This window comes from Arachis hypogaea, chromosome 8 (assembly GCF_003086295.3).
Source record: "Arachis hypogaea cultivar Tifrunner chromosome 8, arahy.Tifrunner.gnm2.J5K5, whole genome shotgun sequence".
NCBI lineage: Eukaryota > Viridiplantae > Streptophyta > Magnoliopsida > Fabales > Fabaceae > Arachis > Arachis hypogaea.
The window spans coordinates 1,912,227-1,984,315 of record NC_092043.1 but is presented as its reverse complement, the minus strand read 5'-3'; the positions used below and the strand labels follow the sequence as shown (position 1 = coordinate 1,984,315).

The window sequence follows — 72,089 nt, the reverse complement described above, 5'->3', positions numbered from 1 at the left end:
TGACTGGATCGAGCCATCTCGGTTTTGAGATCAGCTTCGAGTTTTAAGAGCTTATCTTTTAACTCTCGGCATCGCCTAGTTTCCCTTCGGAGGTCCTTCTTGGCTTCCCGTTGATGCTCATCTTCTTTTTCGAGTTGTTGGAGGCGGTTTTGTTGAGCTTGTAGTGCTTCCATGATTTCTGTGTTTGCAGGTTACTTATCTCCCCCGTTTTGGGGTGTGCTTTTGGGGGTGGCGTCCGCGTTTTTATGCGGCGTTCTATCCTCTAGATCTGAATCGTGGTCGTTGTCATGGTCGTCCGCCATGGTGTTGGGATGACTTCCAGGTTCCCCAGCAACGGCGCCAATGTTCCGAGGGTTACCTGAAACTGTAGGTCGATCTCGGATGAGATCTTTTGTGTTGGTCGGAGCCGACGTGTCCGGCAGGTGTACAGCGGCCGGAGCTGGTGTGTCCGACTTGTTGGACTTGGTGGTGGTGCTGATCCTTTGTCTCCGGAGGGTGGGGGTACCTGCAAGGGACTCCGATGCTTAAGTTAGCAAGGGTATTAAGCAGGTATTGAGTAGAATCAGAGTATGAGTTATACCTGGGTGCTCCAGTGTATTTATAATGGTGAGATGTGGCCTCCTGTGTATAAGATAAGTTAGTTATCTTATCTTATCTTTATCTTTTAGTGAGGTCATCTTATCTTTAGGGGAACCGCCTTTATCTTTCTGGGCTTTGGCTGCCTTTAGATTAGGCTGTGTTCCTTCGTTTTGGGCCTACTTTGGGCTTCTTTGGCGATTTGGCCGAGCTCTTTGAGAAGAGGTCGGATATTGGCCGAGCTCTTTGAGAAGAGGTCGGATAGTCTGACCTGAAGAGGTCGGTCAGCTTGTCGCTAAACATCCCGGGTCGGACAGCTTGACCCAGGATATGAACAGAGAACAATGGAGATCAATTGATGCCAGTACGTACAATCTAGTTATAAATTGATTATAAATACTTTAACGTAGGTCGACTTAGTTTCCAACCTAACTTCCTCGAAAGATGATGAGCAAGATTAATGCAATGAGTGCAAGGCTGGTGAGCATGCTTGGACATCGTTGTTGAAAAGATGGTAACGAAAAATTCAGTTCTGATGAATCTAAGTGGAGGACTGTTTGTTGTTGTGTTTCCTAAAACAATAGAATAGGGCATTGAACTAGTGAAACTTATTGCCTTGTATGAGCCAAATTTTTTATGACAACTAGATTTCACAAGTTATGAATTATGAATCTTTTCAGACATATTTACTCTTTTTTTGGTATTATCATTTGGCTTTTATTTCATAGTCATACATAGAAATGAAAAAAAAAAGAAAGGGACATCACATTGGGTCTAAATCACAGGTTGGCCTTTGTTCGGCTTACTCCAATATTTTATTGCATAAAATAATTTAATATTTTCCAATAATGCAGATAGTAATTTATAAAATAGAGATTTGACATTCACGATTGTGTCTGAAATGGTATAAAATTTTCATTTGACTAGAGTATAACCAATAATTGCACCAAAAAAATAGAAAGATGTCTTGGTAGAGTCTAAAGTGAATAGCCTTACACCCCATGTATAACCAAATTTTAGGTCCACTACCATCTTCTTTACATGCTTATGTTATGGGGCTGAAAGAACAACATGGCCTTTTAGTCCTTTCAGATGGCCTTTCTACATCTTTTGTTGGACATTAGCATTTTGCTATCTCAATGTTTGATTGCTTTGTTGGTAACAACGTCCTTAAGTGGATTGTGTTCTCCCATCACAAGGTCAATAGCTATCGTCATTCTAATTATATCATTGACTACTAAGTCATAAGAATCTCATATATCATATATTATCATCCATTGTGAAACCCAGACACTACAGTCTAGCCTAGAAAAGAAGAAGATAATCAACAATAATTTAACAAAAACAAACCAAACAAGTATGCCAAATTTTGAATAGGAGTACCCAAATTGTTGTGAAATGCATGGTTCATACACCCTGAATGTCGAGATTGATTTTTGTGACTTTCTCTTGTCATCATAAAACTTGTCCTCACTCAACATGATATCTAAAAATTCGGCCTGTTGAGAAAAATAGTAAGAATGAGTTGTGGTTTAATGAGTATAAATTGGCTGTGTGAACTTCTAATCTTTGTGGGCTAAAATAAGGCTGGCTCCATTTATGATCTACATAAATTATTAAAAAAAATCAAGAGTGTTACGTTTACACATACAACAGTAACCATTTGCTTCACCCTACATTGACGTTCGTCTTTATCCTTCAAGAAATCCAAATAAACAAGCTTACTCGCCCACATGTCAACTATCATAAGGTACCAATGACGCCCAATATAAAGTAGGACATAAATCTAAAAGATAATTTCAAATAAAATCAGAGATGCCAAAAGAGAATAATTTGACAAAAATTTTAGAAGTTGGGATACACATACCTTGACAAGATTTTTTACTATACCCATGTACTTGGCCGCAATATAGTCAAGGGTGGCTTTGCAGTGCAAATTTGGATCCAAAGCAATTTGCTTACAAGATAAATAGTGTTACTAATTAATATCCGGTACATAGTATGTGTTTGGATTACTATTTGCAAAAGGGAGTTTGTATTAAATTGATTTTACAAATTCATTGATTTTGATAAAGAGTGAGTTGTTGTTAACATGATTTATTTGGTAATGTTATATCAAAATAGATTATAATAAAATAAATGTTATTTAGATTACATTATTCAAAATCACTTATGTATAAAAAGTAGAAAAAAATATGAATTTTTATTTATGACCATATTTTTTAACACTTTTTTACTATAACTTTTAGGGTTGAAAAGAACTCTATTTATGTGGAAAAATTTAGTACTTTTTTGTCATAATTTTTACGATACTTTTTATTTAGTACTCTTTTTGTATTTACTTTGGCATTTATAATCGCCTTGCCAATTATATATAATAAATAAAATAACAATAAATAAAGTGTAAATTAATTCAACATCACATATTCAAAATCATACAAAGACAGTAAAAAAATGAAAATATTAAAAATATTTATTTATAAAATATGACAATAAAAAAAATAAATAAATACAAATGTTCTGATTATTATTCCTTCTCTTATTAGAAATGTAACATTGCGGAGCCAAGGTAAGGGATGAATTTACCGCAAAAGTTGTCAGTAGCCACCACATGCTGTCATTTCTACTAAACGAGACTATTCCAACCACCAAGTTCAAAACCTACACAATTTAATTTCATGCAACGATAGTTTTACCAAGGCATAAAACAATACATATGGTTCATAGTCGAAAACCCATTTAATATAATAGTAATGGAAAAAAATACATACATCATCCACAAGCTCCAATCCTAGATGTAATGTCCACAAGGCCTCTCTGCTCCCGGAACAGTGGTCATTATCCACCAATATCTCATTGCCATATGTAGGCCACAACACTTTTAGTTTGCAAGGAAACTTTCTAAAGTCCAACTATAAACTCATACACAAGTTACGAATTTCAGAACAAACCTCATATCCAAATCATTTCCAAAAATATAGCAAGCAACTACCAGCTCAACACCAACAAATTGCATGCCCTCAGGGGGCCAGAATGCAAGATCCAAGCACTACCACCAATCATAGAAAAAAAATAAAATAATCGAGTTATCCATACTTAAAGAGAAGTTTAAAAAAGAAAATCTTATCTTCTAACATTTCCAACACCTCGGGAACGAAGTCCATAGATATGGGTGGTTCCGGCCGAAAGTGAAATCCGTCTTTTTCAAATTTCTTCAAGATGGTCTCAATGACTGGTTTGGTCGTAAGCATTCCTCGTGTGGTTGAATTCTTGGTCACGTTCTTTTGTTGTGGTCCACAGTCTTTTTTGTCGATGGTTTTCCTTGGAATGAATTTGCATCTTGAACCTCCTCAGTCAATTTTCTGTCTTTTTTTCCAGACCTATCTCCAGCGAGATGGCTTGCAGTCAACAATTCAAGAACTTTACTATGTTGCACCATCAACTCAGATAACGCTTGAATCTGTTTAGCCTGGGTACTCAGTATAGACATCACCATTTTCTCCCTGCTCACCTTCTTGATATCATTCAGTGCTTCGTTCATCTGGTCGTCCACTCCACTAACGTCGTCCTTGACCATTGTATGTATGTCCCTAAAACCTCAAGCAAAGTGACTTCAATCATTAGACTCAACAAGGTGAGATTCTAAACATAAATTAGTGTAAAGGATGAATCAACCTACCTTAAAGTGTCAGCTTCATTTACCTCCTTCATTAGTCATTGGCTTGCATTTTCATTGTCATCGATTTTTGGGACTTCCATTTACCTTTTTCCAAGCTCTGAGAAGGTATAGAAGCGTGTTGTGTAAGATTATATACAAGCCACACCAAATTCTCATAAGCAATCGCCTTCTCTGTGATGGACCTTTTTCGTTTCACTTGACATAAGGCCCACATGATAAGGCCCACAAATTTGAGATCCATAGTGTTACAAACATAAAAAGGAGACGTTTTATTTTCATAAAAAATAATTAAATAATAGAAAAAAAATCCTAAACAGTCCCTGACAATCCGGCCCCTGAGCTTTACTTTTATGAGACTGATTAGCCCCTGTGCAAAAAAAATTCAATGTTTTTTTTTCACAGGGCTAATCAGTCCCAAAAAAAAAGATCAGGAATCAGATTGGGTATTTTTTTTTCAAGGACCTCGTAGTCCTTTCGAGGTAATTATCAGGGATCGGGTGGGGTATTCACTCTAAATAATATTAACAATTTTAAGTACACAGACTGACCCGACATTTGACAAAACGTGTCATTGACTCATTACGTGCATCCATTTTACTTTTTTATCGATCAAATTCATTCCTAATCCTCCCATCCTAAGTCTATTTTCTAACATATTAGAACAAATAAATGTTTGACATTCACTTTTTATTCCTAACCGCCTCTAACACACCCTAAATTCTAAACTAACCTTTTACTGTCAAAACTCCCATCACACTCAATCACCAGTCACTTTTTTAGTTCTATTTTTTTAATCTTAAATTCAAATATTTATCTCTTATTTAAGGAAGAGTAATGTATTTTAAACATGCGGAAAGAGTACTTTACTTCTTCCTCTTCAATCCATTTAATAACATCATTTACTAGCCCAAATTCGTTTCCCACTTTTTAAACAGAATACTGTAATTTATTTCAATCTTTGTCTCTTAGTTTCTGTCTCTCAGTCTCAATCTTTCAGTCCTTGTCTCTCTACCAAACGCTACCCTAATCCTTGCAATAGAGGAGACAGAAAGAGTATACATTTTAGAAATAAAGATAGAAGAGAATGCCATTTAGATCGTCTTCTCTAAAAATATTTGACTAAAACTCTACAAATATCCTAAATATTCCAAACCATACATCTTTAAACCATAAATCATAAATTTATTTTGTCTTAAGCCTGCAAACAGTCTACATCCTAAAGCATAAATCTAAATCTTAAATTCTAAATTCTATACCCTAAATCTCAAATCCCTAAACCATCCAAACCTGAAAAGTTCTGAATCCTAAACTCTAAATGCATTCGTCTTAACCCTACAAATATCCTAAATCTTAAACCTTTTTACCAAACTCCAAATTTCAAACTCTAAATCCTAAATCCTAGACCCAAATAATTTTAGTTATAGAAACAAAAATACATTAAAATAAATTTTCTTTAACATTGATATATTTATAATTATTACAATGATGTATAAGCTAAGTAGATTTTTTTACATATATTTAGAATAATTATGTATAAGAGTTAAAATAAAAAATATTAATAAAATTTTAATTAGAAAGTTTATTTCTTTTAGTAGATGGCAATTAACTTTTTTTTTAAAATAGTTTTGTTTATTTTATATTTTAAATCTTAACCCTTCTAAAAGTAGAATTTTTACAATTAAAAAATAACATTGGTTAATGTGGATAGTTAAAAGTTGGTTCGTTAACTATATATTTTTACTAATTAATAGATATATAATATTTTTTATCTCAACCAAATTTTGAGAAAATACTAATTTCACTTATGTTTAGAAATTTCTAACCCTAAATTCTTAACCCTCTAAACTATTAAACCTTAAACCCTCCAAACCCTACATTCTTAAACCTTATATTTCACGTAATAAATCCTAAACACTATTATTAATTTTTAACCATTAAACTCTATACACTTATTAATAAATTCTAAATTCTAAATCTAACGTATTAAATCATAAATTCTTAACCATGATGTATAAGCTAAGTAGAATTTTTTTTTACACATATTTAGAATATTATGTATAGAGTTAAAATAAAAAAAATTAATAAAATTTTAATTAAAAAGTTTATTTCTTTTAGTCAATGCCAATTAATTTTTTTAAAATATTTTTTATTTTATAGTTTAAATCTTAAACCTTCTAAAAGTAAAATTTTTACAATTAAAAAATAACATTGATTAATGTAGATAGTTAAAAGTTGGTTCGTTAAGTATATTTTTCTACTAATTAATAGATATATAATATTTTTTTATCTCAATCAATTTTTTAAAAAGACTAATAATTTACTTATGTTTATAAAATTAAATTTCAGTTTGGTGATTAACTAGTTGGTTAGTTTTTAAAAAGATAAAAACTCACATGTAATTGTTTTTATGTAAATTTGTAATTTGAGAATCGTTAGAAAATTTGATAAATTTGACTAAATCATCATTTATCAATTTTTAACTGTTAATTTCACATGAAAACAACTACTTATAAGTTTTCACTTTTAATAAATATATTATCACTATTTATTCATTTTTATTTAAATTTTGATATTAAATCAAATTTAACAAGACAAATATATGATTAAATTTAATAAAATAAATATTTTAACATAAATTTCAAAAAAAGTCATTTATAATTTATTATGGAGACAAACAAAATAAAACAAACAGGGCATATATATATATATATATATATATATATATATATATATATATATATATATATAAAATATTATTTTACAATTTCAGTGGTAATAGTCGGTTCGCCCCTATTTTTAACCCTAAATTTTTAACCCTCTAAACTATAACTTTAAACTCTTCAAACTCTACATTTCAATCTATAACCCTCTAAATTCTAAACTCCTAAATTTCACACAATAAATCCTAAACCTTATTCCTAACTTTTAACCACTAAACTCTACACATTCATCAATAAATTCTAAATTCTAATTCTTAGACCCTAAATCATAAATCTTAAATTATTCAACTTAAAAGAATCATATCTAATATTTTTTATCATGCAACATTAATTAGTTCCATGCATGTCACCTCTTACCAACTAGCAAAAAAAAATCCTAAACTAAAACATTCCATCTCAAATAACGTTTCAATTTACACATAATATACTTCACGTGTCAACAATTATGAGATATGTCGTTCACTAATTAACTAAAATATAACATTTTTTCTCCATAAATTATTATACATTGCCTTAAGCCAAATTAATTGCAATTTAAAGATGTTTATGACAACACAACACAAAACCACATATACTAATTTTAAATGATATATTACTCTCATAACTAAAATTTCTTAAATATTTATAATGTTATGATATAATCACATATGCATTCATCAACCCTAATAAAAATAGTCCATCAAACCTCATGCAACAAAATTTAACATTCTTATATTGAGCTTATTATTATTATTATTCGAAAATGTTTGGTAAAAAATATTTGTTAAAAATAGTCAATAATTAATAAATACTAAACAAAATAAGTTCTGACTGTTTTTTTATCTAATATTATCGATTATTATTATTCTCATCGTTGTTATTATTGTTGTTGTTGCTATTATAATCGCTATATTGTTCTTCCTCTTAATTAGTGTTAGTTCTATCAACATGATTTTTGTTTACCAGCAACTAATTTTTCCAAATTTAGTCATTGCTACTAATATTTCTCTTTCCTAGTTGATTACCAAAAACTAAATTGACCCTAAACCCGTAAGCCCATGTAAAAAGGGCCCACGAATCAACATCTTTAACATTAAAATTAATTTAAGCTAATCACAATAAGATGGATGACAACATGACTTAGAGCTCTGACTTTGATTCAATAATTGTCGACGTTCTTCCCAGCATCGATGCCACGCGTATAGAAGCAACTTCAGCCACGTACTTTCATCTCCTAAATAATCAATATGTGTTCATCACCGTAGTATTTACTTATATATGTATGTAACTATTCTCTGGCCAGCCTTAGCTTCGTAAGTTGAGTCCGGAACTTGATATTTTGTATTTTAAAAGTAAGATTAGAAATTCAAGATACAAAATATCAAGCTTTGGACTTAGCCTGCAAAACTAAGGCTAATCAGAGAATACATACATACATACATACATACATACATACATACATATATATATATATGTACTATTAAGAACTTTAGTTTCTATGTACGCAAGTTACGTTATTTCTGAGCGCTGCGTTTTTGTATTTTGTGATTTTGCTTTATTTTTTCTTCAAGACTCCTTGTATATTATATCCTTCCAATTATTATACCATATATATTTTATTTTAGAGGTTATAGCGCCTCACCACCTCTGTTTTACATCCTAGGTGTAAAAGTCTGTGTTGTAGGGTGTTACAAAAATTAGAAAATTTTTGTCAACAATATGGCATTACCACTGAAAAGGTACCTAGCAACCAAAATAAAATCTTTAAGAAAAGAAATGTAAAGAATTATGAAAACAGGTATAGGTATCAATCTAGAGAACCTTATACAACAGGAAATAAGCTAAAAGAAAACTATAGAAAAAGCAAAAATAAAATAGTAAAAAGAAAAGTGATAAGAAGCACATATTCTGTTGGAAATGTAAAAAATTAGGTCAACAACTACAAAACAGAAGAAAAAATAAATAAAATTAGTAATGAAGAAGTAAGAAAAGCTTTAGTTGCTATACTAATTTATAGTGAATCAAAAATCAAAATAAAAAAAGAGTATTCTTCTGATGATTCAGGTAATTTCATACAACAGTTAGATATACCATCTTCTTCGGGTTCTTTTGAATTAGAAGAAGAAGACTCGTGTTTAGGACCAAAAATATGTAATTGTGATGGTTGTATAAAATCCTTAAATATAATTACGAGAGCTCAAGAAAAGCCAATCAATACATTAACCAGAGAACAAACGAGTATTTTAATATCTATAATAGATAAATTAGAAGATTCTTTTTTAAAAGATAAATTCATATTCCAATTAAATGATCGTATTAGAAAAGAAGAACAAGCCAAAGAATAGATGGAGTAGAAATTAAAGAGATATATAATAGGTTTAGGACTTCTAAAAAAGAGATTTCTTTAAAACATTTACAAGAAGAAGTAAAAATATTAAATCTTAAAATTTCTGAATTAAAACAATAGGACATTTTTCTTGACTATAGAATACTAAAATTAGAAGGAGAAAATATAGTAAAGTTATAAAAAAAGATTAAAATTAATAGAAGAAGAAGAAGAGGAGGTTATAACTCCACAAATTACATTAGTGAACTAACATTACTTATTAATCAAAAGTAGTTTACTTCTATAGTAATAATAATCGAAAAAGAAAAATTTGAGTTTATAGCTATAGTAGACTTAGGAGCATATGTAAACTGTATACAAGAAGTATTAATACCTATTAAGTACTATAAAAAAATAACTGAAACTATTGTCAAAGTAGAAAATGATAGAATGACCATAAATTACAAGATTTCTACAGTAAAAATTTGTAAAGACAAAGTATGCTTTTCAACTACCTTTTTTCTAACAAAAAGAATATCCCAATAAGTTGTATTAAGTAACTTCTTCACATTTTTACTATATCCTTTTATGGTAGATGTAGGTGGGGTAACCACTTTTACATACCAAACCAGCCGATCCTATTTAAGTTCATACAAAAACTAAAGAGAAGAAAGCTAAATTTATTATAACAAGTAGCTATCTCCCAACTTAATATAATAGAAAAAAAAGAAACAAATTAATTTTTTAAATCAAGAGATTATATATAAAAGAATAGAACAACAATTGAAAATTCAAAAAACACAAATCACAATAAAAGGGTTAGAAGATAGGATTAAAAAAGACTTGTGTAGTCTAAATCCAACAGCTTTTCATTATAGAAAATTACATGAAGTATTCCTAACATATGAAGATAATTTTAATGAAAAAGATATCCCTATTAAGGCAAAGTCTATCCAAATGAATAAAGAATTCTTAGAATACTATAAGAAAGAAATCCAAAAATACTTAGATAAATGATTAATTAGGCTATCAAAATCTTTTTAGAACTGTGGAAGATTTTATAAAATGAAGGCCTTAGAAATCGAAAAAGGAGCTCCCAAGTTAATAATTAATTACATGCCTCTAAATAAAATCTTAAAATGAAAAATATATCTCTTACCTAACAAAAATGACTTAATTAAAAAATTAAATAGTACTATCATTTTCTAAATTTGACCTAAAATATGGATATTTTAAATATATATATATATATATATATATATATATATATATGAAATTTAATAAAAGAATTTTTATTATTTTGTGAGATTAAATTTAATAGTAAAAATTTAAAAATATAACTTCAACTAAATAAACTTTTCTAGTTGAATGTATAGTATCACAATATTCTATTTTTGTAAACCTTGATTTAATATATATATATATATATATATATATATATATATATATATATATATATATATATATATATATATATATCATATTTTTAGATTAAATTAAATAAAAAAAATTTATTATATTATGAAATTAAATTTAATAAAATAAAATTTTTGACAAAAAAAATTAACCATAATTTTTTATTTTAAAGTAGGAGTAAAATTCAATTTTATAATAGAACATGTTATCACGGTAAATTTTAAAAGGTTAAATTTAACGGTATTTGTATAATTTTTTGGAGTGTTTGAGAATGTTTTAGATTGTTCTAGAATATCCTAGAAAGTCCTTAAATATCCTAGAAGATTCTAGAAGACTATGAAAGGTCATAGAGTATTTTAAAAAAGTGTGAATATATATAGAAGTATAAAGAGTAGTATGGAATAATCTAGAAGTATTTAGAGATATGTGGTATGATAGATATTTATAGTGAAGGTTGTGGATGATCAATCTGGATTGTTGATTAGATTTAATTCTAACCATTCATTAAGGAGGTGGATGGCTATAAATAAAGTATTCTTTCCACCAAAGTTTTCTTTCTCTTGTATTCTCTTGCGTTCTTAGCTTTCTTACTAATTATTGAGGGTTAGACTAACTTGGTCTTAGGTCAAGAGGTTGAGTAAGTCTGAGTGTCAGCATAGTAGCGTTGGAGTGTGTCCAAAACCGTGATGATTTAGCATCAGAGCAAGGCTCGAAAGGAAGCACAAATAGTTTGTGGGTATGACTTTTACTATAACCATGGAACATGTTGAGTCTCAAAGGAGAAGGAATGCTATTCCTTCTCAATGGGGAGGCAAGAAGGCCCATTCTTCATGTGAGCCTAGAAGTAAGGAATCTAACTTTCTAGAAAAGAGAGTTTCTATGTTGGAGAATATTCTATCTACTATGGATGAATGCTTCCAAAGGATAGAACACGACAAGGAGACTCTCGAGACTCACGTGTTGGAAAAATTAGATGATTTCAAAGAAAGCATGCTCCAAATAAAAAGAGAAGCTAGAGAATTCCTTGAAACTATTCGAGAAGGTTCGAGTTTGGTTTGAGGGGGCGAGATCCCAACCAACCATTATAAAGAAGACGACAAGAATTGATCTCCCAAAGCCGGAGGAGTTCAAGAACGCGATGGACGCTCAAGAGGTGAAAAACTTTCTATGGCAAATGAAAATATACTTTGAAGGTCAAGGGGTGGTCGAAGAAGCAATAAAGGTATGCACTACAACTCTCTATCTTTCTGATAATGCTACTTTGTAGTGGATGAGAAAATGTGTAGATATGAAAAATGGACTTGCAACATAGCCACATGGAAAGATTTTAAAAGGGCGTTGAAAAGATAATTCTTCCTTGAGAATGTGGTCTACGAAGTAAGGAAGAAGTTGAGGGAGTTAAAGCACAAGAGTATGATTAGCGACTACGTAAAGGAGTTCACTCATCTCACGCTTCAAATCCTTAACTTAGCATCAGAGGATGCATTTTTCTTCTTTATCGATGGACTCTAACTTTGGACAAAGCAAGAATTACAAAGAAGGAATGCTAAAGATGTTGATAAAGCTATTGTAGTGGTTGAATTGCTCACCGAGAAGACTCTAAATCCAAGTCTTCTTCCAAGCCTAATTCTATTAAAGGTGGGGGAGATAAAGGGAAGAGTTACTCAACAAAGAAAGAAGGAAAGTACTAAAAAAAGTACGAAAAAAAGAAGAAAACTTTCGTGCCCAAAGGAGAATATTTCGTGTGCAAGGGACCATACTAAATGAAGGACTGTCCCAAGTTAGAAACTCTGACATCTATCACCGAAGAACAGGAGGCTCAATCACAAGTGATTGAATGTGTTGGATATGTCCAAATCATGAATACTGTGAAAGGCAAAGAGACAAGCCCTACAGAAAAGAAATGCTTGATGTATGTCAAAGCCTTTATCAATAAAAACCCATTATGATTATGATCGACACTGGTGCTATACACAACTTTATCATGCCTGATGAAGCAAAGAAACTTGGGTTGAAGATCACCGAAAAGAATGGCTAGTTCAAACTTGTGAATACCAAAAGTGAACCTCTTAAGGGAGTAGCAAAAGGGGTTGATATGACTCTTGATTCTTGGAAGGGCCTTGTGAATTTCTCATTAGCACCATGGACGATTTCAAAATAGTCATCGGGCTCGATTTGCAAAGAAAGACAAATATAATATCTATGTCATACTATGACATAATATACGTCATGGAGAAAGAGTATCTATACATGGTCTCTACAGTCTCTAAAGTTTAAGGACCACCGATACTCTCCAACATGTAACTCAAGAAAGGGTTCAAGAAGGGAGAGATTACATATTTGGCTCTATTATAAGAAAAGTCAACATCTGAAAGAGATGATGTTCCTCACGAAATCAAGGAAGTACTTGAAGAAAATAAGGATGTGATGCTTTCCAAGTTGTCGAAGCAACTACCACCTAGGAGGAAGGTGGATCACAAGATTGAATTGGAGTTAGGAGCAAAACTGCATATATCAGCACCTTATAGGATGGCGTCGCCATAACTTGTAGAGTTGAAAAAGTAACTCAAGAATCTGCTAGATGCTGGATGCATCCGTCCATTGGAGACTAAATTGGCAACCATTTCTATCGTTGAAAGAGACATTAAATGCATCATCAAGAAAAGGGTTACATCATGATCCATTAACCAAGAAATTAGTGGAGTTGGCTAAAGAAGGTAAGATCAAAAGATTTTTGTTAGAAGACGACATTTTTTACACTAAAGGAGAAGACTATACGTCCTTAAATGGAAAAATCTAAGAAGAAAGTTGGTGAGAGAATGCCACGATACCAAGTGGGCTGGTCACCAAGGCTAGCAAAGGACATTGACACTCATTGAATCTTCTTATTATTGGACTCAAATGAGAGATGCAGTGGAGAGCTATATAAAGACTTGTCTTGTGTACCAATAAGATAAGATTGAAAATAAGGCACCAAGTGAGTTGTTGGAACCTCTGCCTCCATCAGGGTGACCGTGAAAAAGTATTTCTCTAGATTTCATCTCTGTCTTACCAAAGTCCGAGGGGTCATTACGAAAGGTCCATAAGGACTTAATATGCAAATACGAAGGGCCATTTGAGATTATTGGGCGCATTGGGGAGGTTGCTTACAAAGTACAACTCCCTCCCTCTATGAAGATCCATCATGTCTTCCATGTGAGTATGCTTATATTATATCATGGACATCGAGAGGAACCAGGTAGAGGTGACTCGAATCATATTCCGCCCCTAGTGATTAGATCATTTGATAAGGAAATCAAAGAGATCTTAACTAATCACATTGTGAGACGCAGGAGAGTACTACCAAGTATCTAATAATTGATCAAGTGGAAAGGGCTCTTGATAACCAAAGCTAGTTGGAAAGCTCGTGAAGATCTATGACAATGTCAAGAACACCTATAGCGCATGAACAGAACGCGACGAGGACGTCTGCACAATAGTTGAGGGAGAATGTCACGGTAAATTTTGGAAGGTTAAATTTAACGGTGTTTGTATAGTTTTCTAGAGTGTTTGAGAATACTCTAGATGATTTTTGAAACGTTCTAAAATGTCCTAGAAGATCTAGAAGGTCATAGAGTATTCTAGAGTGTAGATGTATACAGAAGTATAAAGAGTAGTATGGAATAATCTAGAAGTATTTAGAGAAATATGGTATGATAAATATTTGTAGTGAAAGTCCTAGATGATCAATCTAGACCATTGGTTAGATTTAATTCTAACCATCCATTGAGGAGGTGGATGGTTATAAATAGGGATGAGAGTTAGAATTTGGGTGCAAGAGTTATTTGTAATAAACACTTGAGTAATATAGTATTTTTTCCACCAAAGCTTTCTTTCTCTTGTATTATCTTCCGTTATGCTCTTTTTTACTAAGTATTGAGGGTTAAGGTAACTTGATTTTAGTTCAAGAAATTAAGTAAGTCCGAATGCTAGTACGGTAGTATTGAAGTGTGTCTAAAACCGTGACAACGTATATACATAATTATATAATTTCTAACATTTTTTAACAATACTAGTTAGGGCACTTGCTCCCATAATTTATTAAATAGATCCGCCTCTAAGTATAAGACGATTTTATATTATTATTATTATTATTATTATTATTATTATTATTATTATTATTATTATTATTATTTGTAATGTTTTTAAGTTAATAGTTATTAAATCAAAGGCTAAGGAGAATTATTTTTTGTTCATTATTAGTTTAAAAATAATTAAATAAAAATAAAACTTTTGTATGCTTATATATTAATAATTATAAGGTAACTATTCACATAAAAATAGTTAAAAAGTATTAGATTATTTAAATATTTAACTTAATTATTTACATAATACATATTTATATCGCAACTATTATTTTTCTATTAAGATTTCGTTATGTGAATAATAATTTAATTATAATTATTACTCCAATTTTTTAATAGGTTTATAACCAATATAATTAATAACCTCACAAATTTGACTCCAAATGAAATAATTGAAAGCAAAATCCTAACTGAATAAACCTCTTTGACTTTTATACAAAAAATAATTGAAGAAAAAAAAGAGCAAAAAATGGAACACAAATTCAAATTTAAATTTAAAATATAAAAAAACTTAAATACTTAATCACTAAACTAAACGTTGGTCTCACTTGTAATTTTGATTTTTTTTTGACAATTGTAATTTTGATTTGTGTATTTTTGGATTGGATATAATAAATTAAATATAAAAATAGAAATTAAATCTTAAATATTTTTTTGGGAGACTAAATTTTAAATAATTTGAGTTGATCGAATGTGATTAATTTATTTATCTATTTAAATAAATATCAGAGATTTATTTCATATATATAATAATTTATTAGCCATCAATAACTTCTAAATAAAATTCACATCTCCAGGAAATTAGTCTTTTATCTATAAAACATTGGATATTTAAATAAATATCAGAGATTTATTTCATATATATAATAATTTATTAGCCATCAATAACTTCTAAATAAAATTCACATCTCCAGGAAATTAGTCTTTTATCTATAAAACATTGGATACCGTGGGGCCAAAAAAAAAAAAATTTAAATCCTAATCATAGATATTAGATAGACAAATATAACAATAATAGATTAAGTATTAACAATGAAAAAGGTTGAGTTGTTGCTAGTTGCTACTCTCGAAAACCCCAAGACAATCTTCTCTTTTTAGTTTTTATTTTATCTAATAGTATAGGGTAGCTCTTTTTCTATTTCAGTACCTTTGTAAAAATGAATTAGGGTTTCATCTCGCATTTTGCTTTCTTCATTCACCACACTGTCACTCCGCAAACGCAGAGAGAGCTCTTCCTTAACCCTTCTCCCCCATTCTGATCTTTTCCCGCCACTTGGTGCCTCGGATTTTGAATACTAGCCGTTGGATCTACCATTTTTTTGTATTTGAACCAAAAAATTTGTTGACCGTTGCTCTCGCCGGAGTGAACGGGAAATGTCTGCAACGGAAGCGGAGAAGAAGGCCACCGAGGGAGAGAACGAGGTCGTCAAAGGTGGAGAGCTCTTGTTCTGTGGCGGCACGTGCTGGGATGTCATTGGCCGTCGCAAAGGCTCCGTCGACGGTAACCTCGTCTCTCCCACGCGCCTCCGTCCTCTTGTTGGCGTTGACATTCGCTTCGTTGCCTCTGGTTGCAGTAAGTTACTTTCTTACCACTCCTTTTATATTTTCCCTCAAACTCACTCCTCGTTCGTTTTAAATTTACTGTTACTTTAATCTTGTTACTTACTGTTTTGTTAATTCTTTCTCTTCTTCTTCTTATCATTATCTTTGAATGAATGCAGCTTCTTGTCATTGTGTAGCACTTGACGTTGAAGGGCGTTGCTATACATGGGGTCGAAATGAGGTGAGGATATGATATTTTAAATTTCATGATTTGTTTTTGGGTCTTGAGTGCCCAAGGATACTACAAGGGCGTTACCATTGCTATGATGATTGATGAAAAGAAATTTTTTTTTTTCAGAAAGGGCAACTGGGTCATGGAGACACCATTCAGCGTGATAGGCCTACCGTGGTATCTGAACTTTCCAAGTTAGTTGATGATACCTTGCTTCCTCTCCTTTTGGTTATAATGGTTCCTTATTTAGTTTTATATGTGGTTATAAGCTTGAACTAGAATGATACTAAGTCTTCTCTTGCATGGGGTAACGATATCGTTCCTTGGGTTGTTAATAGGCGTATAGTGAGGTTTGGGAAGATTTGAGGAATACTTTGAGGAAGGGAACTATATTCTTACTCTATAATTTTAAAAACAATGCTGAGTTTAGTGTTTGTCAAGCACATTTTCTGCATAAAGGTTAATTTTGTATCTACATTTGCAGTTTTTTTTCCTGTCAATATTTATGGTTATGCTAAAATTTGTTGACGTTTGAGATGAAGATACAAAATTGTCAAAGCTGGAGCTGGGAGGAACCATACAGTGGTTGTGACAGAGGATGGAAATTCACTAGCCTTTGGATGGAACAAGCATGGACAGCTAGGTTCGGGTTCTGCTAAAAATGGTAGGTAGAGTGTTTTTAGTGTATTATGCTAAAAGTCTGCATTTTTTTATGCCAGCTATTGTTTGTTTGTTAGTGTGTTCCATGCTCCATAGTTACCATATCCTTTGTAGCTTGTAGAGAAAAATGGTTGCAGTTACTTATATTCATCCTGGTGGTAGTTTTTATTTGCACTTGTTGCTACTGTTTGTATAGTTGTATTTTGTAGCATGTCTATTTTCTTCCAGTTACGCCAAGGTGAAGATGATATTTGATCCCAAACTGCACAGATTTGCCCTTCTAGTTTTAGCTTATGCATTTCTGTTTTGTTTATGAATATTCAGAATCACCATCTCACTGAGAGCGGTAATCTGATTTTCTTCCTTGCTTCACTGTGCAGAAATTGAGTCATCTCCTGTTCGCTGTCTTGTGTCTGAAGTAAATTATACTACTTGTGGCGGTGACTTCACTGTTTGGTTGTCATCTGTTGAAGGATCTTCTATACTGTATGGTTTATGAAAATTGCATCCTTTTTATTTATTCTGTACTAGCATACATGATGATTCTCCTTTTTTGCTCGTTTTGGGATACCCCTTTCAAACATTTCCTTGTTTTATTTCCCAGGACTGCAGGACTTCCACAGTATGGACAGCTTGGACATGGAACAGATAATGAGGTATGCTAGATTTGTGTGTCGTTACTTTGGTTTTAACACATGGACACAGGTCACTGTAATCAAGTGGTTGAATACTTCTGTTTGTTCTACCAATGGTATGCAATATATAAGGCTCAAATTGCAATTGTGTTTGTGTATCACATCTTTCCGGTGACTGACAACCATGCACTTGCAACATAGCATTTAATGTTAAACTTTTTCTTTTCTCTACTCAAAAGTTAAAATCTTTGTTATCATCCCCCCACAGCTTATGCTTATCCTAGTAAATGTTTGCATGAAAGGTGCAACAAAGAACAGAAAGCTTTACATATTTTGCATTTGCTTGCAGTATAATTCCAAGGACAGCTCTGTGAAACTGGTGTATGAACCCCAGCCACGTCCTCGGGCAATTGCTTCTCTGTCTGGGGAAACAATTGTCAAAGTGGCATGTGGGACAAATCACACAGGTGCTTGTTTTCCCATTCTTGATCTCAATTATTTAACCTTTTCTTTCATCTACTCATTATTTCTTTTTGAATGTTTAGTGGCGGTGGATAAGAATGGCTTTGTCTACACGTGAGTAATTCTTTACTTTCTTAGTTCAGTATCTTAGCTCTGTAAAACAAGTTATAACTGTTGATTATCCATTTGTGCAGCTGGGGATTTGGTGGTTATGGAAGGTTTGTGCAGAATTTCCAGATTGGTTGTCAGTGTTCTATAAAATACAAAGAAATCACAACAATCAGATGATTCAATTCAAATTGGTTTTATTTATTTATTTATTTTGTTCTTCTTCACTTTTATTTTGTTTTAGTTTACAAGTAAGTTTATGAATATGTTCAGGCTAGGACATAGGGAGCAGAAGGACGAGTGGACCCCTCGTCGCATTGATGTCTTTCAGAATAGAAATGTTTTGCCTCCCGATGCAGTTATTTCGGCTGGTTCTGTGAATTCTGCGTGTACTGCAGGTATGCTTGACACAAACTCAATTCCCTTCCTTGTCTTTTGTGTGTGTGTGTGTGTGTGTGTATGTGTGTGTGTGTATATATATATATATAAATGGATCATCTGTCAGATATCTCTTTATACGAGTCATTAAGCCTTGTTCAATTATGGCTACATCATACTGATTAATGATAGGTCATATGGCATTGGCAGTGTGAGCATTTACAAGTTACAAGATTTAAGGCTTGTTTTTGAAAAGTGACAGGCAATGTTATTACTTATAGTACTGCACCCTTTTGGACGGCTTCAGTATTACAAGTTTACAACATTGTTATTATATGTATTGAGCTTACACACACACATATATTAAAACCGGTCTAAAATGGAATGCTGCTTCAGCATATTTGAAATGATTGGTTACTTTCCAGAGTTGGTTTTTGTTTAGTGTCGTTAATATGTATTTCAGGTGGAGGGCAGTTGTACATGTGGGGGAAAATAAAAAACACTGGTGATGACTGGATGTATCCAAAGCCTCTAATGGATTTAAGGTTGTGATTTTTTAAGTCATGTTTGAATGATATATGGTATATAAAATCCATATATATGGGTTCTTATATCTCTCGTTTACTCGGACCATTATATTCTGTGTTTGCTTTGGTGGATAGTGGCTGGAATTTACGATGCATGGATTCAGGCAATATGCACCATTTTGTTGGGGCTGATTCCTCATGTATAAGTTGGGGCCATGCTCAATACGGAGAGCTTGGATATGGGCCCACTGGACAGAAGTATGTTTTTATGAAAATTCCCCCCGTGCATTATCTTTATATCCGTTTCTTCATAATTTTTTTTTCCTTTTTTCTAATCCTGCTTTTATTTACCCTTTAGGTCTTCAGCTGTCCCCAAAAAGGTTGATATACTTGAGGGCATGCATGTTTTGAGGTAAGCAGTAAGGCTTGGTTCTTTACTCCTTTTTATCTATCTCACTATCTCTTGGAACTGCTTCATATTCTATATTTACTCTCTGGAAGTCAACAATCAACTGGTTGTCTTCTGTCTTGTAATTACCTTTAGCTGCCAAAATGCTGAAATTGCAAAGAAATATTTAGTGCATGAAACTTCATAATAAAAAAAGGCTGCATATGGATGATATGATGCCTTATTAAATGAAGGTATATGGTTTGTTTTCTTTTTATTTCTAGTCAATGTCTTCAGTTTCCATTAATAATTAATAGGGCTAGAATGCCACTTTATTTTCATTATGTTTCCTATTTTCAAGTTTATATGAAGGCAAAAAAAGATTGAAAATCGAGCAGCGTTTTAGTTACTGTTAAACCGAATAAAAATATACCAGATACCCTTTATGATTATGATATAAATAACCAACGAAATGAGAAATGATCCTAATGTATTCCTATTTTCCAAACAGTGTTGCTTGTGGTATGGGTCATTCAATGGTTATTGTTGATAGGACAAATGTTGCTGATCGACTTGACCAGGTAGCTTAGAAGCTAATTATTTTGTGATTACTATACTAAGTTCTCCAAGGATTGAATGAATATTGCTGTGCTTTAGTCTCTTTATTGATGATGCTTAAATCAGAAATTATTGTTCAGGAGTTTGTGTTATTTATCCACACTACATGGCACTTTGAATAAATTTTAGAGAATTAATGAATGTTATGTCCTATACATTTTTTTGTTATCCCTACCCCCTTCCTAAATTTATACTTAGTTTGTTTATGAATGAGATGCATCAGGTTTCTGTTAGCTTTTCTGTCCTCTACATTGCTTGTCTGATTTAGTTAATATTTTTAGAAGTTCTATTTTTTTTCACATACTTATTTTTCTGCAGCTTGATATCTATGATGGCAAAGCTTTTGGTGAAGGTATGCTACTTACAATAATTCAAGTTTGTCTTGGGTGTCCCGTATGTATTTCTTCCCAAACCCGGGGGTTAATAAAACTTTTCATATCTCGAATGCATCACAAAATATGATCTAGTGGATGGATTCAAAGGGGAAATTGTTTTCCCTCTTCTTTGGTCCCGTTTTTGTGTCCTGATCATAGGGTGTCAGGGATTTTCCTGAAATATCTTAGTTGGATTTTAAAACAATATGGTTGAGGTATAAAATGCTGCTCATTTATCTGTGTTCTTGATCAGAAAATGAGGCTACAATCAAAATTCCAGTGGCTAAACAGAGTGCAAAAAAGGGTGCCAAGGGGGCTGAAAATTCAAAGAAAAGGAAGAAATCCAAAGATTCCTCTGACTCAGAAGAGGATGTTGAAGAAAGTGATAATAGTGAGGATGAAGCTAACGGTGCGGCCGAGGTAAAAAGGTCACGTGGTGGAAATAGTTCTGGTAGAGGCCGGGGTAAGGCTAAGGCATCCAAAAAGTCAGGTTCTGGCAGAGGGCGTGGTGGTGCTCCAGCATCGAACAAGAGTAGTACTAAAGACCCGCCAGTGAAATCCGGCAAGAGAGGGCGACCCCGAAAGTCTTGAATTGGGTTTTGGCTGGAAATTTTGTTCTCTACACAGAGAATTGTAATAGTAATTCATTGGCCGATTGTCTCACTAAAATTTCTGCTATTTTGAAATCTGGTCCCTCTAAGTATTTCTTATCTAATGCAAATTTTTAAACCACGTCTAAGATTTGCTGATCGTTTTTAGGTGCAGAGGATGTATTTTATACTTTTGTGAAGGGAATAGTGGCTTAGGTTTGTATTGGTCTTTTGCTAATTTACCTGATTGGTGACTTGGTTAGATGTTTTGCTGATGAAACTCGAGGTCAGTTGAACTGTTCTAATTTTTAAGCCGATATGGTACTATATTCGAGAAATTCTATGTACTTCTGTAATGGCAAAAAGATATACATGATTAATTTGTTCCTGAGAGGATCTTATCGTTGCATCATAGCTAAAAGAATTTGGTTTCCCTTCAACTTTGCCTATTATAATGATGGGAAAGCTAATAGTCATAATCCATTAACTATATTTGGATGTGGAGACAAATTTAGGTAATGGAATTAGCTGTCTTAATATCTAGGAAACTTTGGTTTTCTCTTCTGAGGAACCACGAGACACTTTCATTTTGTATGTCAAATCTTTTGATTTGGAGTCGTAAGTAGACGGTGCCTCTTGTCTGGCCTAAACCAATCATTGTGGTTTGGAAGCAAGAACCGACTTGTCTTATTCTAACCCAATTACCCAAATAAGGCATGGTTATGTGGGACATTATATCATTTTTTATTTGATGCTGCTTGACAGTTACTCAATTATTTATTTATTTTATTATATTTTCTCTTTTTTAAAATTATTTTGTAGTGATAAATGAATAGGGCTTCAGCTTTTTTTTTTTTTTTTTTGATATTGGAACATTAAGAGTGTTTTGCGTTATTTCGGTGTAATACGCTTATATAGGAAAGTTTAGTGTTAGAAAAAATCGTAACTAACCATTTCAATAAAAGACAAATATTAGATGAAATCGTGATCTATAATTTCATGTGGGACAAAATTTATCAGATTAGAAAAGTCAATACCAACGATTTTAAAAATAAAAATCTTTTATAATAAACTAATAGCTAGATATTAATATATCAGATTAGATCATTAGAAAAGTCAAGAGACAAGTGTTATAGTCACCGAAAAAAGTGACAAGTGTTATGTTTTGGAATAGGAAAACATAACTTGGACTAATATTAACATATATCACTATCTTTTCTAATCCCTTGAAATTAAATATCCAAAAAACTGTAAAGGTTTCGTGATTTAACTAAAAGTGAAAGTAAAACCTTTCCAATGAACTAGGTTAGGGCGGTGGCGGAAGAACGTACCCACCGTCAGGGACTTAGGAGCTAGGAAAGTGAAGCTTCACGCTCTCCAACCATTCACAATTTTTCATTCGTCTGCTTGACACCGGGTTTCGGAGATTCAATCTTTCTTGGTTTCCTAGTCTATGTCCAAAAGTCTTAGCCAAATCCAGCGCTTGTCCTGGTTCCACCCTCTTTGACTCGTTCGTAACTAGTCCAGGTGGAGTTCTCGAGGACTTTCATCCATACATATGCTAATTGGAATAATTCAAGTTAGATACAAATTGTTACTAACGATTTGTTTATTGTTATTATTATTATTATTATTTTCAAATTGTTGGTAACGATTTCATCTAACATTAGTCTTTTATTGAAATTGTTAGTCGCGATTTCTTCCGATATTAAATTCTTCCATATCAACGTATTACACCAAAATAACATAATATTAATGTAAAACTCGCTTAATGTTCCAATATCAAATAAATAAATAAATAAATAAATTGCGAGAAGGATCATCTTTTCTTCTTAGTGTGTATATAAAAATTACACTAGTTCCGTTATGACTATGTCAGCAAACCCTATTATCGTACTGCGTAAGCACATGTGACATGTCAACACTTGACCAATACAAAAGAGCACATGCGAACACGTATCCTATTCTAACGGTTACTACTTGTAGTGAGTAAAGTGATTATGTGTTACGTGAAGTTGAAGCATGAGAGGATGCTATGGATCCAAAGGCTTGTGTGCTGCGCTGCTCACTGATTGTTAATGATTCATGGAGGCAGCATGTGAAACATGTCAGGGGCCATAGCCCTTTTGAACTGAGACCAAGCCACGTAACATAACACAACACAAACTTTGGTTTTGAATGAATGAGTACTGTCTCTTCATAATGAGTGAAATTTTGTTAACGAATAACAAATTTATGGCTGGCTTTCTGCGTTGGATCCCATGTGATACTGGGCTCTACCACAACTGCACACTCACTATTAATTGGGTTTAAATGGGTGGCCACCCATGTTCCGTTGTACCTAAATGTAGTATTACTAACTATTAAGTGTGTGTTTTGATTACAGTTTGCAAATGGGAGTTTGCATAAAATTGATTTTGCAAACTTGATTTTGGTCAAAAGTAGGTTTGTGTTAAAGTGATTTATGTTTGGTAATTTTTGTATCAAAATGGATCATAGTAAAATAAATGTTGTTTGGCTTATACCATTCAAAATTACTTTTAGATAAAAAATTACTAAAATGGACATCAACTTAGATTTTTTTATATTATCCTATTGTTTTAATTTAGATATTTAAATAGATTTTATTAGTTAATTTTATAATAAAATTAATATTTACTTACTAAAATAAAAATAACATATAAAAATAGACAAAATATTTTTTTAAATAAAAATAAAAATTATATATTTTAGATATATATATATATATATATATATATATATATATATATATATATAAGAATATTTAATCAAATATGTTACATTTTTTAAGTATTAAATGTTACTTTAGTATTTTTTTACATCGTACTCTTATTCTAGTACTCTCAATAATCTTATTCTTAATATTAATTTGAAATTCAACGTTTATGATTTTATTATTATATATGATTAATTTTTTATTTAATTTATCTTTTTTAATGGAATCATAATCTATATTATAAAAAATTACACTAAAATATAGTATAGGAGAATTACAATTATAAAAGATAGTACTGAAAATAATAAAAAAAATTAAGTGATCGAAACAAATCTAAAAGTTCTTAACGATCTTTTTATATAATATATTTTTAGTATTTTTAGTACTCTTTTTTTATTATGTTATAATTTTTTACTATTATTATTATTTACAGTTAATTTTTTTATTTAATTTACTTTACCTAATAGAATTAATAAATCATATTATAAAAAGATAATAACAAACATAATACATAAAAATCACGATTATAAAAGTGTATAATGTCAAACAAATAGTTAAAAAAATAAAAATAATAAATAATAGAAAATTAGAGCTCATATAAATAGAAATAACAAGAATTTTATAAATAATACAATAACATATACAAAGGATAAAGTTGGTAAAAAGTAAATAAAAGGTTAGTATCTATGGCTAAAAGCCCGTTAAGAAAAAGCAGAAGCTAAAAATAGTTGCTTCTTGTAAACGCTGGTTTTGGCAGCAGAATCACTTCTGCGTTCATGAGAAAAAAATTTGCCAAACCAAAAGTTGAAACTTTCAAGAAATTTAAACGTGCTTTTTCCCTTCCAACGGGTTTCCCAAACACACCCTAACTACTAAGGGTGTGTTTGGAAACTCGTTTGAAAGAAAGAAGCACGTTTAAATTTTTAGAAAGCTTCAACTTTTGGTTTGGCAAATTTTTTTTTCATAAATACAGAAGAGATTTTGCTGCCAAAACAACGTTTGCAAGAAGCAATTATTTGTAACTTCTGCGTTTTTTTAACTGGCTTTTAGCCATAGATACTAACAATTTATTTACCTTTTATTAACTTTATCTTTTGTATATGTTATTGTATTATTTATAAAATTCTTGTGATTTCTATTTATATGAATTTTATTTTTTATTATTTATTATTTTTATTTTTTTAACTATTTGTTTGACATTATACACTTTTATAATTGTGATTTTTGTGTATTATGTTTGTTATTATCTTTTTATAATATAATTTATTAATTCTATTAGGTAAAGTAAATTAAACAAAAAATTAAATGTAAATAATAATAATAATAATAATAATAATAATAATAATAATAATAATAATAATAATAATAATAATAATAATAATAATAAATTATAACATACTAAAAAATGAGTACCAAAAATACTAAAAATATATTATATAAAAAGATCATCAAGAACTTTTAGATTTGTTTCAATCACTATAAAGTAAATATTTATTTTTTTTTATTATTTTCAGTATTCTTTTTATAATTGTAATTCTCGTATACTATGTTTTAGTGTAATCTTTTATAATATAGATTATGATTCCATTAAAAAAGATAAATTAGATAAAAAATTAATCATAGATAATAATAAAATCATAAACGTTGGATTCCAAATTAATATTAAGAATAAGATTATTGAGAGTACTAGAATAAGAATACGATGTAAAAAATACTAAAATAACATTTAATACTTGAAAAATGTAACATATTTGATTAAATATTCTTATATATATATATAATTTATATTTTTTATTTTTATTTAAAAATATATTTTATCTATTTTTATATGTTATTTCTAATTTAGTAAGTAAATATTAATTTTATTATAAAATTAACTAATAAGATGTATTTAAATATCTAAATTAAGATAATAGGATAATATAAAAAAAATTTTAAGTTGATGTCCATTTTAGTAATTTTTTATCTAAAAGTAATTTTAAATGGTATAAACCAAACAACATTTATTTTACTATAATCCATTTTAATACCAAAATTACCAAACATAAATCACTTTAACACAAACTTACTTTTTATCAAAATCAAGTTTACAAAATCAATTTTATGCAAATTCCCATTTGCAAACTGTAATCCAAACACACACTAACTAGTGATGTTATGGATAAGAAAAATGGAACCTTTATGTGTGAAAGGTTTACACCCAACCAAATTGAAGTTTTTTTTCTTTTTTTTTTGTAAATCAGTATTTTTTTATAAAAAATTGGTGTCCACTTCTAGAAAGTGCGAGAGAGCAATTGCTGGAAAAAGAAAAGGAGAAGTAGGAGTATCAGTGAAAGAAATAACGAACTTGCATTGTTCTCATCCGTGTGTCATTGCTGTAAAAGGGATGGTTACGTCATTTGCTTTTGTCGCGTCCGTTTGTCCATACAACGATTTTGAAATTAATGTGTTAGGATATTGCATGGAGTTGAAGTGGCTTAGTTGAATGAGACATTGTTTTTGTTTATAAAACTTTTGGGGTAATCGTAAACTGAAAAATAATTCTAAAAAATATAAATATAAATAAATATTGAAATAATTTAAAAGTGTGACAATAATGATAAAAATATTGACAAATGATTTTTGAATTTATCAACAACTTATATATTTGATTTGAGTTTTGTAAACAAAATTAATTTAAATTAAAGAGTAAACATCCAACTTGATCCTTGTCTATTTTAAAATAAGACAAGGCAATTTTTGTCAATAAATTATACCCGGCCTTATCTTTGTTCCTGATAAAAGTGAGACAAGGCGGCCCATCCGTTATAACTTCTCACTAAAATTGACGGAAAAGTCTTACGTGACATTCACCGGCACTGATGTGGAGGGTTACTTAGAGTTAAGTGCCATGTTAGCGTAGAGAGAATGAACATGAGTCAATTTGTCCCCCTCCATTCTTCAAAAACAATGTTATTTCTGATTTTTTTATTGAAACACAACCTAATTTTAGTGGGTGATTGCACACTAAGCCTCTTCCTACGTTCTACGGTGCAAAATTGGAGACAACCCTAAGACAAGATGAACTTGCGAATTGGAGGTGATATTTCGAGTTGCAACATGAACTCAAGTGAGAGCGTTGGAGTTCTGAGGAAGAAGAGATGGTTCTCTCCAAAGTGCTATTGCGGGTCTCATGCTATTCTATTCATGTCTAGGACTGAAAACAATCCGGATAGATTATTCTTTCGTTGTTCTTATTTCAAGGTATGTTAGGTTTAATAATGTCTAGGTTCAATTTTGTACTCAATGTTAGTTTCACAAACTTAATTCATATTGTAGACTGCAGAAGTTCATTGCTCATTCTTTGCGTAGCTAGATGATTATGTTGCTTCATTTAATGAGTATGCTGGGAAGACAATATCAAAGGGGGTATTGTTGTAAAAGTAAAATTCGTTTGAAGGACAGAATAATACAATGGATGACAAAGTGAAAGAGCTAAAGGATAGGTTGATTGGATTCGAGAACGAATAGGAGAAGTATAGATTAAAAATGGGTAGAAGTACATGTCTTAGTTTTGGATGTAATTTTTTTTTTTGTATTTTTTGGTGGGGTTGTGATTGCTTGCTTGTTTAGGTTAACTTTGTAGAAAAATTGATGTCCTAACTTTAGTTGGTTGGGATTGTTTATAACTTGGGATGAAATCATATATTTAAATACTGTTGAAGATAAATGAAAATGACTTCCTATGATCTTTTTTAATAGTTTGTTTCATGAATTAAATGTGCAAAAAAAATTGTGCATGAAATATTTGTAAATGCAATCTACTGGTTGTGCAGCAATCCAGAAGTTCACCAATATCAAATAAAGCATAGAAATTTATATATTATACTCATGCGGGTATCGATCCATAGATTCATAGTTTAGACAGTATTGAATGGGCAACAACATGGCCTTAAATTAAAAGATTAAAATATTTGCCTCTAAACCAAAAGACTTAAACATTTGTTCCTAAATCGAAAGACTTAAACATAGTCTTGAAGAAGCTAAATAAGCAGCCAAAAAATTAAAATAAGTAGCCAAAATACCAAAAAAATAAAACACACTTCTTTAATTCCTATATCATTATCACAACTTCTTCAAAGGCCTAAGGCTTGGAGGCCTAAAGCCTAGTGTTGGCACAAATTTTAGAAGCTTTGATGCAGTTGTTGAATTTGCAGCAGTCATCGTCTCAGCAGATATTGCAGCTCCTTGTAGTTCTCGGAGTTGTTGTACCAACTACTGGCCTAGTGCATTAATTTTGTGAGTTGTGAGGTCCAGGTTGTTGAGATTGTGAGGGCTGAGAAACCATGAAGTTAGTTCTGGAGCTGGTATAAGTGGGATTACATAATATGGAGCTGTAGGTCGAACAATTTGTTGTTTTTCTCTAAATGTTATAGGATTGTTGTTGGAGTTATGTGTTATAACCTGTTATAAGTGGTAAAAAAATTGACAAAACAGTGTATTAACCTAATTGATCTTGGAATACATTTATGCTCTTCTCTCTCTTTTTTTTTTGTCATTGGCTTCCAGTTAAGGTCTTGGAATACATTTGTGCATGTTTTGTAGTAATGATCTTTCTGTCCACATTTGGAGCAAGTAACAATAAATATTTTCTTCACCTTCGTTGTGATCAACTTTTTCTCAATTGGGTCAGCTCTTCTCTTAAACTTTGACCTATGAGCAACTCTCTTGATTGTGAGAGACATAGGCCTTGGAACTTTAGTAGGTGTCCAGTACTTTTTACTATTGATAGGCTTAATGTAGTTTGCATATGTTGCCCTAATGGCATCCATGGTTAGCTATTTATGGACAAAATCCTCAGTTTTAAGGCTTATTTTAGCCATTGCAAAAACTGCATGTGTCTACAAGGCATGCCTGTACACAATATGAAATAGGAAAAAATATTATTCAAAATCTCTCCATGGTCGTACAAAAAATATTTTGGCAAATTTTATTATCAAATAGATTAAAAATATTATTGAAAAATCAGATAAATGTGCTTAGGAACCTCTTACCATTCAGCTGCCAAACATTGCATGTGCATGTCCTCTCTTATAAATTAACAGCCACCTTATGATTTTGGCAATGAACTTCAAACAGAATTTTTTATGAATCATCAGTCCAAATAGCTTTCCATCTGTGACTTTTAGGCTTGATAAAATCATTTAATCTTTTATGTTGTACTGGAGCAAGGGGTCCAATGTGAGACTCTAACTTCTTTTTATGCATTACCATTTTTCTCATTATGTAGCACCGTAATTCTTCACATATAGTCAGAATTGGCTTTTTCCTATATTACACTATTTTAGCATTCCACACTTCACACATGTTATTAGTTATATTGTCCACCTTAGGTCCATGGTTAAAATGTGCTTTACACCAAACAACTGGCTTAAATTTCTGGAAATATTCCCATGTTGGAGTTCGTACTTGCTTCAGTTTTTTCATTGCAGCATTCAGTTTATTGTGAGTGGTACATTTTGCATACTCCCACACTAGTTGTTTTGTCTATTTATCTTTAAAGCGTTTAATAAAATTTTTCTATATGTGTAAAATATAGTTTCTGTGATGAGCTCTCAGATATACATCCTTCAAAACTAATGCCAATCTTTAAAAAGCATTTAACATAATAGTAAGTAATTTACTAATTAATTATCACCCATTAAATTACTTTAGACTCTGATGTATTTAAAAAAAATGCAAAATGTCAACTAGCTGCGCAAATTATCTAATGTATTTAAGAAAATAAAATAAATGCATCAATCAAATTTAGTAGAACCCACAAAATATAAAGCACTAAAAACTGCATAAATAAAACTAGGCTTACTACTTGATATAAATTAAAATGTATCAAAACAAAAATTAATTAAAAATAAAGGGCCGTAACATTCTACCATACAGAACTTTACGCTTAGGACATAAATCAGGGGTGATGAGGTGCTACGACCTCTAAAAATAAAATACATATATAGATATAGTTGAAAGAAGTTATAAATAGGAGTCTTGAAAAAGAAGTTAAGCAAAATCAAAACAGAAATCGCGTCGCTCACAAAAGATAAGCATAGATGGATAAGCAAGATCGAAAGGAAGGCTAAAAGACCATAAATATATATTAGAATCCCAAAATACAAATATCAAGCTCCGAACTCGACCTGCAAAACAAAGGCCAACCAAAGTATATATATATATATATATATATATATATATATATATATATATATATATATATATATATATATATATATATAAAAGACAAAATATCCCAAACTCATACAATTGACAATTTGTTTTTCCAAGTCAACCTCTAAGAGGGACAAACATAAAATACAAAATGGAGAATCTATATACATATATAAACATAAATAAAATACAACCCTAAGTCCCTAGAGTTCTTCACTTAAGAGAGTCTCCAGAATGCTCAATGAGGTACCTTCTGCTCTGCATATGAAAAGTAACAATATATATGAAATGAGAGGTTCTTAGCATGATAAATGTGCCCACATAGTTAATATAAAAGGTCCTGGAAAAGCCAGAGACAATTCTAGAACTCTGTCAATTAGATATAAACAAACTTAAAGGAATAAACTAAACCACAAAAATTTGGTAAAACTCTCTATAGTATCCAAGTCGCAATCTAACTCTGATTCTACATTTCACTTTCTGTCTTATTAAACTCTAACCCTACAATTCATTCTCTGTCTCCTCCAATCTAATTGTGATCTAGTCTTTCACTTTCCGTTTCCTCCATTCCTTTAAAACTCTGGTGCATAGACAAGCAATACAGGCAAAGCAAAAACAAGTAAGATACAGATATAACAGGTAGAAATTATAGCAAGTAAGCATAATAATCACATAGACAAGCCCAATTAATACACAATCAAACAAAACACCAATATGCATATGATGTATGTCTGCCCTATGGCTAATGAGTCTCATCTGTCGGTTATAAAGTCAACCCGACATGTCCGGTAGCTAACCCAGACATCGTTTTCTTGAAAACTGGTGAGCGGTACAATACTACGATCCTCACTTGGTGAGAGATAAACCACCTCGATCCCCATCATCTGTGGGCGGTAAATCATCTCGATCTCCACAGACGTTTTTAATTGGAAAATAGCACACATATGGGTGGTAAATAACCACGTTCCCCCATAAAATAACTTTCTTTAAAATCTGGTAGGCGGTAAATAACCACGATTCCCACAAACGTCTCAACACTAGACAAGTGATAAACCACCATGATCCTTGCTAGGTCAAAGCTCAAAAATCAATTTCATTTTCAAATTCTTTATAAATCATTCACACATTCATTCTTAATCATATTTCATTCATCACGAATCTTAACATCAAAACCGTCCCCCATCATACCATATTCATTATTTCCAATCAAAGTCATTTGTTGTTATATCTCACTCCAACTCCCCTACCCTCTACTCCATTGGCTCTAAATTCATGATGCTAAATACTCTTTTAAACCAAAACCAATTTCAATTTCATTCTTAAATTTAAAACATTCCCAAAAACTCGGAGATCGTCTCGTTTTGCTAAATCAAAACTCAAATTCTTCAACTTTTCCAAAACATTGCAAAATGAAATTATTCAATCAAAAACCAATTACTTTTAAAATTCACTAAAATTCTTCCAAATGTGATTTCTTAATCAAACTCAAAACACAATTATTTTCTCAATAATTTAAACTCAAACCTAATTCATTCTTTTCTTAAATAAATCAAAATCAAATAAACTATTCTTCCATCCAAATTAACCAATACAACATTTTTCAAAATTCTCATAAAATTTTGGTAGCACCTCCCCTAAAATTCGGACTTTACCACCCTTCTCCGATCCCATCCAAACCACTCAATCATCCATAATCAACAAATCTCCACAACCTATCCTCATCATCACTTACTATCAATATTATTTATCACATTCATTATTCATTCCAAAGTTCATCATTATAATTTAATATCATTCATCAATCATCAATCATCAATCATCAATCATTCTCATCATCATTATTCACAATCATTAATAATCAATCATTATGTATTTCAACCACCCACTCAATAATTTTCAACAACGAGTCAGTAAACCTCAACCTTCCATATCATATAACTTATCTTATGGTCATCTATCCTATGTTTTCACGTGACATTAAACATTAACTACGAGAAACCAAAATCATACTTTAACGGATTCCTCCCTAAGCCTGAAACACCTTAATTATCCACCGTTCCTCAAGTTCCAAAACTCCAACTCCTCACCAATTGAATTTTTAGCTCCGAGGATTCAATTCCAGACTTTCAATATCTACCAATTTAACTCTAATTCAACAAGATACACGATCTAATACATACAATATCACAATAATCAATATTGAGCTCACTAAATCACCAATTCACAAGGGTTAGAGCTTCCTTACCATTATCTACGAGTCAAATAGACAAAATTTGATGATTATTTACCGCTAGAGAACCCTTAAACCATCAAAATTACAAAATCTCTTAATTACCAAAATCCAAAATATGAACTGAAAAGGGGAGAATTAGGTGAGCAAACATGATTCACTTACCAAATTGCTTAGTTTGGTAGAGAATTTTGAGATAAACGCGTAGCCGCAGACGGCTCGTCAATCGAAACTCCGGATTGAAAGTTATGGACGATAGCATTTTTTGGAAGAGAGGGTTAGGAATTTCGTTACATGATTCTCTCCTCGTCAACATCCTAGGAGTGAAAAATGAGAAAAGAAAGCTCATGGCTTAGTTTATAGGGTGGGTCTTGGGCCGGTTTGGACCTAGTCTAACCGGTTTGGTCCGTTGACCCAGTTTTAAACCAAAATCTTTAAAATTAATGTCAAAATTCATATTTTAATTATTTCTTCCATTTTAAATTATAAAATTTAATTTTCTAATTTTTTAAATAATAATTAATTTATTGACTAATTATTTACTAATTACTTAAGATTTACAAGGTATATATATATATATATTTGAGTAATTACCCAAATTAGTCCCCAAGGATTTTAGAATCGGACATTTTAGTCCCCAAGAAAAATTAATATACAGATCAATCCCCAAGGTTTTACTCCGGCAGACAAATCAATCCTCAATTCATTTTTCGGCAGAGTAACTACCCAAATCAGTTCCTAAAGATTTTAAAAACGGACATTTTGGTCCCAAAAAAAACTAATGTACAAATCAATCCCCAACGTTTCTCTCTATTAGACATAATAGTCTTCCGTCCAAAAATAAAATAAAATAAAATAATTATTATTATTAATTGCACAATAATATTATACTATATTTTTTGTATTTTTTAGACAAAAATAATAATAAATTTATTCATTAAATTCTTATATATATATATATATATATATATATATATATATATATATATATATATATAGTCACTCAATAATAATAATAATAATAATAATAATAATAATAATAATAATAATAATAATAATAATAATAATAAACAAAATAATTAGACATTATTTTACAAGAAATTCAAGATTAAAACTATTTGATATTTTTGTATTTAATATACTCAAAAGATGTCCTATGTAAAAAAAAATATGTTTGTATTAAAAAATATGTACTAAAAGAAAATATTTTATATATATATAGTCACTCAATAATAATAATAATAATAATAATAATAATAATAATAATAATAATAATAATAATAATAATAATAATAAAATTATTAGAGATTATTTTACAAAAAATTCAAGATTAAAACTATTTGATATTTTTGTATTTAATATAATCAAAAGATGTACTATTTTAAAAAATATGTTTTGCATTAAAAAATATATATTTAATATAAATCTAAATTAAAATCTTTTCTTTTAATACATATTTTTTAATACAAAAATATATTTTTTTACATAGGATATCTTTTAATAATAATAATAATAATAATAATAATAATAATAATAATAAAATTATTAGAGATTATTTTACAAAAAATTTAAGATTAAAATCATTTGATATTTTTGTATTTAATATAATCAAAAGATGTACTATTTTAAAAAATATGTTTGCATTAAAAAATATGTATTTAACATAAATCCAAATTAAAATCTTTTCTTTTAATACATATTTTTTTAATACAAACATATATTTTTTTATATAGGACATCTTTTGATTATATTAAATACAAAAATATCAAATAGTTTTAATCTTGAATTTCTTGTAAAATAATCTCTAATAATTTTATTATTATTATTATTATTATTATTATTATTATTATTATTATTATTGAGTGAGTATATATATATATTTAATGAATAAATTTATCATTATATTTGTCCAAAAATACAAAAAAATAGTACAATATTATTGTGTAATTAATAATAATAATAATAATTTTATTTTATTTTATTTTTGGACGGAGGACTATTATGTCTAATAGAGAGAAACGTTGCGGATTGATTTGTACATTAATTTTTTTGGAACTAAAATGTCTGTTTTTAAAATCTTCGGGGACTGATTTGGGTAATTTCTCTGCTGAAAAATGAGTTGGGGACTAATTTGTTTATCGAAGTAAAACCTTGGAGATTGATTTGTGTATTAATTTTCCTTAAGGACTAAAATATCCGATTTTAAAATCTTTGGGAATCAATTTGGGAAATTACCCTACATATTTCATTTATTAATTTAATAATAATATTATTATTGTCACTTATAACAGGCACAGTTGCACAAAGATATTGTTATATAAAGTCTTGGAGTTTGTAATATAGAAGGGTCTATATTAATTAGGAATAACAGTTTTACTAATATATATATATAGTGGCGGAGTTTGAAATAAAATTTTGGGGGCCAGATAGAAGATAATTGTCAAGATGCTTTTCATATGAATCCTATTTAAGATAAATTCGTCTAACCTCGTCTCTTTGATTCGGGTGATATTACCAAATTTGAAGTCATTTTCTAGGGGTTTTGTTCCAAAGAATTAAGGTCAAACTCATCAGATGCAACTCTTTAAACTTTTGAAGGTTGTATCTCACTTTTTTCGTAATTCATTAAAGTAGAAGGACTATCTACATATGTTGATATTGTAAAAGTTATATGTTTTCCTTTTTGAATATTAGTTCTTTGATTTTTCATGATTATTTTATATAGAAATTTGAATATATATATCTAGTAAAATATGTAAAAAAGAAGTTAGAAGGACAAATATTAAAATTTATAATATTTATTGAATTTTTTTATCAATTTATACAATACAATAATATCAATACTTATTGAATATTCTAATATTTTTTATCATATAAAAAATTAAATTAAATTAACAGTAAAATATAAAATAATATTAAATTACATAAATAAAAAATACCTAATTTTTTATATTTGAACTTAAAGGTAGAGGGAGTGTTGCTTATTGAATAGAGGAGTTGCGAAATGCGAATACACTCAATTCATTCCAAATCCAACATGTTTAAATGTTTAAAAATAAAAAACTATTGTGCAATAAAAATAAGAGATAAAAATTAAATTTTGATATTTTAAGTCATAGTAAAGTATTTGAGCCAATTGAATTATTTTTTATTTTTTAAAAAAATATTACTAATTTTTTTAACAAAAATTTGGAGAACTGTGACCCCCTTATCTCAACTAAGCTCCGCCATATATATATATATATATATATATATATATATATGCAGGTATTTGTGCCGTATAAAAATATTAATTAAAGCCAATATTAAATAGAACAAAAATTCAGCAAACATGACAATAATAAAAAAATCAGCAACCAAACTGCTTGCTTTAATGTACATGTTCTCAAATAATTTAAATCAACTTACATGATGTTAAAGAATATAACATCAGATTGCATGACAATGACATAAAAAAATATAAGATTCATAACAATAACAAAAAATTAGATTATACCAATTGAACTCAACAAACCAAATTATATAATAATAATAATGAAATCAACATATAAGTACTCATTTATATGAATTGAACTCAACAACTTAAATTATATAACAATAATAAAAAATAGTAAATCAATACTCACTTACGTCAATTAAACTCAACAACTCAGCTTACATGACAATAATTAGTAATCAACAAATTATTATACAATTAAATCAATTGAATTCAACAACTCAGATTATATGACAATAAAAATTTCAAAAAATCAAGGTATATGATATCAAATGAATTACTTAAAGCAGAATCTATGTATATATTAACAAAAAATATAAGTTAGATCTTTTGTTGATTCGATATGAAATTTAAATCAAGTTCAGTGCATTCTTCTAAATTTTGTTGGAGTAGTGTGAGGAACCATTTCTATATATCTTTACACTCATTGAAAACTACAGCATACGTAATAACAAAAAAGTGGTTGTTGGCGTCTTGACCCACAGCATATAATAGCTAATCACCGTAGTAACCTTTTAGAAAACACCCATCTAACCCAATTAGAGGTCTGCATTTATCTCTAAATTCTTTTTTACATGCATCCAAACTTATGTATAATTTATCAAAAAGTGGCAGCGACTTCGGCTGAGGTATGACTTCCATCAAAGCTGTACTCCCAAGATTACTCTGATGCCGTTCTTGCAGATAGTCACGAATCTTTTCATATTGAGCTTGTTCATTACCTATAACTATCTCTTTAGCAGCCTTCAGTATCCTACTTACCATTTTACCACTCAGATGCACATTGTAATCTTCAATCATATATTCTATAGCCTGTTTAAGCTTCAAATTAGGCTGAATAAGTAGCATCTTCTTCAATTTTGATATTACTCAATGCCTATCAGCTAGGTTGAAACCATAATTTCTAGCATAATTGTGTTCATTTAACCAGGATTTTTACTTGATAACTACCTTCTGCACTATTTCAAGAAGTCAGGATCAACCAAGGGCACTGCTCACCCGCACATGCTATCCTAACTCTCTTCTTTTCATTCTTGAGATATACTACATCCTTTCCCTCAAACACAAAATAGTCCTTCAGGGCATTCTTAAAACTCTCCATTGTAACGAATGTCTGTCCAACCTTAAATTCAACATCTCCATACCCTGTCTCCTCATTGAATGCATCAAATGCAGTCATTTCTTCATCATCATCTGACATTGAATTGTTAAATGCCTCTTTCATCCTCATATGGCTTCTCATAATCAGAATCTAACTCAACTCTATTTCCATCATTTGTTGCTCCCACCAAATTTTTTCCTAAAGCATTTTTAGGTCCATTACCACCCTCGGTGTCAAGCGTATCAACCCATCTAAATTCACACTATCTCCTTCATTCTTTTCAGCTCTAAGAACATGTGTCCTCCTCTTTTTAGAATACTTTTTTGAAGTCTTTTTCTTGGTTGTCCTAGGAGAAAAAGTTGGGTCACTCTTACTTGGGCCAACATGATCATTTTTTTTACTTGGGCTAGTCTTATCTACAACTTTTGGGCCAGCCTTATCATCTTTCATCTCAACATTTAGGCCTTGAGTAGCTTTTTTTTTTTTTTTTGCAGCACCCATCATTCTCTTCTTCTTCAAGCTCTCATTCTTTAGCACCCATCCTTCTCTTCTTTTTCAACCTCTCATTCTTTCTTTGTTTTCCACTGTCTTCACTACTACCTGCATCTTCATATCCAGGAGGAAGAGGCTTGTAAGGCTCATCTTTCGTTGTTTCATATCCATCATTTGAAGATGATGAGTCACTCAGAATAACATTCTCAACTTGCTCCTCATTATCCACAACTTCAGGTACATTAATTAGATGATCAAAGTAGATGTGAATTTCATTAGTTTCTTTATTTCTACTCTTGTTATTGCTTATTTCATTTATCTCAGCATCACCCTTTATTACATGCAAACCAGACTCAAAGTTAGGGACCATGCTATCAAATCAATACATGATCTTGTAATTTGTGTAACCAAACTCCCTCAGTAAAGCTTTTAGATAGAAGAGGTTTACCAAATCAATATCAAGAGGTGACCATTTCTTCACTTTTTCATTAACATAATCCATTTTATCCTGTGAATTTCTCTTAAAATTTTCTCTATGATGAAAAACAAAAACTACTTCAAACTCATTCATATGCAAATATGTACATCTAATCAATTTTTACTTCAATACACTAATTATCCAACTATGACCGTGATCTAAACCAATCACAAGCAACATTATTTAGATAAAAAATTAATTAACCAGCTTTAGAAAAGAGCACATTCAGTGAACACCCCAACATCAACATGCAATTGGAAAAAAAGAGTGAATACTGCTAAATTTTGAAACTATAAAACAGTACACTAACCTGGATGGTGACAACAGCTGCCTCCACTCAATGTCGTCAATGACACCGTCAATTGTGTAGTTACAGTTTTTGTTTGGGACCCAGTCAACAGCTTTGTCAGCAACGCACTCAGCACAATCGACAGGTGCTCTGTCAAACGTTTCTTGTTTTAGGTGAAGAAGAAAACAAGAGTTTGGTATTTCTGTAAATAAGGGTTAGGGCTTAGGGGTTATATGTGACCTTATTAGGTTTTGTTTCAATAGAGAACCAGAAACGATGTCGTTTTTGAAGAATGGAAGGGGACAAATCGACCTCTATCAATTTTTTCTAAGCCAACGTGGCACTTAACTCTGAGTAACCTTCCACATCGGCATCGGTGAATGCCACGTAAGACTTTCCGTCAACTTTGGTGAGGGGTTATAACAGAGGAGCCGCCTTGTCTCACTTTTATCAGGGACAAGGGTCGAGACAGGTGTAATTTATTGACAGGGATCGCCTTGTCCTATTTTAAAAAGGACAGGGATCGAGTTGGGTGTTTACTCTAAGTTAAAACTATCAAGTTTTAAGCATGAAAATGTATGCTTAAATTTTGGGTCAACAAGATGTTATTTGTGAGACGGATTGTATGGAAGCGTTTAATTTTGTTACTAATTACCAAGATGTTTTTGGGTTTATTGATCTGTTGGTGCTCAAAAATAAGGGATATCATGTATTAAAATTGGCGTGTTGACTTTCGTTTGATTATGTGAGATGCAAATATGGTGGCATACACTATGACAAAGATAGCAATGAGGTTATAACTTCATCAAGTGAAACTTCTCTTTCCTTGAGAGGAGTTTAAGAATAGTCTTAAATAAGATTATTCCTCTATTTAAGCAATTCTTTTATTTTTCTTAATTTTTTTGTTTAACTTATTTAAGTCATAAAAAAAATATGAAAATGTATAACTTTTAATAATATTTATAAAAATATTATCAAAATATAATTTCTAAAATTTTTAAAAATATATATAATATTTAATTATTTTTCTCACATTTTTTATTTTTTCAAAAATTTACTTGTTATTAATATATTTTAAAATATTTTTCAGCAATATAAACCGATACCATTTGAGGAGTTTATGTTTTTTTTTTTTATATTTTGACTAGTTTATGTTTAAATTAATGGAGAAATATTAGTTGTTTTTTAACTTTTAATTTTTAATTAATTTTTTAAAATTTATTATTAATTAATTAATTTAAATATCTACTTTTATATATTAGTTGTTAAAAAATTAAAAGGTTTACTTATTTTTTATTTTTTTTTCTATAAAGACGGAATGAAAGAACAATATTTGAAAGATATTTGGTTGTAGTGTAATTAATGTATTCGTTTATGGTTTGTAAATTTCTATATGATGAATCCGGTAATAGAAATACAGTATCATATGATTTAAATAATTATTTCTGTAGTACGGGAAAAAAGTAATTTCATAGCCAGGACATTAGTCACTATTTGCTGCCTTAATTTCAAGAGAGAGTAAAACCTACTTAACTACTACACATAAATTTCGAAGCTGTACTAATCTCTTACATTTTGATCCGACTGTGGTGATGAAGACAAACTTTCGAGAATCCAATCGAGGCGTTGCAGTTTTCTCATCTGTTTAGTTAACCCGTACTGTTAGTGCTAAACGATAACGATCCTAAATTCCCAATCCAGAAAAAGGCAAACCTACTTCACCCTCCATCATCATAAAACCAACCATCTTCAACACGAGATTTTCACTTTTTACCATACTCGTCTAATTTCTCGCGAGTTCCAAGTCTTCTCTCTATCCTCATTCCTCAAAAGTTAAAATTTCAAAGCAATGACCACCGGATAACATCATTGCTTCAAAGAAAAAGAAAAAGAAGATTAAATTAAATTAAAACATGAGTCATAGGAACGGAACGCGGACTCCAATGCAAAAAACAAAGTAGATTTAAAATGTGTTGAGGTCCGATTCATAAATAAAATTTTAGTTAGTATTATTTTTTCAATTTCCAATACTGTAACAGGAAAGCAAAGCGGTATGGTTTGTTTTATTTTCTCCAGTGAGTGAAGTAGGAAGTGTGAAGTGAGTGAGAGAGATAGAGAGAGAAGCAAGCAGCATGGGAAGACCGGCCTCCTGCTTCAAGCTAATTATATGCGGCGGCGATGCGGCGGAGAAGGACGGTTACCAAGTAGCTCAGGTGAGCTTAACCTCTTCATTCGCTTCATCTCCATTGTGCTTTATGCATGTGCATTATTGTGCTCACGAATGAGTAGAATCAGTCAACAATAAATTAAAGTAAATGCTTCAATCTAAAATGTCTCAATTATATTATGAAATTGCAGATCAAGGATTCTAATGATAAACGTGGTTGGAGTTTCCGCAAGAAATCTGTAACTGCAAAGCAACGTGTGCTTAGCAATACTGTGACTGCAGATTCCTCATCTGCAAATAAGGAGAGTTCACAATGTAATAGTTTTAATTTTGAACCTAACGTTGTTGACAAGGTTTACACAACAAATAACTCTGATAAGAAGCCCAATTTATCCTCCATTGAAAGTTCAGAAACGAATGTCATTGAAGCAGAGAGTAAAAAGGACGTGAATCCCCCAGAATCTGCTGTTATCACTATCCAGGCTGCCATCAGAGGGTTGCTGGTATATTTTCCTTTCGAATTTTGGTAACCATGAAACTCCCATGAAGGAACCAACTGTAATTAAAATGTTATGTGTGTTTTGTTGTTTGGTTGTGATCAGGCTCAGAGAGATTTAATGCAGATTAAGAATTTAGTGAAATTGCAAGCTGCTGTTCGTGGGCACTTGGTCCGGAGCCATGCTGTAGGAACCCTTCGCTGTGTTCAAGCCATTGCTAAAATGCAGCTTCTCGTTCGAGCTCGTCGGGCTCAGCAATCACAGGTTCTTCTTTTCAATGGTGTATATTTTAGTTTGCATATAGTTTTGTCCGTCTGGATTTATGAGTGTAGTCATTCAGAGCAATTTTCCCCTTCATAAGTATTGTTACAGCTACTTGATCTTAGGATACTAATTGTAGTTTGTTGACTGTTGCTTGTGAGATATCAATAAAAGGTTTCAATACAGAAGAGCATTATTGCAGTTAATTAATATGCTCTAGGTCCTTCTCGGATATTGATCCTTAATTTTGCCTTGCTTTAGGAAAATCAAAGCCACATGAGCAAGTCAAATGTGATGGATGCATCCATTGAGAAGCTGCTTAGCAGTAGGTTTGCTCGCCAGGTATCATAGTTATGGGTTGCTTTAGTTGGGTATTTTTGCATTTACATGTATCTTATTTATATTTATTTTATTTCCACTAATTGTAACCTCCTTTTTTAAACGCATTAAAGCTATTGGAATCAACACCAAAAAATAAACCTATACATGTCAAGTGTGATCCTTCTAAAGCTGATTCTGCATGGAAATGGTTGGAGAGGTGGATGTCTATGTCTTCAAAGTATACTTCAGATGACAAAAAAACAAGTTCCCTGACAGAGGAATCAGAAGTTTATCCACAGACAGCTGACACAAAGCCCAGTGTGGAGGATTCAATTCTACCTTCTAGGGATGAAAAGAAGCCAATTACTCATGATGCTAATAACTTCAGCTTTCAAGCAATCCGCTCTCCATCACCTTCTAAAAAGGCAGTTGAATTTGGTGCTAAAGTAGCCTCAGCAGAAATCGGTTCCTTTAAAGATGAAAAATCAGCATCAGATGTAAGTGCCCGACCAGAGGTTAAATCCCTTCCTCAGAAGCCTGAAATTGATGGTGAGCCGCGCAAACGATCAATGAAAAGATATGCATCAGACCAACTAGAAGCTGAACGAAATAAATCTGGACATGGATCAAGAAAGGTCAGTAATCCTGCATTTATTGCTGCACAGTCAAAATTTGAAGAGCTGAGTTCAATGATAAATTCAGGTAGGACAAGCAGTTTTTCTGATCAAACTGCAGCAGTTGAATCAGAAGCAGACACCTCTTCTGTCAACATGGATATGGCATATAGATCAAAAGAGTTATCTGAGAATTCTGGTCCCTTTTTTTCTAAGCTTGGTGGTTCTCAATGTGGTACTAAACTATCTATTTCTTCCACTCTTGATACACCCAATGTATCCGAGGTTGGTCCTATTGAAGATGACCAAGATGCCAAAGATTTAGAAGGGGTTGGAAATCTTGACAAGAAAACAAACCTTGATGTTGATACCGATATTCCAGGTGCTATTCCATCTTCTCACTTAGCCACTGCTGTTATGGATCAGACAGAAACTGTTGACGAAATCAATGGCATTATGGTTCACTCATCAGTTGCAGTGGACTCTGAAGAGCCTGTTAGCAAGACTGAGAAAAATGCATCTGATGTACAGAGAGATCAAAATGAGGATCCTCTGCAAGGTTTCAGATCATCTCGAGAAGCATCACCTAAAACACACACAAAGGTCCCTGAATCACAAGAAACACCTTCGAGTCAGTTATCTATGAAACCCAAAGACGGCAAAGACAAGTCTAGATCCAACAGTAAACTTGGGACCCCACCAGTGGTTAACAAATCACCTGTAAATGGAAATCATGATTCGAGCTCTAGAGGTCAGCCGAGTGGGAAGCGACGCAATTCATTTGGCTCAGTTAAAGCTGATCACATTGATCAAGAACCTACAGGTAACACAAATAACAATAGTCCTCTTCCCCGTTTCATGCAAGCAACAGAATCAGCTAAGGCCAAAACCAGTGCAAATAACACACCAAGGTCAAGTCCAGATGTGCATGAACGAGATGTTCAAGTTACGAAGAGACACTCGTTACCAGGTGCCACCGGTAGGCAGGTTTCTCCACGCATCCAACAATCGATGTCTCAACCACAGCAGAACCCGAAGGGATATTGTGTACAGCCTCAGCCTACACAAGGTAACTTCTAAAGCATAAGGAATCTTGCAGTTCTGTATCATTGAGGATTTATTCATTTTCTATATCATCTCGTAGATGCATGCACGCACGAATTGTTCTCACATTTCAGAGGAAACCTTTTAAGCAATAGGAGAAAAAATAAAAAAGAAAGATAATAGTGCTTCTTTATATGTTTAATGCTGATCTTTTGAGTTGTTCTTTCAGAGAGAAAATGGGTGAGGTGAATTGACAGCTCAAGTGTGCTCACATACTTCTACAGTAGTTGATGATCAGCAATGGCGTGGCAATTTAGAATATCTAATTTCGTTTCTTCATTCTCTTTTGAAGGAAAGGAATGTCGCTTCCCTATACCCTGTAACTGCTGCAATCTCCTTTTGAGTCTTTCTTTTTTCGTAGTGTTGTTTTTCCCTTTATCTTTGACTCTCTATTCTTTACCTCCCCTCTCTGCCTCCCCATATTTGAAGGTGCCCTGTTTTGGTCGGTTCGTAAAAGTGAGTGAGGCTTTTATATGTATATTAACCACTCGATCTGTTTACTTTCCGACAGTGTTTCTAAGAATATATTAATGTTTGTTAAATATATTCTGCTTGAGACAACTTCAGGATTATAATCTAGTGGTACTTTGCCCTGCATTATTCTATTGATTTGAATCGTTTTATCTTCATGAACGTTGCACTACTCTGCAACAAAACTGTCTGGTGCGGTATACATTAATAGACATATTTTACTCAATATTATAAAAGATCGATTTTTTTATTTGTGTCTAAAAGTAAATGAAAGAAAAGAAAAACAAGGGAGAAGAACAAGCCAAATCAACTAGCTGGAACCATATCAAGATTCAATGCTTGTATGATTTTGAAGCGCACTCTAAGGATTCAACCATTCCGAATAGGATGGAAGAGAAAAAAAAATCGATTGAATTTAATCTTGCCGATACACCAAAGAAGGCGTTTTTTTGTATTTTCGTGTTATTAATATTATGGTGAATATTTGCATGCATTTGTCTTTATATGTAATTGATACTTGATAGTTAAGAAGCATTGTATGATTTGATAAATTTGACTAAATTGTTATCTAATATCAACTTTAGAGTTAAATCTCAATTTGTTCCGATATTCAGAATAACCCTTACAATTTTTTTGGCCCCAATTAGAACCCCCAAATTTGCAATCGTGGCTCCGCCTTGCCCCTGCGATCATCTCCATCACTGAAATGCTGATCTGGTACAATTGCATGACATGGTGAACATTACTTAAACGACGGCGCATTGATTTTGCTCTCAAATCTTTTGGAAACCACATAGTATAAGGGTTTTCTTGATGTTTTGCAACTTATGATCGTTGTCGTCAAAAGAAAGAGAGTTTTAACTCACAAAAAACTGAAACGACATAGTTTCCAAAGGGTTTGGATGCGAAAACAATGCATCGTCGTTTAAGTAGTGTCCACTGTATCATGTAATTGCGTCAGATTAGCATTCCGGTGATGGAGATAATCGCATGAGTAAGTTGGAGCCACGATTGTAAATTTAGAGGTTCTAATTGGAGCCAACAAAATTGTGAGGGTCATTCTGATCATCGAACAAAATTTTAGGGGTTAAATTGAGATTTAACTCATCAACTTTACATAAAGATAACTGTATATGAATTTTTACCTAATATTAATTATAAAAAATATTAAAGCCATGAGTTAATAATAATTATATAAAATATAATATTGTAGTACCACCATAATTGAATATTAAGATTTTTCACTAATTTGAGTTAGTTGAGTAGGTAGTTTTATTTTTTATATGTTGCAATTAATTAGTTAGTAATTAATTTTTAAATAAAATTTAGATATATGACACAAATAAAAAAAAATAAATTTAGATTTTAATTTGACTAATTAATAACTTAAGAAAAATTTTAAGTATACCAAGTACACTAGTGTTTTAATAATTTTAATTATTAATCTCAATTATAAAAATTATATAAAATATATATTAATTAAAATCAACGGTTAAATTACTCAAACACCAATAATTGGGTTACATTTAAAAACTTTCCAATGACTTAAATAATTAACTTTAGTTTGAAATTTAACAATAGAGTTAAAAATGTTGGAAAATTCAATGTCACGATTAGAGGTGGAAGTGGGACGGGCTACTCAATGGAACTCGTGGCTTAGGTTTGTTTTATTAAACAGGCTAGACTTAAACGTTTTGTAAAATCTATTAATTAAAAAGGTTAAATCATATACTTAAAAGAAAGCCTAAGAAGTTCCTTGGTTTAGCTCGTCAAAATATTTTATTTTTGTAAAATAAGTTATTTTTAGTTTAAACTTTCAACTATTCACTTATATTAAATACAAAATAAAACTAAAAAGAATCAATAGTCAATATTAATTTAGATCGTGATTTTTTTATCCAAAAAAAGAAATTATGAATTTAAGTATGGTTATGATATATGACTAAGGATTGATATATAAATAATTTTTTTTTTACAAATTATGAATTATAATTTTAGAATCCATTTAATTTTAATTTAGATTTTTAAGTTTTTTTTTGAGTTATAATTCATGAAACATACTTTTTTTAATAGACTCGTGGACTTGTTTAACTTTAAACAAAATGAGCTTAAGTCTGAAAAAAGTCTATAAGAAATAGTAGGTCTAGATAGAGCTGACAATATATACTCTACCCGTGGGTATCCAACTCGAACCAACTCGTTTGGGTAGGGTTGTCTATTCTACCCGCTGCGGATAGGGGATGATAGGGTCCAAATTTACCTGCGGGTAGAGTAGGGTACGGGTTTAGGGTATATCCTATCCTGCCCTACATGCACCTATAATATATTATATAATATATATGTAAAAGTTATGTATGTAGAAAAAAAGTGAGTCTTGTACTCATAATCTTTTTCTTATAAAAACTTGAAATAATCACTAAGTTAGTTGGTGATCATATTATTTATAATTTTATGTTAGATTTTTTTAATATTTTAATTTTAATTTGAACATAATTTTTTATTTTCTATTTTATTAATATATATGAAATTTAGAATGGTTGAATTTTATATTTATTTAAATTTTTTTTTGTTTCTGTGGGTAGGGTCGGCCGGTTGGGTAGGATAGGGTTTAGAACTTTAGGGTGCGGGTAGGGTTAGGGTTGAGAGATTCTCAATCCACAAATAGAGTATGATAGAATTTTAAGAAAGTTTTCAACCTGCGGATAGGATTAGGGTAGAGTATAAATCCTACCGTATCCTATCCATTGCCAACTCTAAGTATAAACTTGGGTGGTCTATTTACAACATAGGACATGCTTATCAAAATTCATTTTTAACCGTTGTTTTTACTAACGAGTTATAGTTCAAATGATATAGTCTTTTCATCTTCATCTAAAGTCTCGAATTTGAATTTTACTCCTAATTTAAAAAAAAAATCTCACATTTATTTTAACTATTCATACTATCAATGTGAAAAGTGTTATTTTTATTAGTATTATTGCATAATTGGATGCACATATAAAATTGTTTATATCAAAATTAAATTTATATATTTTTTATTTTCTAAAAATAAAAAAAATAAATAAAGAGGACCGGACTACGTGAGACGTGAGTAGTGACGAGCTGACGACAATTTAGGTTTGAGAATCATCGTATTATGAAGCTGGCATTTTGGGAATTTTCTCATTAGGAGTGACGATAATTTTGGGGTGAGTTGTTAAGGTTAAGGAGACTAGGAGAGACTAGTGGAAAGGGCAACTTGTTAAAGCAAAGGGCTGCATAGGTGGAAATGTGGAATTCTATTTCCAAGCATGTGAATTTTAACACCCAATAACTGCGATACATAGGAGGCTGCTGCAGAGCCCTATTCTTTCTTTCTTTCTTATAACTTAAAGATATTATATTATTTATATCCTCTCGTCTTGCCTTCCAGTCTTTCTCTGCCTTCGTCTTCGAGTGTGTCTGACTAGGGTTTACTCTCTCATCTTCATTCCTTACCCTTAACTATGCGTGGATTACACAAATCGAAAAGAGTTTCATGGGCCTCCGATTTAGATCTTTGTCAGGTAAAAACTAATTACTATCCCTTCAATTCAGTTGCCCACTCCCAATCCGTCAAATTAACAATCCTGTAATCCCTAATTCTGTTTTTTCTCTGTGCGTGCGTGCCTTACCCTTCTCTATTCATGATTGAATGATACTGCCACCATCGGCGAGTTCTACCTCGTGTTGATCAAAATCTGATCTTGCTTGAATCTCATAGAAACATGCACTTAATTGAAGTTCTCGTATGGCAGGCGTTAATCATCAATTTATGAATGCTGGTGGACTTCCTAATTGATTTTCAATCAAGCTGTACAACTTTTGATTAAACAAAATAAATCCAATAACCGATTATAGTTTCAAACTTCATCGGAAAAATATAATTAGAAGAAGAGTAAGTGATGTGTTGTTGTTGTATAGGAACAAACACAAAACAGGGCTTTGAGAGATCATTTTTACTGTAACTGAAACTCTTCATAAAGTAATCTTGATAAATTTGCTTTTGAAGTTACTAGTAAGGTCATGAAACAGTGCCAAAAGAGAGAGGGAAAAGAAAAGATCTGTTTTCGTAGAGTGTATTCATAATTGTTGATATGAGACTATGCCACTATGGCGATGCTATATTTGACCATGGCTGCAAAATGTATCCTTATAACCTGTAGGAGAATTACATACCAGATACATGAACTACAAATCAAATTTGCATGATAATGTTATCATTTCCATCAGTACTATACTAGAGCTCTTTTGCAATTTTTCTTGCACCATGGTGGCTTGATGATTAATCATATGGATGTTTAAGATAGAGTACCAGTACAAGTTCCTGTTTCACTTTTATATTGGGGTACCAGTAGGGACAGACATTATATATTTGAGTTGTAGGTAGTTGTGATGTGACTAGGAACAACCTGTAGCAATTGCAATCTTTCATTCTTGCAAAGTAAGTTTGATGGAAGAATTCTATGCAGGGCAATTCAATTTCTGCAGCTTATACCTAAGTAAATCTTACTTTTGATGCTCCGCTAAGTTTTCTTTTTAGTTCTGTCCCTATGATCTTTCATGGTTTGTGTCAATTACAATGATTTTAAATCTTTTATGATGCATTGGAGAGTGATTGCTCGATACCAGGTTCCTTCGTTTCAAGATGTTGCTATCTTTCTTACTATGCCAATTTGTGCTTTCATTTGTTGGACATAGAAAAGGAAAACTTTATTTTGATAAACTAGATCTTTAGTGGTTTGGTGGTTTGAATGTAAATTTTGATTGTATATGGTATAGGTATGCTGCACATGGGGATTGTGTCTCCAAAAACTACTGAATAAGTCTGGGCATTAGATTGCTTTGTTAACTGTTATTGTTCTTTGAATTTGTTTATATTGCTCATTTTAACATTATGTCTAGTTTTCATTGGAGTAAATCCTTTCGAAGCTTGCCACTGTTGTTCAAGAAGATGTGACATAAATATTGGTTTTGAATAAATATTAGAATGAAGTATTTGGGTTAACTAATGGGTTTCGTTTAACAGATTAGGTTATTCTTATCAGAGGAATCTCCTTCTCAAGTTGGTTTAAATTCTCAAGATCACCTCCAAGCAAAGACATCATTGCTATTACCTCCAGGAGGAACAAGTTCTGATGACTTTCTACCTCCTGGATTCGAGGGAACCCAAGCGTCGACCCATTTTGAGGTTGATCTGTCTCAAATACCAGTGTCTAGGTGGACTACACCATGCAAGGTAGTTTTGTTTTTAGGTCGCATGTTAAATATTCTTTTTAAATACTTTCCAATATTCAATGCATGAGTTGGGTTATGGTGTTATTATGATTCTTAATAATCTTGTGATTCTCACAGATTATACTTAATTTAGCGTGGCAAGTGGTGGCTGGGGAAGAAAGCAAGGAGGTAGAAGATCAATGTCAGAGGGAGATGAGAGTACTTGAAGCAATTTATCCCCGCCCATCCTCTATTCCTCCAAAGTTTGAATCTCTTAAAACTCGTACAGTAATTTTTATTTAATTCCCCATTAGTGATGTAACTGTTATTCTTTCTTCTTGCAGCCCATCTGTTTCAGCGGATGTCGAGGCTTCCCAGTGCATTGATAGCCAAACTACCTTGATACCAATTACACCTATGGAAGATGAAGATGCTGCAACTGATTCTATCTCACAATCTAATTCTTTTGAATTACCTCCTGGCATACCAAATGGTCCAAACCCCCATACAAGTGTGCAGTTAGCTCATGGCTCATTATCTGATGCATTAACTAGTGTGATGAAGAATAATGAACATGGGAATTTGATTGATCCTGAATTATTCAATAATATTCTCAAAAACCCAGAAGTGATTGAGAAACTGGTTAGAGATTATGGAGCCTCTAACAGTTTGCAGAGTGCAAATAATCCGGGGTCATCTTCAGTGACATTTTCACATCCATCTCTTCCTAGTCATCAAGTAGAAGCCAGTGCACCAGCATCAGTTACATTTTCGTCTCCTAACTATCCTTCTTCAGGTGGAAATCAAGTAGGACCTGTTTCTACCCAATGGCTTCCTAGGCCTCCGATGAGTCAAGCTACAATTTCTTCTGCCTCAGACGTCTCTCTACCAAAGGATGTAAATTATTACAAGAGCTTAATTCAACAACATGGAGAAGAGAGACAAGAAACCCACCCTTACACTGCTAACCGTCAAATCCAGAGACCAATGGTGAACCATGAGACACCACAACACAATTCTAGATCAAGGGAAACTAAATCCAAGATAATGAAACCTTGTATATTCTTTAACAGTTCTAGAGGATGTCGAAATGGTGCTAATTGTGCATACCAACATGATGTAACATTCCAATCACGAGGTAGTGCCGTGCCTTCGGTACAAAGTTCAAAGAGAATGAAAATGGATAGTGAGATCAGCAGTTAGATGAACTCGGTTATCATTTTGATGGTGTTGGATGCATGTAATGCAACTTTTACGGTCATTTGATAAGTGATTGTGAGCCTTGTTTCTCACTAGTATTAAAGTTAATACATACGTTATTTTTTAATGGAAGGTTCCTTTACACTTTCCCCTTTTTTTAATAATTTTTTGTTGTTTTCGTCATAATTTTAATTACCTTTAAGGCTCTGGTGTTGTAATTTGTTTTAGGGACATGTATCTGCTTTCAATTTCTTGATGCTATAACACTTCAATTACTTAGGCTGTGTTTGGTTTAGCGTTAAAAAGTTAGAAAAAAGAGAAGCACGAGAAGCACATTTAAATGTATTGAACGCTTAAATGTATTGAACGCTTCTTTATATTTGGATGTTTTTTTTGTTTTAAATGCTAAAGTGATTTTACTTTCTTAACGTGCGTCTACAAGAAGTTAGAAATTGTTAGGACTGCACATGGATCGAATCCGAATTTTGCAGATATTATCCGATTTGCAGAGCCATCGGATCGGATCAGATTCGATCCACACTGTGGTAGGATCGAATTGTAGATTTAGCAGTGATATCCGTTGATCTGATCCGTATAAAAGTAAACTCTAATGTGATATGAATTTTAGTGCATTGTTTTATGAATTTTATGATATTTTGTTCTTAATTTTTTTTTGTTGTACTTCAAATAAGAATAATTAAACTTAGATCTTGTGTTATTATATATTTTTTTTTTGTTATTCAAGAGAACTTTATTGATAATATTTTAGGAGTAAATAGGTTTAATCAGGTGAAAAAATGGTAAAACAACAAAATAGCATCTTAAAACAGTTTTTTTTTAATTATGCGAATATCGTATCCGATCTAATTCGATGAGTGTAGTGTGGATCGGATAGAATCATAGACTATATCCGATCCGTGTGCAGTCTTAGAAATTGTAGTTTCTGCGTTTAGAAAATTAGGTTAGAATTGAATTTATTTTTTTCTTATTAATTCTGCTCTTTATTTCCTTGCTTGTAGTTTCTTTAGTATTCAAATATTTTAAATATATAAGTATATTTTTTTATAAATTTTTATTTTTAGTTTTGAATAAAAAAATTTATTTTTTATTTAACTCTGTTAAAATTTTTAAGTGTAATTCTTGTATATTAATTTATTATTATAATTTTTTATAATATAAATTATTGATCCAATTAAAAAATAAAGTAAATAAAAAATTAATTATAACTAATAATAAAGTTATAAATAATTAAAATTTATAGATTAAAATAGTATTAAATAAAAGATTACTGATAATACTAAAAGAATTATAAGTAATATAATCTAATAAAGTATATTTTGATATATTTTTTATATATTATTTTTGTTTTTGATATAAAAATATATTTTGCCAATTTTTATATATATTTTTTATTTTAGTAAGTAAATATTAATTTTATTATAAAATTAATTAATAAGATCCATTTAAATATTAAAATTAAAATGATAGGATAATATACAAATTTTATTTAAGTTGATGTCTATTTTAATAATTTTTTATCTAAAAATAATTTTGAGTTGTGTAATTCAAACAACATTTACTTTACTATAATCTATTATTATATAAAGATTACCAAACATAAATTACTTTAATATAAACTTATTTTTCATTAAAATTAAATTTATAAAATTAATTATCATTTATAAACTGTAATCCAAACACACATTTAATATTTGCTTCACCCTTAAGTTTCGTAATCAGGCTTAAGACTTAAGAGCATGTGCAGAAATTTTTCAAAAATGAGATTGTATGCTTTGTAAATATTAAAGGAAGAACATATCTTTGACTCACAATTATAGCAGGGCAATCTTTGACTTAGATATAAACTTCAATCTTATAGTTAATAGGAGAAGAAAAATTTGGTAAAGTAGTACTTTTTAATTAACTTTTAATTAAGTTTCGAAACATAATTTTTTTTATAATTAATACAGAAATTTTAAAACGGAATACAAAACTTAAAAAAAAGACAATTTTTGGATAAAGATATAAAAATTAAAAAATGGAAAAAAAAGAAAAATTATTCTATATTTAGGATTCTTTTGAGGTATTTAATTAGTAGTTAAACAATGACTTAGTATTAGCAAAAATATATATAATTTGTCTTGAGACATATTTTATAATATATATAAAAATAAGAATAAATTACTAAAATAAAATATTTAGGCTTTAAATTTATCGAAATATAACTTTTGCAAATTACATACAAAAATACAATTTTTCAGTAAATTATGTAAACTGCGAGAAGAGTTTTACGGATTCGAAATATACATAAATTGTGGTAAGGCTCTCGCAGTTTACGTTGAAGAGCAAAATGGCCAAAAACAGCGATAGGAGTCTCACGATTTCTGTGTAAAGTGGAAACGTGCATAAACCGCGAAGGGGTCCAGCGGTTTATGCTCTAGTATAAATAGGGAGTCTCGGAATATTCAGTTTGAGCCACTTTGAAATTGTTAGCGAGGGAAAGAGACGTTCTAGAGAGAGGGGAAGAGGAAAGTGTGGTGAGGAAGACATTCTGACTTTTTTCGGGCCGGGACCATGGCGGACGAACACAGTCTTTACCGGCTCAACGGCGTTGCGCACATAGCCGGCAGCATCAACGAAGAGGTAAGTTTGTTTTCTTTTATTTATTGTATTTCATATAACATTAAATATAGTATTCAGGTTTGGTAGTTAGAACACATAATTTAGGATTGATCAGTTTTAGATTTCAAAGTAATGATGTAAAATTTAGAGAAAGGACCAAAAGTTTAAGTAGAATGATGATCCTCTTGTGTTTGAGATATAGGGTTCAAATTGCAAAGATTGTAGGGTTGTTGTTTAAGTATCATGTTTGAAAACTAAGTTTTAAAATTCTAACTTTTGAATATGTAAGTTTAAATTCAAGTATTATAATTTTAGTTGTTAAGGTTTTAAAACTTACGGATTAAATTTTGTAAATTAAACCTAATGCTTGTATTCTGCATTCTTAAATTTTAAGATTATAAATTTTGTAGTTTAGCTTTTTAAATTTAAGATTTAAATTGTAAAATTATAAGTTTAGTATTTGTTTATTTTAAATTAAAGATTTGAGTATTATATTTAATCTTTATTAATTTGAATTTAAAATGATAAGTTTAGTATTTGTTTTGGAACTTGTTTAGTATCTATAGGTTAAAGTTATTAGTGATGGAATTTCATTTGGTTTTAGTTATTTCTCTCACATGCTACAGTCAAGTAAGTGTATTTATAGTATCCGGAGACAACAGAACATGTCTCTGCATGACAGGATCATATCATATCTGGAGAGGACAAGTTTAGACCACCTGGTGAGGCTCAACACGAGGTGGTTTTGGTTGGATGAGCCACTCGTCAGCGTATTCATTGAGAGGTGGCGTCCTGAGACGCACACCTTGCACATGTCATTTGGGGAGTGCACCATCACGCTGCAGGATGTTGCATACCAGTTAGGGTTGCCCGTGGATAATTTATCTGTATCCGGGTGCCTTACATATTTCGAGAAGTTGATATATGATGGCAGACCCGCTTGGGAGTTGTTTCAGGAACTATTTGGCGAGCTTGCCCCACCAAATAAGGTAAAGTTTTTACAGTCCACTTCACCTGGTTCTATGAGAGATTTAGGGTGCTGCCGTAGGATGCTACTGAGGACACCGTATGGATATATGCATGGGCTTACATTATGATGCTGCTATCCACTCAGTTGTTCGGTGACAATAGTGGAAATCGGGTTCATATTCGGTGGTTGCCCTTTGTGGCGAGGTTTGACGAGATGGACAGTTATAATTGGGCTTTGGCAGCATTGGCCTGGCTATATTGATGCATGTGTCGGGTTGTCAACAGAAATGTGACGAACTTGGCCGGCTCGCTCCAACTATTGCAGTCTTGGATTTTCTGGCGGTTCCTTAGTCTCAGACTGTGGGATTTGACGATTTTTCTTTTCCATTGGCTTCCAGGTATCGATATATGGGCACTTAGACTTTCAGTTTTAGTTTTTAGGGTTCTAGTTATTAACTAAGTTATTCCCAGTTTATATATTCATATAGGGTTACGCTATGTGTACACCAAAATCAGCCACCAGTATAAAATACATACTAGAATATAAATATACATTGAAAATAAATTAAACCACACATGTATTTATACATAAATATATTAGTGGCTAATTTTAGTGGCTAATTTTAATGTTCAAATAGCATTTTCCATTCATATAACATTCTCTTCGTTCAGGTGGGCTACGTATTTACAGACATCCGACCGTAGGGAGAAGAGAGTTATCCAGTGTCGCCTTATTTATGGTTATTTATATTTACAAACATGTACTCGTGTGTGCCTTGTTTATTTTCATGGACTTTTGTATGTCTTATGTATGGTTATTTATGTTTATGAAGATGTACTCTTGTGTGAGAATGACTATGTTCATGAATTTTTGTTTGCCGAATCATAGGTTGATAGTTTGATTTAATGAAGTTAGTTTCTTGTACTCAACATAATCATGAACAAATGAAATAAACTTTACTCAAAAGAATCACAACTAACATAGAGAAACACAAATGATAACCACATTACAGTAAAATGAAATCAACAACATGGGCTAAACATTCATACCAACAACATAATACACTAAAACAGGACAACAAAACAAATAAAGAAAGAACATAAAACTTAATCACAACGACTTGATGCTGATGCCCCGGAACTGTCGACACCATCTTCCAACTTGGCATACAGCTCGTGTATTTTCACCTCCAGAAAACTGTGCCAACAATGAAACAAAACCTCCATGTCTTCGTCCGACCCTATCACAAATGTTTCATACTGCACACCAGTTGATACAACCTCAAGTGAAATCTTGTTGAACACCTTCTTCAACCACTTGGCCCCACACAACCCTACCTTTTGCAATATACTCATCTTTAGTTCTGACAAAGTATTTGTTAAATGGATAAAAACGCTCATCGGTTCTTTATCAGTGAACTTATCACCGTGCCTTTTGCTTTTTTTTGATTTTACTAAAGCAGTGGACTAGAACTAAAAGACTCTCCTCATTATCCATCTGTGAAGGTATGAAAATGACTCTCTACTATCACACCACTCCTCCTTGGTTGGTATATATAGGTGAATTTTGATGCAAGTATAAACTGCTGGACCCCTGTCGCAGTTTATGCATATTTCGTATTTACACAGAAACCGCAAGATCCCTACTGTGGTTTCTAGCCATTTAGCATCCCAACATAAACCGTTGGAGGGGTCTAGCGATTTACATTCATTTAGAATCTGTAGGACCCCTCTAACGGTTTACATAGTTTTGTGAAAAATTATATTTTTGTATATAATTTGTAAAAGTTGTATTTCGATAAATTTAAAGGCCAAATATTTTATTTTGGTCATTTTTCCTAAAAATAATTTGGCATTTGGTTATGTTTAATTTTTTAGCCAATTTTTTTTACTTTAAGGTTTAAAGTTTAACCAAAATAATTATATCTTTATTTATGTCTATAGTTCCTAAAAACCTAGACAAATATCTAAGAATATGTTGAGCTACAATATGTGAAACAAATATGTAAAAATATTATTGTTGAAGCCATATTATCAAAGTGAGTAACAATATTTTGGGGATGAGACTATATTGTTGTTATTATTTTTTTCAGTCATCACTTAAGAGCATATATAGAAAAGTAGATTTTTTTTAAACTAATCACCTTAAATAATGGTTAATGTTAAACCTACGCAAAAAATAAATGAATACATTTATTATATAATATACTAAATTAAAGGGTAATTTATATAAATAAATAGTTTAAGACTCAAATTTACGCAGATGTCTTAATTCTATTTTGCATACATGTGTGTTCTATTCATATTTTATGTATATCGTAGGTGACAAATTCGATTTGGTAGTAAAGGAGAGAATGCTTCGATTTTGGTTTTGCACCTTAGTAAATTGGTACATTGAAAACCGATTTAGCCACAACTATGGGACAAGGTAAATCGAAGTAGGGCAATTCGATTTACTAATAGTAATTCACATTATAAATCGAAGTAAGCAGCAAAACTGCTAAATTAAATCGAAGTAGGATCTATTATACCTTCTAATATAAATCTGACTTAAATCCTAAATTTTAAATCCTAAATTCTATATGTGTGAGGTCTATTATATCTTTTGACTTCCCAAGTATCTTTTCATTATCAAGAATGATCTGAATCAACCAATGTAACCTTTTACAAATTCTTTACACTTTCTATATTACTTGATGTGATCTGACTCTAGCACTCTATATTCAAGCCTACGATGAATGCTATAACTCTTGACCCTAAGCACACTTTCCTCTTTACTTTGAAGTTGTTGTCCAACTTAAAACTCACTTGGAGCCGATATATCATACGAATCTATTCTTCCAAATCCAAATTTTACGTCCGAAAAATCTTGTTACGTTATGGCCTCCAAGTTTAAAGTAAAAAAATGCAGTGGATACTGTTGCGCTCTGGAACTCAAGGGGTCACCTTGACCGATTGGAATGCTCCCTAAATCCTCGTCGCTATCTTCATCTATCATGGCAGACTCCACATCCTCATCATCCCGCAGTGCATCTTCCATAGAATCTGGTTTTTAACCCCTTGTTGAAACTGGGATCATCACAAGAGAAGCAGCCATTGCATTCGTAAGCTCATTGAAGGAACGATTGTCACCAATGTCACAAGCATCATCATTAACGTAATTTAAATCAACTATAAATTATAAAGGTTAAAGATGCTATGAACGCTTCTTCAAGTACAACTATAGGCATAGAGCTAAAGGCCATTCCAGGCATTGAGCTAGTTGACTGATGAATCCATATTTGATGGTAGTTTTTGGTTGGAATTGAGTGGATTTCATCATGCAAACCTGCATTTATTCTCTTAAATAGCATGCTTTTAAGTTTCCTCCTGAATTGTGTTTGATTGTGAAAACATTCTCTTTTGTGCTTAATTTAATCAATTGTTGTTTTATTTGCATTTCATTTGATACCTTGATATTTTTGGTGAGTGATTTAAGATGTAATATGTAAGAATGACTTGGCAAGAATGGAAGAGAAACATGCAAGAAGGAGGAAATATGAAAAAAATAAAGGAGAAAAGCTTTGCGAAGTGTGTGTGTGCACAGCCTTTTGTGCGTACGCACAGGTACCAGCGCGTGCCTTCATTAAAAAGTCACGTGACTCGCATTTGAAAGGCTTTGGAAGCCCAAATCTGATGGCCTAGAGCTCATATAGAGGGGGCAACACTTGAGAAAACATGGCATATCATTAGGAGTAGTATTAGATAGCTTTAGGAGGCTTTAGGTTTAGTTTTTCTCTAAATTTTCTCTCAACTTTCTTAAGATTTTTATTAAGGTTTATATTCCAAGTGCTATTTTCATTTTTGATCTTGGATTTTTACTAACCTCCATTGTAAATATTTCTTAATTGCTCTCTTTTATTGCTATAATTTTGTTACTCTTTCTTGTAGTTAAAGATATATTGTTAATATATATACTTTTTGTAATTTTGATTTCTTGTTGATGAATTTGATGATTGATGATTATTATATGCTTGGTTAAGTTAATATTGTTACTTTTAATCATTTGTTGCTCATAGTTTCAAGCATTTTTTCAATTTTATCTTGTTTTATGATTATGTCCGCCAAGTATTTGTGGAAATGTCAATTTTGATTATGAAGTAAATTTCTACCTCTTGGCTTGGGAAAAATGAGCATATGAGGTACTAGAGTTGTAATGTCCAATATTTAGTGATAATTTTTGGATTGTTAATTGTTCTTGTTTCCACTAACACTAGCTTTTTGCTAAGGCAATTAGTAAGTTAAAAATTAAAATTAAATGACATTAGTACTTTTTGGTTTAATAAAATTAAAATAAAGTACAAAAATAAGGATAAAAACTAAAAAAATAGATAACTCTAGAGAAGGATAATGTTAAATTTTATGTCATTATGTATGAAAACAATGATTTATTTTACTATATTTATTTTTGTACTAAATAAAAAAAAGTTAAATTTTATGTCCTTTTTTATTACTTATTTTACTTATCTATAGTTGTTTATATTAGATTTTATAATTATTGAGTTATGTTTCATTCCAAAAAAAAGTTATGAAATTATTTTCATTTTTTATTGGAGTACATCTATTATATCATGATTTTAATAATTGATGTAAAATTTAAAAAATTAAATAAGCATATATTTATTTTTATTAAATTCAAGAGTGAATTATATATATTTCTACAGTAAAAAATAGACTTAACTTTTTTTATAATAATTTGTTTTTCAATCATCTAATTTATAAAAAAAGTCCCATCTTTTTATTTATCCTAAAGGTTAAATATTAAAACTAATGTTAATATTTTTTATTAATGAAACTAAAATAAAACATAAAAATAAACCTTGAATAAAAATAAAAATATAAAATTTTGAATCCCAAAATATAAAATGATTATAAGATAAAAAAATTACTTAACTTTTTTCAGGCAAATTATATTAAATTTTACGGTATATTTAAGTAAAATGAGAATGATGTAAGAGAAAATGGATAAGAAAAAAAAGTTTTTTTATTATGCAATAACAATAATCTGAGATGATAGATAGTAAAGGAGGTAAGAGATAATGATAGAAGTTCCGTAAATGTGAATTAATGAGATAAGAGAGAACGTGAATGTATGTGATAAGAGAGAAGATGAAATAGTGGAAGTTTTTTAATGTAAAATAACTGACATAGTGGGGTAGATTATTAGAAAAGACAAAATTAAAAAAAAATTGGACACCAAAACAGATTTTGCCATTAAATACTGTTATAGATATTGACATGATCTTATTTATATCATATTTTCTTAAAATTAAAACTACTATTAAAAAAATTTTACAATGTTAAATTATAAAAATACACAATAAAAAGTATATATAAACCAAAATACATATTAATTATTACAAAAGATAGTTTTTACTTAAATGTCATATATATTTATATTTGTCTTCATATTTTTTAAGTGGTAGGCCAAAATATAGATATAAATCTAAAAAGGTCTTCATTTTTCTATAAATAATGAAAAAGCAGAAAAAATGAGAATGCTTATTTTTTTTTCATTTTTAAATATCAAACTATAAGAATAATTAATAAACAAAATAGGAGAATATAAAAATTGTGTACCTGACAAAAATTTTTGTATTTCATCGTACATATCCTTATTAATAACTTTTTGAGTCTTAAAAAATTGTTAGATTTATTTATTATAAAAATAACTATATAAACGCTTCAAGATTATTCAATTAAATTGATTCCTTAATATAGTAGAAAAAATTTAATTAATTCAATTAATTATAGATTTGATAAAATAATTTAAAAATTAAAAAAATATATTTAAAAATAAATATAGAAATTTTATTAGTTATTTAACTTTTAGGACGTTCAAAAATTATAAATTTAAATTAAATAAGATATTAAAAAATTTATTATATTATTATTATGTGTAATAAAATCAAGATAAATATTTATAAAATAATTATTTATAAATATTATAAAGTTTATTTATTTATTTTTTTAATAGTATTTAATTTAAAGCAAAGATAAAAATTTATATTCAAAGTATTTTTTTATCTTTATTCATAATTCTAATAGATAAAAAAAATATTTTTTAATTTTATATTCATATTTCTAATAGATAAAAAATATTTTGTTTTTTAAATTTTATATTCAATTTATTAAATTATCTTTAATTTTATTATTTTTTTAAATTATTAATGTATACTTTTATTATATCTTCTTATTGTATCACACACTATTATTTTCTATCATACACTATTATTGCCTTTTTCTCCTTTCTAATTTTCTTCTTCTCCTCGCACCTTCTCTTCACCCGATCGTAATTAATTATCAGCAAGTACCATTATCGCAACTTTCAATCTTGTCTATCACTTTGATCTATAATCATTTATTGTGTTAACTTTTATGAGTCGTTGAAGTGTTGTTAAAAGAATTGAATTTTGTGTCTTTTGAATATCTAAATGTATAAATATAACACCCTAGCTATCAAAGCTCACGCTTCTAGCTGCCGACTCTAATAGCTCGGACATTACGACGACTCTTATACTATTTAATACTAAAATATAAGCCTGTTTAAAACTTTAAACCGCAATACCACTCCAAAATACTTTTGTTATGTAACGTACATCCATACATACAATACAACTTACAAAAACTCACAAAGAGTACATACATATATATAAAAATAATTTTACAAGCGTTAACCAATACAATTCCTATCCCTCTTACAGAATATATAAAGGTAAAGGCGAGGGAACAATAAGCAATAACTAAAGCAATACAAAACATCATGACAACAACTATATAAACTCTTCGTGACTTCTGCGTCCATATCTTGAAAAGAAAAATTTGTAGGGGAGTGAGAACATCATCCTCGAAAGGGTTCTCACTATAGGTTGCAATATGCGAGATAAAATCGTTACAGTGATTGATAACCAATGTATGTATCTTTTCAAAAGCAACGGTTTACTATAAAAGAGAAATATGAAACCTTTTCTGAAAGACGAATTGTTCAATTCTTAAAAACTCAAAAGCCTTTTAAAAGGTTTAGCTATACTGAACCAGATTAGTTTTTCATACTTTTCTAAACCAGAAACAGCAACCAACATGGCCTTCGGCCCATCTCATGATCAACTACGGCTCTAGGTCCAAACAACCCAAACAACAACCAATCACCACAGTCTAACAGAGTCTCAGTCGCAAACACAAATAGGAAAGTTCAAGTACAAACATATAGTTACTGCAAGTAGAACAGTTAGCAGATAATCACAAGTAATCACAAAGGCAAACCAAGTACAATATGCACACCCAAACAATGTCACATAGATGCATATGATGCATGCCTGTCCTTGTGGCTGATGATATCATTTGTCGGTTATAAAACCAACCTGACAAGTCCTGGTAGCTAAACATTGGACTATCCCTCTGTCGTGCATCCCCAACTCGAGTTATTCACAAGAGATAATCATAATTTACATCCAACACCCTCACTGGTGTATATTCACGGGGGCGAGCTCATCCAGAACTTTCAGTGTCTGGCCACACTTACGACATAGGGTCAGCAGAGTATCAAGTCTCAACCTGGAGCACGTGGTGGCTAGCCACTGCTTCTATCCAGGAAAACTCATATCTCAGATAGTTGGAAGTGCAAAATCACAATATCAATAACTCAGCATATATGTATTTATTGTCAGCCATAAATCAACATTCATTTCAGCCATTCGGCTCAAATTCATGACTCATAGTCAGCCATCCAGCTCATAACATATTTCGCAATCAGCCACAATTCATTATCATATACAGCTATTCCGGCTCATAACAAAATAGCACTTCCACCATCCAACATCATCAAATTCATAAAATCATTATTCAAAGCCATAAATCACTTGTTCTTAATTCACTTCACTTTGAAATCAAATTTCAACTCTTTTTAGCCTTGACTTTTAAGTTCCCATTCCTCAAATCATCTCAGGCTCATAAGCCACTCTTACTCAAAGTAAGTTTCCTTTTTAAAAACAAAGCCACCCTCGACATTCTCTTTTCAAAACTTCCAAAAACCATGACAATTTAAAAGATTTATTTTGAAATGTTCAAAATTATCCATCCAATAACGGAATTTTATAACCAAAGTCCCTCGGTAGAGTCTCAAGTCTTTAGGGAAGGACAACCTATCTCAATTCCTTAAAAACTCATTGAAACTCTTAAAATTATAGATTCTTGGTTCAAGTAAATAAAAACTGAATTTATTATAAAACCTAGTCATACAAAATCACAAGTTCCAACCCAATCCAAAATCAGTTCACTTGAAATGGAACCAGTCCATTCGAATCAAACCACTTTCAAATTTCTTCTTGAAACCAATTCTCTAACCTCTTCCAAAATGTCTCAAACGTAGTTATTCAATCAAAAGTCCAATTTCCTTTAAAATCACTAAAAGCTCCTCTGAACGAAATCTTTAAGTCCAACCAAGAGCAAAAGTCCTTTTTTATATTAAAATCAATATTAGAACATAATTCTTTCCTTCAGTGGTTCAAATGGTAAAATAATTCATTTCTAAATAAGTCGAACTCAAGACATATAGTTTTCTTAAATAAATTATACTTGAAAACATAAATATTTTCTTAATAAATCAAATAATACAATTTCTCAAATCCAAACTTTTCTAAATAACTTTTCAAAAGAAGTCTAGGATTTTTATAGAAATTTCGGCAGCACCTCCCCTAAAACTTGGACTTTGTCACCCGATTTGGGTCCCAACTAAACCGTTCCACAATCCTTTTCAACGGTCTAAACCCAAAATCAGTTCAAGAGCAAGCTAAATCCAACAGTCACCTCATTTTCATATCTCAAGGAAACCGTTTTAAAATCAAATCATTATCAACCGATTAAACTTATTTCCAAAACTTTAAAGAAACAGTTCAGCAACAATTCATTTATCAAAACCAAATTAATTAAAGCAAATCCGGCTGAATCTAAAAGTGTATTCTATTTTTCACATTATCAAGAAAATCAACTCAACTCAAATCAATTCCCAACGGATTAAACTCGATCTCAAATCTTTAAAAGGATCAACTTAAAAAACATTCCATTTCACAAAGCCGCACAACAATCCAGTCAAACAAACATTCATAATCATTCAAGACAATCAAACAATACATAAGACTGATACAATCACCAAATATACATTGTCTCACATCAGTATCTATATGTAATAATTCCAATATATAAAACATAGTTTTCAAAAAAAGTCCCTACTTTAATACGCAAAACCATAACCCAAACGCGTCACAGGAACCCTCTATCTCAACCCAAAATCACCGACAACCGCAATCCTCAGTTCCAAGCCACTTTCGCAGTAACCACAGCAACTCTAATCGCGATATACAACAATCGAAACTCAATCTTATAGCAATTAACACCGCAAAACCTCGGCGTATGATAACAGAACAGTAACTAAAGAGCTTTCAAATTGAAAATGCTTACCAAAACAAAGAAGGAATGGTGAATCGAACAGCGGCAGTCTCCGAACCGGTTCGGCGGCAGCCCAGCACCCACCTCAAGCGGCAGTGGTGACCTGAACAACATGTAGTGAGAATGAGGTTCCCAGAGACTCAACGGGAAGGAGAACCAACTTAAAACCCTCACCGATGGAATTTTCCAGCGACGACAGTGGCATTTTCTGGCGGCAGAAGCAGCCAGAAGCTTCGGCGATGGTTCCGGTGGCCACGGGACTGCTCCCGGCGGCCCGAACAGTGGCAAGGCTGTCTCCTCCTTCGGCAGCAACAGCAGCGGTGTCTTCCGGCAACCACAAATCTCCAGAAACATTGCAGAAACTTCAGCTAAGCACCGCAGAGCAGCAGATCGGCAGTGACGGAGGCAGACGGCAGTAACGGGAACTATCTCAGCCTCGGACCTCTCCCCTGCTTCTTCACGCACGTCGGGCTCCTCCTTGTGCGTCTCCTCTCTCCTGGCAGAACCCCAATGATGGCGACGGCGGAATGGTGGCGGTTAGTGGCGCGATAGCGACGACTGAACGCAGCTCCTCCAGCTCGCGTCTTCTTCTCTCCCAGCGTCGCTCAGTCTCGGCCTTCCTCCTCGACGAGATGTGGCAGCGACTGGGCGAAGCTCGTGGCTCCATAGGTGATGGCGATGAGGCACGAGCTCCCTCTTTCCCTATTTGGTTCTCTATGTATATCGGTTCGGCGGCGACGGCGGTGGCGAGGCCCTCACCAGTGCCAGCCCCCTCCCTTTTCTCTTCTCCTCCCTACCGCAACTCAATCTCTCTTTCCCTTTTTCTGCTTCGTTTTTCTTTCGTTCAAGAAGAAGGGGAAAGCTGTGTGTGCTACTGCTACTGGGTGAAGGAAACATTGTGTGCTACAGCTGGGTCTTGGGGGAAAATGAGTAACCGGGTTAGGGTTTCAGGGTTTGGATTTGTTTCAATTTGGAAATTAGGGTTGTGGTAAAATTAAGTTTAGGGGTAGTTTTGTAATTTCAAATAAAAATAGGAATAATATAGTAATTATAAATAAATTATAATCCAACAATAATAATATATAAAATACTATTTATTCATCAATTTCACAAATTATTTTCAATAAAATGTTCAAATCCAATAATTAGAAATAATATCATTAATTTTCCTATTTTCCAAAACAGCAGTATTAATATATTAAAATATTAATTATTCTAATATTACATCAGCTCCTATATAAGTTGCTGCCTGGAGTGATGCAATGTGCATTTTTGTCAAAATGTATTTATCTTGGGCCATTAGAGTGCACATGTTCTCATACTCGTTAGTTGTGCCATTCGCGTATGTCTTCACTCGCGTCCTCCAGATGTAGCACTTATGTTTCATATCATCCGTATTCTCATTTATTCCCGCAGGAGTTTCAAACTTCCCAGAACTTTCTCCCCCAGTCTCCCTTTGAATTTGTGGACTTTTACTTTCTTCTTTCGCTGCACTTTTTGCTATTTTTTCTACCAAATTCTCTAATTGTTCTAGCAAATTTGCAGCTTCTGGAGATTTTGCCCTTTCTGCCTCCTGCGTTGACGCTCCCTCCTGCGTTGATGCTTCTTCTTGGCTTGAATCAGTGAGGCCAAGGCTGAATGATGGTATCTGATCTGTTCTAGGAACATACGATGTTATCCGTGCCATCATCAATAGGGCAGCAGCGTCTTCTGCGACTGGATAACTGCGTCATCATGTATAACGTATTATAAGAATAAGAATATATGGATGATAAGCAAAGATTGATTTCAGTCTGATGAACTTACATTTTAGTTGGAGCTGGGGGAAGCGTGGGTGTGCTTTCTTCAAGTTGTTGGGGGGTTCAGGAGTGCTGCACAGTTACACACAAATTAATCATGGCGTAAAAAAAACTATTCAGGAACAATATACACCCAAACTGTTACCAAATATACACCCGAACTGTAACCCAATATACACCCAAACTCTAAACAAATAATACTATTTCTTACGTTTCTGTAGTTCCTTCAATTTGTAGAAGAGGGGTTGGTTCAAAATCTGTCTCAGGTGTTTCTTGAAATTTCGGCACAGTGGTTGTTTGGGACACTGGCACAAAAACTTGAATAGGAACTCTAAACAAGAAGAAAAATGAAAGGTTAACAACGCCTTTGAAAATAATAAGGTTATAAGATTGAAATATGCTTGAAAAACTCACATTGCAAGTGCTTCCGACGGTGTCTGTTCCCTCACAACCATCATATTCAAATCAGCTGGCTCACTGGCTGACTGTTGAACCGGACTCAACCTAAAATACACCCAAAGAAAGTCAATAAATATACCCGAACAATTCAAAAGGAAGACAGGCTTTGTTTTTTGAGAACTTACATACTTGCAGTTTTTGCTTTTTTTCCTCCCTTTTTTTTCTCGAATAAAATAATAAAGGGCTTTTTTTCTAAAAAAAATATATACAGAATTAGAAGTAGAAGGTAATAGAAGAACAAAAGTAACGGTTATTTGAAAGAGAAATTACATGCTCTCTGCCTGCTTGTTTACACTACTTTGTTCTGTGCGTCCTTGAGAGGAATGATCATCACTTCCCAAGTTTACATCCGGTATTCTAAACAGATTTCATGTTATTCAAAAAAAATATGATATAGATATAAAATAGATCCAAATGAATGCACAAGATACAACCAACTAAATGGACAATATACACCCAACACAACAAACGAAATACACCCAATTTAATAAACAACATACACCCAAATCATGATAACAAGATTTTATTAAATAAAGCTTCTTACGTTTCAGAGGAGACATAGCGACCTTCTGTTGATCGCAGGTCAGCTTCGTTCTGCCTGCGATAACAAGAAACAATTATTAGCAAAGAAAACACACTAAAATCTGAAATATACACCCCAACAAGACATACCCCTCTGCAGCAGATTTTTTATCGATTCCCCTTAACAATTCATCTAGATCTTCACTTCCTATTTCATATCTCTCACTACATTCATAAAAGAAGATGTTAACAAAAATAATTATGATGATAAACGGTAATATAGCTTACGAGGTACTGTACCCATCACAGTATTGATCTTCTTCAGGAGATGAATGCTCAACAACAACCTTTTTCTTTTTAGATTGTGTTCTGGGTGGAAAAAACAAGTATGAATCAGAAATAAAAAATTAATTTTATTACAGAATATTATCCAAAGAAGTGCTTACTTTTTTGGTGTTCTTTGTGTCTTTTTCTTTTTCTTTTGCTTCTCCACCGGTGATGATTCTTCGCTTCTATAAGTTAATAAGAGACACTTCAGTTAATACACAAAATCTTTATAATGAGGCCAAAAGAAAGGAGTAATAATTTTAGAACATTACTCATCAGTTGATTCAGATTCTGAATCAGAATCTGAATCCTCTTGACTCTTCTTTCTTTTTCTGGAGTCCATTCTGGAAGGCAAACAATCATTATTTAGAACATACTAAAGTATAAAATACACCTAAATGAATGCACAAGATACAACCAACTTAATCGATAATATACACCCAACTTAGTTAACAACATACACCCAACTTGATAAACAAAATACACCCAAATAGTTCCACAAAATACACCCAACTCGACAAAGAAATTACACCTAAGTATGGTACTTACTTTTTTTCTTTTTTGCTGGATTATTTTCTTGGTGAATCCTCTGAGTCTTCTTGAGTCTCAGACTCAGAGGTAGAACTGTCACTGTCAGTTGTTTCTATCTCCAAAGATGATGTTGAACTCGCCTTCCTTTTTTGTTTTTTTTTTCTTGTTTTTTTTCTCTATTTTTTTCATTTTCTCTCTTGTTTTCGCCATCTTTACAATCCCCTGAAACATTAGATATTTTAGTTAGCAGCATTCAGGTAAATAAAATACACCCAACATATTACGTTCACTTACCAAAAATTTCCTCTGTTTCTGCACTCATTCTTTCGACCAACTGCTCCTTACTCCAGTTGGCAATCCAGGATTTTGGCGGTCTTTCAGCCTTCTTCTTGCCCTTGTTTTTAGAAAGATGAAAGTAAATTATCATCAGGGCAAAGAGGCAGCCATCAATTGCCTTCTTCTTTTTCTCCTTGTAGTCGGTTATGCCCTTGACCATAAAGGTCAAAACATGCCCCCAGTTTCGCTCCGTTATGCTGTCATTTCAAAAATTGGGGCCAGGTGCACAGGCGAGATTTTGTTTATTGTCGTTGGTAAAAGGAACACCATTTGTATATAGAGGATGAAAATCCTCTTCATTACCAACGCCAATATCCATCATCTCATCTGTAAGACTTTTGAGGGTCTTACCCTGGAATCTTCTAAAAATTACTTTCTCATCCTCAGAAAGTTTCTTATAATCGACTTTCTGAGGAAATAGATCTCCTACAAAAAGGAACACAACAAAGTATCAAAGTCGGTTCAAATACACCCAAGCATCAACTTAAATACACCCAAGCATCAGTTAATATACACCTATAGTTTTTAGCGAGTTACCTGTTGCATTGATGCCAAGCGCATCACCTATTTTTCTTGGTGTTATTTTAAAAGAATCGTATTCCGTTTTCAGTCTGTTCTCCCCTAGTTTGAAGTTGTTAGCCAGCTCCCTTAACACTTGGTGATGCACCCTTAGTGGTGGGATGTGCATCAAGCCACCGAATCTCAAATCCCTCACAATTGTTTTCTTTTCCTCACTCATATTTCTGAATTTATCACTTAAGAGATGTGTTGCACACTTAAGATCTTTTGTTTGCTGTAAACAAAAATAAAATTATTGTCAGATATAATTCTATTATATAAAACTGATTTCATGTAAGACATATATTTGTTCTTACATTTCTTCCAGGTTGGTTTCTCGCTGCCATTTTCTCTGAAATGAAAAATACACCCAAAGATATCAGTAAGATACACCCATATATATGAGTCAGATACACCCATTGATAACAGTAAGATACACCCATATATATGATTCAGATACACCCATATATATCAGTCAGATACACCCATAGATATGAATCAGATACAACCATATATATCAGTCAGGTGTCACTCAAACATGCATCAATATCAAGCAACATTACAAGGTCAACCAATATACACCCAACAAATTAATCCATATACACCCATAGATATGATTCAGATACACCCATATATATATATCAGTTCAGAAATATACACCCAATATTTTATGCCATATACACCCAACAAATTACTGCATATATACCCACCAAACTACGGAATATATCCCCAAAAATGAGTTACAAGAACAGTAACACCTACAAAAACGAAGAAGAATAGTGTAACATAGAAACAAGAATAACGGTAAAACCTAGAACATTAAAAACTATAAAATGAGACGTAGAGCAAAAAGAACAGTAAAAACTAGAAGAACGTAGAAGAACAGTAAAACCTAGTTCGAAATCTAGAAAATATACAGGAATAGTAATAGTAATGTAACGTACCTTGAGTATTATACCTTTGTTTACTCTGGAGATTCTTGATCGAGAGTTTTATGGTGTGTTGATGGAGTTTTCGAATGTTAGCGACGAGTTGTATATCTTGAGTTTCGAATGTTGCTCAAAAATGGAAGGGTTGCGTTTTCTCTGAATGGCTTTGAGAAGTGGAAGAGTCTTCCATTAAGGGGCGGTTTACACGAAGAGAAGCGTAACCGTTTGAGTGGGAGTGCGTGATGTTACGCTCCATTCAATATCAATACACGCGCATATGGAATGTTTGTGGGCTGGGGCTTGTAACACTTGTAAGGCCTTATTGCTTGTATGTGTAGCACGCCCCTTTAAAAAATTATTAACTAATTAAAAATATAAAATATTTTTTATTTTTTAAAATACAAAATATCTAATTTTTTTCTTAAGAATCTATTTACTTTGTATATTTTAGATAAAAAGAATTAGATGTCCTATAAAATATAATGAATATTTTGAGACTTATTTTTTTTTCATTTTGTTATTGACTTATTTATACTAGTGTATCAGTAAACATTAATTTATTTTTTATTTATTAAATAAAATTTAATTTTAATACACTATTATAAGTCTAAAATAATAATAATAATTTTTTATATTGATTGTAATAATTATCATCTAAAAAAGTGAACGGGATTAAAAGATTTTTTATCTAATAAAGTAAGATTTATTGAAATAGTAAATTGTTTATAATTGAATTAAAAGATTTTGGGTTTAAGTTATGGTAAAATAATTCTTTTATAAATTATATATAATAAAAAATATTTTAAAAAAAGAAAAATAATCAAACACCAAACCTTCTCATATTCTCGTTATATAAGTATAAATAGATAGATATATATATTTTCTTACTATTTATCTTCTTAGTTGACAAATTGTATGATAACATATATTTATGATTATGTATGATAACATATATTTATTATTTTTAAATATTTGTGAGAAATTATTAAAAAATATAAAAAAAACCAATTTAAATACTAATCAAATTCTCAATTTTTTCTTTGGCGTACTAGCAGTCCTGATAATAAAATATATAATATTATATGTATCAACTATCCTTTTTTCTTAGTTTTTTTTATGTTATTTTAATTTTTTTCGCTTTTAAAATGGATATTTCTGTCAAAAAGATATATTTTCATATGATATCCACCTTCTTATATAACCCGAGAAAAAAAGAAAAAACTACAGGATTTTCCTGGTAAAAATATGATTAACCTAAAGAGAATTGCGTGAAAACGAATTAAATATTAACAAAAAGAGAAGTTGACAAACAGATAAACGAACGTGTGTGTGTATATATATAGCTAGAGAGAGATAGAGGACGAAGGAAGGCAAGAACGAAATGTTCACATTATAGGTTTGTTATGAATCCTAATATCTACCATAAAAGAAAGGGAAAATATGCAGAGCAGAAGAATAGAATTTCAGAATGAAACAAAAGAAATTAAAACAAACTAATTAATTAATAATTATTAAGCACGCTCGCCACGGATACGCCTGGCAAGCTGAAGGTCCTTGGGCATAATGGTAACTCTCTTGGCGTGGATCGCACACAAGTTTGTGTCCTCAAAGAGTCCCACTAGATAAGCCTCCACTGCCTCCTGAAGTGCAAGAACCGCATGGCTCTGAAACCTCAGGTCCGCCTGTAATGTTAAACAATTTAGTTAAATATATCGAATTATTTAATAATTTTTTGTTGTCATCACCATGTGAAAATAGAAACTTTGAAAAAAAAAATGAAGACCTTGAAGTTCTGAGCGATTTCACGAACGAAACGCTGGAATGGCAACTTGCGAATCAGAAGCTCGGTACTCTTTTGGTATTTTCGTATCTCACTGAAACAAAAAAGGTAGAACTGTTCCATTAGAAACTGATGAAATCAAATAACTTGAGAGATAGGAGAACGTCGTTAATGCACGCAGTAGTGTTACCGTAGGGCAACAGTTCCGGGGCGAAAACGATGCGGCTTCTTCACTCCACATGTTGTTGGAGCAGATTTCTTCGCAGCCTAAAGAGGATTATATCACTTGAAATCACAATCGTAAAACGAAAACAGAAAGGAATAGTTATGAAAACCCTAGGTAGCAGGAAAGTGTATTTACCTTCCTGGCGAGTTCCTTTCTAGGGGCCTTGCCACCGGTGGACTTGCGAGCAGTTTGCTTCGTGCGAGCCATGGGAGATGAAAACGGGAGAAAACTGAATTTGGAATAATGCGAAAAGAAGAATGATTAAAGGGGGTTTATATAATGCAAGTGAATGATGTGATTACATTGTTGGGTCCTTATGATTTGTGAACGTGGGCTCCGATCCAAGATTTCAACGGTTATTAACGGAAGTTTATTAATTAAAAAAAAATAAGATATCTTAAAAATTAGTAAACTTAAGATGGATATTAATAATTTTAATCTGTGTACTTATTCCTCATTGGTTGCTTCTGACCAGACAATATTTTTCATTGGTTGCTTTGTGAACGTATGGATTATTACTTGAAAAAACACAAATTAAATGTTTTTTTTCTTTCTTTTGGTTAAGATCTTTTTGGCAATTAAAAATTTAAAATGCATCTTATCTAACATGTCACGAAGAAACAAGGTAATATATAAAAAAAACCATGTAATTGATCAAGTAAAATTATTATTATTATTACTATTTTACCAAACATAGGTAGATTTAAATATTATTATTATTATTATTATTATTATTATTATTATTATTATTGGCTATCTAAGTTATCTTAGACAATAAAATAATCATTATCTTTTAAATTTTTATATAATTCTCAATTCTTTATTTACCACAAATTCTAATGAATCAGGATTAATTAATCTAAAATTAAAATCTTCAATAATCTAATAATCAAATTATTCTAAAATAAGATTTCATTTTACACATTATTTTATTTTTATTATTTGGATATTTACTCTCGGAGATTATTCTCTTAATTTGTTTATAATCATCATCCATATTGATACGAAGAAGAGTTCAATTTTTCTTTTGGTAAATGTTTTTCGGCATCATATGAAAAGGAAAGGGAACATCTTTATTTCACTTCATGGATATTGAAAAGGACAATAGATTATTTGACATGATTCATCATATGTTTATTTTTCGATAAGGTAGGTAGATTTTTTGTATCCCGCTAGGAAGACAATGGACTATTTGTACAATGTGTACAATGGTTATTACTATGTGTACAATAGCTATTGAGTTATGAAATGAACATCCCCTATACTATTTAGAATAACCATCCGAGTACAAGGGATAATAAACATTTTCTCGAAAAATTAAA

At 31.5% G+C, this 72,089-nt stretch overlaps 4 protein-coding genes across 4 annotated transcripts; 3 read left to right on the top strand and 1 right to left on the bottom strand.

Moving 5' to 3' along the window:
- The first annotated feature begins 15,852 nt into the window (after positions 1–15,852).
- On the top strand, positions 15,853–21,722 carry LOC112705624 (uncharacterized). The gene is made up of 16 exons (XM_025756498.3): positions 15,853–16,393; positions 16,542–16,603; positions 16,721–16,788; positions 17,137–17,258; positions 17,635–17,740; positions 17,859–17,910; positions 18,239–18,356; positions 18,435–18,465; positions 18,546–18,569; positions 18,733–18,857; positions 19,301–19,382; positions 19,500–19,622; positions 19,723–19,776; positions 20,264–20,333; positions 20,689–20,722; positions 20,998–21,722. The coding sequence occupies exons 1-16, from the start codon at positions 16,195–16,197 to the stop codon at positions 21,333–21,335; spliced, it is 1,608 nt and encodes a 535-aa protein (XP_025612283.1). The 5' UTR covers positions 15,853–16,194; the 3' UTR covers positions 21,336–21,722.
- An 18,055-nt stretch (positions 21,723–39,777) lies between these two features.
- LOC112705622 (protein IQ-DOMAIN 32) lies at positions 39,778–43,920 on the top strand. The gene is made up of 6 exons (XM_025756497.3): positions 39,778–40,569; positions 40,715–41,026; positions 41,126–41,284; positions 41,543–41,623; positions 41,734–43,285; positions 43,490–43,920. The coding sequence occupies exons 1-6, from the start codon at positions 40,489–40,491 to the stop codon at positions 43,507–43,509; spliced, it is 2,205 nt and encodes a 734-aa protein (XP_025612282.1). The 5' UTR covers positions 39,778–40,488; the 3' UTR covers positions 43,510–43,920.
- Positions 43,921–46,890: 2,970 nt separating this feature from the next.
- Positions 46,891–50,505, top strand: LOC112705621 (zinc finger CCCH domain-containing protein 6). The gene is made up of 4 exons (XM_025756496.3): positions 46,891–47,336; positions 48,839–49,048; positions 49,165–49,289; positions 49,371–50,505. Exons 1-4 carry the CDS (start codon positions 47,277–47,279, stop codon positions 50,227–50,229), a joined length of 1,254 nt encoding a protein of 417 aa, XP_025612281.1. The 5' UTR covers positions 46,891–47,276; the 3' UTR covers positions 50,230–50,505.
- A 19,570-nt stretch (positions 50,506–70,075) lies between these two features.
- Positions 70,076–71,059, bottom strand: LOC112705620 (histone H3.3). Its single transcript, XM_025756495.3, has 4 exons — positions 70,903–71,059; positions 70,732–70,808; positions 70,545–70,635; positions 70,076–70,443 (listed from the first exon to the last, which is right to left on the bottom strand). The coding sequence occupies exons 1-4, from the start codon at positions 70,972–70,974 to the stop codon at positions 70,273–70,275; spliced, it is 411 nt and encodes a 136-aa protein (XP_025612280.1). The 5' UTR covers positions 70,975–71,059; the 3' UTR covers positions 70,076–70,272.
- Positions 71,060–72,089: the final 1,030 nt, after the last annotated feature.

Excerpts from the sequence above, each read along its gene's own strand:
- LOC112705624 (XM_025756498.3), top strand. The coding sequence starts at position 16,195 with ATGTCTGCAACGGAAGCGGAGAAGAAGGCCACCGAGGGAGAGAACGAG. Across the intron at positions 16,604-16,720 it reads ATACATGGGGTCGAAATGAG|AAAGGGCAACTGGGTCATGG; the intron begins GTGAGGATATGA and ends TTTTTTTTTCAG. Across the intron at positions 19,777-20,263 it reads GAGGGCATGCATGTTTTGAG|TGTTGCTTGTGGTATGGGTC; the intron begins GTAAGCAGTAAG and ends TTTTCCAAACAG.
- LOC112705622 (XM_025756497.3), top strand. The coding sequence starts at position 40,489 with ATGGGAAGACCGGCCTCCTGCTTCAAGCTAATTATATGCGGCGGCGAT. Across the intron at positions 40,570-40,714 it reads ACGGTTACCAAGTAGCTCAG|ATCAAGGATTCTAATGATAA; the intron begins GTGAGCTTAACC and ends ATGAAATTGCAG. Across the intron at positions 41,027-41,125 it reads CTGCCATCAGAGGGTTGCTG|GCTCAGAGAGATTTAATGCA; the intron begins GTATATTTTCCT and ends GGTTGTGATCAG.
- LOC112705620 (XM_025756495.3), bottom strand. The coding sequence starts at position 70,974 with ATGGCTCGCACGAAGCAAACTGCTCGCAAGTCCACCGGTGGCAAGGCC. Across the intron at positions 70,636-70,731 it reads CCCGGAACTGTTGCCCTACG|TGAGATACGAAAATACCAAA; the intron begins GTAACACTACTG and ends TTTTTGTTTCAG. Across the intron at positions 70,444-70,544 it reads AAATCGCTCAGAACTTCAAG|GCGGACCTGAGGTTTCAGAG; the intron begins GTCTTCATTTTT and ends TTAACATTACAG.
- LOC112705621 (XM_025756496.3), top strand. The coding sequence starts at position 47,277 with ATGCGTGGATTACACAAATCGAAAAGAGTTTCATGGGCCTCCGATTTA. Across the intron at positions 47,337-48,838 it reads CCGATTTAGATCTTTGTCAG|ATTAGGTTATTCTTATCAGA; the intron begins GTAAAAACTAAT and ends TTCGTTTAACAG. Across the intron at positions 49,049-49,164 it reads GGTGGACTACACCATGCAAG|ATTATACTTAATTTAGCGTG; the intron begins GTAGTTTTGTTT and ends TGATTCTCACAG.